Raw genomic sequence first — 72,089 nt, forward strand, 5'->3', positions numbered from 1 at the left:
GTCCGGAGAGAAAACCACTGCCTTTCATTTAGAATAAATATCCCAATTATAGGGGGAAAGAGAAGCTTTCTAGGCAGAATATATTCACACTATTACCTCTCAGCAGAATTTTACACAGTGTTCCACGCAACTGTCATTTAGCCTGCCAGTGCACAATGCACTCTTCATTAATAAAAAATAATAAATAAACATTTGCAATAAACAGAATAAAAAAAGCAAGACAAACTGGTAAATTTCTACCATTTATTACACATATTACATTCTTAAATAAAAATGCTCCACGGAACAGTCCTTGCATAGATATCTTACAATACCAATTAAAAAAAAGAATTATGAAACAGACCAGTAACAAAAATAAATTTTTCTTCTTCCTTAATAAAGAACATTACTGTACTAACATTATATTAATACAAATAATAATCATATTTTAAACACTTTGTACAGAAAAATGATAAAGAACTCAATACAAAAAAATCCCACGAGTTAGTGAATGTGAATATGAGACGGCGGCAAGTGGAGGGAAGAGAATGGGCATAGGATGGGCAGGTGGTGAAAATTCTCAAAATTGGCAAAGATTCTGATCCAATGGCACATCCTGTAGTGAGTGTTTTAATGTTTTCCATAGATCCTGCATTGCCATGTGGGTAGCTGTTTCCAAAAAAAAACAAAAACCCACACCACAACAGTGAGAAGCACAAATATAAGCGTTCATATAAGCATCATTTGGACATTATGTTGAGAAGCGGTGCACAGTTTTCACAAGATCTTTGAAAAGTGCAGCATAAAACCAAAATGAGAAGTTCTTTGAAGCTCTGGCGAGGAGTCGGCAATGGAACAAAATTCAGTGCATCCCTAACATAATGAGTTATGGACAAACACAGCAAATACAGACAAATTGCTCAATCAGACCCATTTAGTGTCAAATAAGCCAGCGTTTCTGCAAAAAAAACAAAAAACATTTGATTTCTGGGCAACATTTTCAGAACATTTTGGTTGCATCATGTCAGTTGACCCTTACAAGGTTACACAGTAAAGCATTAAGATTATGTCTGTCATTTTAAATAGTTTTAATTCCATTTGTAGTTTTGTTTGAACCAAAGCATTTTAAAAATATTTTTGTCCATAAGTGTGGGAGCCACCGAATTAAGCAGTAGTGGTTGCAATATTATAACACCATTTCGTATGACAAAAAATTGTCCTGTTCGTGATGCAAATCAGTGCTAGTATGCCTTTCAGCCAATCACAATGCGGAAGATAAGTGAAGTACTGTGGTATAAAATACATTCCTATGCACGACAAGCAATAACTACATGGATGTCATTGGTTGAAAGTGGTCGATGGTCATTGGGTCTTGCAACTACTGTATTTTTGCTGAAATTTGTTCAAAAGAACTACACTACAATTTATTATGGTTTGTAGGGTGCGAAAATAAATTTGAGTGAGTGGAGTCCTTGTGGACCTGTTGCATTTTGAGCAAATGTCGTTCAAAAAAAAAAAAAAAAGAACCCCCCCCTCTGTGTATTGTTTAACTTTATTCCCTCATCCATGGAAGTTGTGTTTGCTGTGTGATCTGTGCACAGAATTAAGTCAGAAAATCCAGCCCAGCCCAGTAAGATTTGGAGTTCTGAACTGACGACAACATCCTTTCAGAATGGACTTGTTCTACTGTGTTGCACTGTTACTATATGAGTTTACTACTGGTCCCTATGATGCCTGTAAGGCAGCTAAACTCTACTGTAGGACTGTGTAAGACAAACCATGTTTTTTTTTTTTTTTTTTTTTTTTTTACAAGTGTGAACCTCTGTGCTTGAAAACTCAACACGTTTCATGGCCAGGGTTTGGGACCATGAGTGGGGTGTGGTTGGGGAAAAGTGGGAATGTCAGTCAGATCCAGTGACTTTGCTCCTCACACCTTTAATCTAAATATAGTTGAGAATATTGACAACTGCAGTTGTTGAGTGAAAAAAGGGTGAGCAGGGTCGCAGCTCGGAATGCTGGGACTGATAGAATAATACTCTGGGCTCCTTTAGCCTAGATCCTGTTAATAGCTTGTTTTGAATGCAGCCATTTTCAGCTGTGGTGCTCTAGAAATGTTACGACCTTTCACCCCATTAGCCTTAAGAGGGTCAATATTTAGTTAATACTCTCAATGCGAGAGCTCAGTAGTGCCCAGTGGTCAGAGCCAGTCTGCCATCCCAGAATTTTATCTTTTCAGGAACGGTTCAGTGGTATTTTTGAAGACTGCCATTTCATATTTGATTTCATATTTGTGTTATGTTAGTATCCTATTTTTGGTCTTTTAAAGTCCTTCATAGACACCAATGGCTGCTGTACATAATGCACGTTACCAAATGTTTTTGGTCGGGTGTCTTCAGTCACAAAAGATGTTTTTTAAGGCATTTCATATGCTGGTAAAGAGTGCCCAGTAACAAAATGTTTCATATAAAGAGGAGCTGAATTATGTTGTAAATTGACCACCTTTAAATGATATAATGATATCAGATATAATCTCCTCTTATAATAAATCTGACATGTCAGTCATCTATCAGGATAATGCCCAAAGCGACGGTGTGTGATAGAATAGGCCACAGGGCTACAGGGAACTGTGGAAATGGTCCACCGGTTGGTTTCCATGACAACAGTGTTCAAGCATTGTGTGCAAAATGAAAGCTGAACCGAACCCTACGAACCACGAGAATTCTGAAGTGAATGTAGCAATTATTCCACCAAAAGTCAAAACCAATTAATTCTGATACCCCTGCAAAAGCAACATGATTGTTCATGATACAACTTTTGAGGATATTATGTCATAACTGATAAAGCCATTCAGAGTTTACAGAACTGTGTTGATGCTTATAACCACCATTATTCTTATGTATAAAAACAGAGCTATTAATGCTTGCGATTGATCTCAAAACCTTGATTATTATTATAAACAGACCAAAAAAATCCGGCAATACACTAACGTCATTACAGAGCCAACCGCCAAACCTCTGACCAGCTACAGCTGCCATTAAGCACATCAGGGGACATCACCTCAGTTAATTTTCGAAAAAGAGCAACTAAGGGTTGCATGCATTAAAAATAACATACAAATTAAAAATGTTGTCTTATTAGGCCCAACGATTGTACATTGGTGGGAGGATGGTAGTGGATCCCATTTTTTCAGACATTGGCATGGCTTTGCTCTCAGTTAATAAAATGAATGAAATTATCTTTTTTTTTTTTTGATGATGATGATGATATCACATGATCCTCTGCTGGGTGTAACGTTATCGTTTTAACCGCTTGTGGTGGTGACGTCCCCTATGCCGGACACAGAGGTATGTGAGCATGACACTGTCCTGCCTGAAGATCCGGAGCAGTTCAGTTTTTTTTTTTTTTTTTTTTGGTATCGATTATGTGTTCCCATGTTCCCCTGAGGGTCGCTTTGGGATTGTGTAGCAGAGTCCGGGCCAGCAAAATGCTTTTTTCTGCTGGTTGTTCAGCAGCATTCAGCCAGAGAGAGCCTAGTGTGTGTGTGTGTGTGTGTGTGTATGCGTGTTAAAATGAAATGATCTGGGTTTTGTTTCGTAGCGTAAAAAGAATGCAGGGAACTTTTTTACAGTGACTGCTATAGAGTGAATAGAGTTTGTTTTTTTAGCCGATTTGTCCGTGTGATTGTGTTTGACTTTTCAGATCTTGTTCATTAACTTGATAAAGTTGAAAAACAGGGAGATGATTATCACCAAAAGATGCTGCGGGCTAAAGAAACCATGGCTGTGTTTTGTCTGCATGTGCATGCATTTGAATGTGACAGACAAATCTTTTTTTCTATTGTTGTTCTTGTCATTTCTCATTCTTTTTTTCGTATGAAAGTAAATGAAACAAAAAAAGAACACTCAGTGCAGACCCGCGGACATTTAACAGGCAGGTCCATCCAGGCCCATTCTATCGTGTTTCGGATTGAGCAAAGATGTCTTCCTCTCCAGTCGGACCCCCAGCGCACAGATGGGGTCCATTTCCAGGTTTGCAAAACCCCCTGATTGTAGAGAAGAACCGCGGCGAACAGTGATGTGTTTCATTGTTCCTGTAACTGGTGTCAAGTGTGGTGCACATTCACGCTTGTGTCCAAAAAGCCAATATTTCAGTTTCTTTCTTTTTTTTTTTTAAGACATTGTAGATCAAAGAGGAAACAAAATAATTCTTTGTTAACACTTTCTTTAAAAAAAATAAAATAAATAAAAGTGTCGCTGCGCATTGTTCAGTCCGCCCGCGTCCTGCTAGGCGCCAGGCCTGAAACTAAAGGAGCATTTGAAGCCTGTACAAGCCGTCCCTGCAGTGTGTAGCAGACTCCTCTAAAAGGCGGAGCATCAAAGCTGTGTCTGTCTGTAGATCCCGCTGGTCTCTTCCGTGAGGGTCCGGATCGAGGTCTCTTCTGAGTGGAGCTTCAGCCGACATGACAGCCGTTTAAGGACGAGTGAAAGTAAAAAAAAAAAAAAAAAAACCCGACACACCAGAGGGACAGCAAACGTAAAATGTCTGTAGTGTTTGTACATGGACCAACACTTCATCCACGGAACGTCCTTAGTTGGCTCAAAAGTTCGGCAGTGTCTCGATTTCCAAGCCAAAGCTCGGTAAGGCATGACTTTGTCTGCTGAGAGCGTTTTATAGAATCAGGAAAACCCAGACAAGCTCCGCCCGTAATTGTCATTTGTTCTGGCCCCGCCCAGTCCCTGTCCCCCAGCCGAGCGCCGCCTCCACATCTCCGATCAGGCCTCCACAGGAGCCTCTTTATTTTCGCAGGCGTGGCTGTGTGCTCCTCACCCGCCGTCTCCCTCAGATGTGTCGCTTCATGTGTAGAGCTAAGTGGTCTGATCTGGAGAAGCATCTAGAAACAACAGAAGAAAACGAATCAGGACGACTGTGGGAGAGCATGAGAACTCTGCTTGTATAAAAGGTTTCACTCTGATTCACAGCTCTGAAAAAAATATGGGGATATTTTTGTGCTGCTATTAAAGGCGTAGGAATATAATATTTCATACAAAACTGCTTGTTAAATTGAGGAACACATACAAACTCACACACAGAACTAGCCAATAATTATATTAATTTATTGTGTCTTTTAGGGTTATAATTATTATATATTATTGGTGGATTTAAATATTTTTATCTGGTTGTGCCGAATTTCCATTCTATGTGAACCTGAACAAAGATGCGTCTAGACGCTGGTGCATTTCTGACTCACCATTGGTCAGATCCAAACAGGTAATCAAAGTAAAATAAAAGTGCATGTGCATTAACTGCATTAAGTATTTATACGATTATTGCAATTATTAATACATTAATTTTGACAGCCCTAGTGTTTTGCCACATTTTGTTGGGCAAATTTAGTCTAAAACAATGCAGAATCTGGAAACACAATTTGCGAATGAAGTAGGCTGTGTGAGAGTTGTCAGTGTCTACAAGCTCCTTCCTTTTTAAAGCGAAATGTATGAAAGTAACATTAAACTTTGATGACGAAAAGGGAGGGTAGCTAGTTCCTAGTAATCAGCCGTTTCTTATATCTTGTCTAGCACAACAAAAATTGTTGAGAGGCCCCAATGTCGTCCAGGTAATAATTATAGCAGAAGAAACACTTAATGAAATGATAAATAACATAGCACACATTCTTCTGTGAGTAATAATATCACGGTTTTAGTGCCTCGTAAAAGATATGTGTAAAGAACAGCAATTCCCAATAAATGTGTAAAATAAAGCTATTAAAATTTGATTGCTTCCCTCTCTGCTGCAGGAGCGGGAATACACGGGGATGTGCTAACTCAGTAGGAGCGGAATACTAATAATGGGCGCATTTTTCATGACGCAACGGCGAATCTGAGGCTGCCGTGAAACACAATTCGTCGTTAGCGCATTTTCCCTGCGAAGCCCGTGGCCATCGCCCCCATTTCTCTCCCTCTCTCTCTCGGTGGAAAATATATTTTTCAAAACCGCATCTGCAAACGTCAAGTGCGCTTTTACCTTAATGCACCTCCCGAAAAACGTTGTTTTTATTCTGAAAACGGTTTCCGTTATTGCCCATAAAAGGCCCTTCATTTTACGTCATGTTCTGATCCGGAAAAAAAAAACTGACCAATGACATTTAAGCTATGGTTGGATTTGTGACGTAAGGCTTCATCTGCTTATTAAGCCTATCACATGGTACCTGTGCCAGATGTGAGGAACCTGATGGGAGGTGACCTGTGGACGAGACGAACCATGGCTTTTGGCCCAAAGACAGATGGCTTCCTCGGCCCCACTGAGGGAGTGGGGCACCAGCTGGCACTCCCTGTCCCTTTCATGTCCACCCCAGGCCAGCCTCACCTCATGTCCCACTGGACATCAAGACTCAACTTTGTGTCATTATTATTCTGCACACAAATTCTGTTCCCTTGACCAGATACCTCATGAAGGCACCTAATGGACTTTCTTGTCGCTCTACAGATTCCAGTAGATTAAGGAAAGGCTGTTCTATTTTTTTCGGCATTAGGTCCTGCCAGACAGGGTAGCCTGTCCCTGCCAAGTTCTGCTTATTTATATATATTATAATATTTTTTTTGGAATTATAAATGTTGTGCTCAACGAGCTTGATGCATTTTCACCTCATGAAAAGGGGCTCGAGGTGGAAGCTGTTGTGACTGATGGAGCACCTTTTACTCAGCACGCTGCGTGTCAGCTTCCTGCTGTTGTCACCTGGTGGCGTGTGACATCATCAAATTAGCTGAATTTAATAAGCTCCAGTGAGCCTGTCTGCAAGCGATGCAGCAGAATTTTGGCTTCTGAGTGTGTGTGTGTGTGTGTTCTTTGTGCCTGTATGGATCTTCTCCAGATTGTATACATAATTTAACATTAATTGTACCAACTTGCTATCCCATCCCATGATCCAAATGCATCATCTCTGTTCATATCCCCGGACTGCATCGGCACCACACTGCTGCGGAAAAAAACCCCCTCAACATCCCAGAATGAGATGCTTGTAGCAATCTGGTAACCGGGCATCACAGAGCCAGGCCGAGAATGAACCATCCAGCTCAGACTGCTCAGCTCAGACGGTGAGAAATGAAGATCTGCCGCGTTCTTGCCATTTCAGGGAATTACTGAGCGAGAGGGTGGGGGCCAGACTTTTTGCCGCTGCGGGAACAGTAAGCCGAGCTGATTAATTTGCGTCCTACGCAGAAAAAGAAATGCTCGGAAAACCGGAATATAGAGCGAGGAGGAAGCAGTGGGATGAATGTTGGGTGATCCCACCTGTCGCAGTGGTTACACTTGAAGGGCTTGGCGCCGGTGTGTTTGCGGTAATGCCTCGTCAGTTCGTCACTCCGGGCAAAGCGCCACTCGCAGCCTTCCCAGGAGCACTTGTAAGGTTTCTCACCTAAAGAGAGAATTAAACCAGAGTAATATCATCATGTGAAATATCAATGTTAAAAAAAAACAGCAATCCCGGTGTCTCAAGGTGGAATCATTTTGGAGGAGGGAGATGCCATTTCCGGTTGAGATCTGGAGGAGTTTGACATAACTGAGTCTTTAACGAGGTTTAATGGGGAGTAATGCTTAGAGTCAGCCAGCTGCCACCGGCAACGCTGATCGGCCTTTCCACAAATTCCCATAACCAGGCGTGGGCACCGTTAATGTCGAGCTGAGGTTTGCTCAACTGGAAACCTATTTGCAGCTTCTGAATTAGACATACTAATCAGGATCGGCTAATTGTCCCACTTCGTTCCAGCGTTCTCATTCATCTTCCCACTATCTCTCATTCATTCAACATGCAACTGTTTCTTCAACCCCCACTGAAGTTGGGTTTTGTCATGGACTACTTCATCACTCCTGTTACAATGCTGCCTTGTAATAAAGAGATCTTGGTTTGGCACTGGTGCTCCACACTTGCACTTTTTTCTGGGTTTTCCAGGCACTCCGCATTCCGAAGTGAACTGGAACTTGCTAATCTGTCTGGGAGTGTTTCGCACCTGATCTAGATAGGCAGGTTTGGAAAATGAAGAAAATAGAAACTTTTTCACTGATTATGATGCAACAAACAAGATAAAATGACAGTTTCTGGTAGCCATGTCCCGAATGCCGGGCTACACATGAGGCTAGTCATCTAAGGCAAGCCTACAATGATGCAACTCAAAGCAAAAGATGATGTGGTATTGTAGCCAAGGGAGAAAAATGTGATGTAATTCCCATCCTTTCCATCTTCCATCCCTATAAATTCCACTGTCTAGTGCAGACTGAGAAATAAACCTCAGTGGAAAACATGAGAAACATAACTTCTGTGTTTCTGTATTGCTTCGATTCTGTTATTTTTCCTCTCTCTCTCTCACACACACACACACACACACACACACATATTTCATTCAGTTGTCCTTACATTAAAGCAGTAGAGAGTAACAGTTTTTTTTGGATCTGATTCTATTGATAAAATATATTATAAATAAAGATTAGACCAAGGGTTGTATATTCATTATTCGTGCCTGTTTATTATAGTTCATTCATTCTCATCTGGATATTTTGGGATAATCGTTGCATGAAGAAGACATCAATCCTATACCTAATATCAGACATTATATTTATATATAAAAAATAATTATGTAATGTAATGTAATGTTTAACGTAAAGAGAATAACAGAGGAAGAGCATCCTCTTGTGGTCTCTCTTTTTGTACCTAGAAGACCTCTTTCATGGGAGACAGAAAAAGGAATCAAATGCTTTTCACTTCACATTATTGGAAGTGGTTTTTGTAGGATGGGATGTCTTTAGTACTGACGTCCGGTAACTCCAGGCTTCACCTTTCATTAAGAAAGGTGCAAGAAAGGCGCGGAGATGGCATGGAGAGGTCAACGCCGGGCAGCAATGTTCTCTTTTTCAATATCCTCAGGATCAAGGCACACTCCCGAGGCCAGTTAAACTGGCGGGCAAACAGGAAAAGGGGAGAAAAATGCTCATAAAAAGGGACATTGCCACAAGGCTCCTTTTTATTAGCCTCTCCCCTGAGTTCCGCTGCTTTATGAGGCGGCAGACAGCGGTATTTCCGCTGGGGACAGCGGCCGCTACGCCGTCACCTGGAGACCATTTTGGGCCGCAGGTGTGAGACAGCAAAACGCCGCCTCGCACTTTACCTTGAGCGATTGTGACGCCCCCATCCCTATCAGTAAATTCACCAAATAAGACCTGCAGCCATGGTGACCAGACAATGCCAGAAGCAAGGATGTATATCTTAGCAACCGGGACAAGCCAGACCGGCAGTGGGCGAGAATAACCCGAGGGGGAAAAACTCTTCTATGGGCCAAGCGAATGCTGGCGGAGTGTTGCAGAAAAACCAGACGAACGATGGCCTGGGTTAGAGTGATCAGTCTTGGCCGCGAGGGGATGTATTGACTGGTTTCCTAGCAACAACTACCCCCTCCCAATTCCACCTCCAGATTCCAACCCCCACACCTCTCTCTCTTCCATTAGCATTACAGGTGCCGGTGGTGAAATTAATTCAAACACAGCACAAGGGGAATAAGATCGGAAATGTTCTGGTCACAGAGATGGTTCCAAACACAGCTTCATCCTCTTTGGAGTGTTTCCATTAACCTTCACATTGCAGAAACAGAACATTTGAAGAAAATGTTGAAATTGAGGGTCTCAACCCTGATTGGGGGTCTCTTGAATGGTACAAAACATACCATAAACGTAGGCACAAAAAAAAAGTACCATATCAAGACTCCCCATACAGGCTCTCTTAAACCCTGTACTAATCTTAATCTCACAGTGGGGATAATCTGTTGGAATAATGGTTAAATAGAGGATTAGGACCAATTAAACTGCTGAATTGGGCTGTGATGAACATAAGAGCAGAGTGAGGATCTTTACTTTTCATTTTGCACTGTCACTGACTACATTTCCTTTTTTGGGCAAGGATGGACAGCTCCACACCTGAACTAAAACTCACCTACAGCCGTGTTTATTTCAATGACGGCCTGTTTAGATTATGGCGACCGATAATTATGGAAAAACGTGTGTAACGGTGCACATGGCCTGACCTAATAATTACGTAGTATTACATGTTGTCCACAAGATGCAATAACTTTATGAACAATTTTTAGGAAATCTCAAAAGTTCTACTGATAAGTTACTTATCAAATAAAATTACAAATATATGCATTCTTTTCCACTTAAAACAGAAATTTGGCTAAATGCTTTTAACAGTATAGGACGTTTCCCATGAAAAAAACCCAGTAAAAGCCACATTGCTGGCAAGCAACAATTCTTGATTGCTGTCTGAGCTTTAGTAGCTCTTCTATTGGATCTGACCAATTGATCTGTGCCATTGGAGAGCCATCGAGCCATGGAAAGGGCTGTTTTGGTGCCAGAAGGCCTATTTTTTGTGACCTACTCAATAATCCACTGTAGTGATATGTATACGTTAATCCTGTGGATGTACAAAAGATCACTTTGAATCAAGCACTCGGTATAGCAGCCATGAGTGCAAATGTTGAGCTAGGGGGATAATAGCACAGCATGTAAAAAAAAATGGATGTGATATTTATTTCTGGAATCATCTTTTGCCTGCTAGTTCCTTCAAAGACATTTTATGTATTTTATTTAGCTCCTTCTTGACATAAAGTTTCCCCTGCTTCTGTCATTCTGTTCTATGGTTACTTAGGTTTTTAGGATGCTTGTCAGGTTCTATCATTGAGAGTCTGTTCAGCTTCACTTCACAGGCGGATGCCCTGGAATTCTCCTCTAGACTTCCCTGGTACAGGATTCATTGTCCCTTTAGTGATGTACAGTCATCTGGGGCCCGGAGCAGCCCCAAACCCAAACCCCATCACTATTTCAAAATGTGCTGACGACTGGATTGAGTCTTATGTTTAATGATGTTAAACAAGGTAGGTGTAGCATACTCGTGGAGTCAATATTGGGGGAAATTAATGCACGGTAATTACTGAATGCAAGTGCTGCTGGGTAGCTCTACGGCAAAGAGCTTTTCTTGTTCATGTGTCTTTGGGGGTGTTTTCTGCATTTTCTGCTGTTTAGCAGCGGGAGAGACTGCTTGCATCAGCACATACATACAGTCCCATATGTAACATGAATTGTGAAATGCACTCAGATTGTCCTTTCCGGGCCACTGTAGCTGCCTGGCGCTAATACTATCTATGAACATAGTATTTACATTCATGAATGCTACTGTGTCCACCCCAGTCTAACATTTTTATCCAGGAGAGTATTTCATTTATCTTTATATTCATTTCTCACATTCTTTTCGACTCTTTGTGCACTTGTATATGGTGAGATGACAATATACTTCATTTTTGACTTTAATTAAATAACATAGATCAAAGAATATTGATTTCAATTAGGCAAATAAAAAGAACCACTAAATGAAAAAAGTGCTTTTTCTAGCAATTACTCCGGGGCAGAGCTGGGACTGTCGCCGGTGAAAATCCACAAACTGTCAAGGTGCCACTGAGGTACCCTTGAGCAAGGTCCCACCCCCTTTACTTCAAACACTAGCAGTTGCCTTTAAACACCCAATATTTTGTGATTTTGTGCGATTTTTATTATTTTGGGCTGGTAGTGGTAAAATAAGATAAGATGACCTTATTACTAGTCCCACAAGTGGAAAATTTGTGGACAAGTGGACTTGGCGCCATCTACGGGTATTCCCTTTTTCTATCCAGATGCAATGTAAGACGATACTGCTTAAGAGTTCAGATTAAGCTGCTGTCTTAATCTAGAAATAGCCAAAGTCTTACCTGTGTGTGTCCTCTGGTGTGCTTTCAGGTGCGAGCTCTTGGTGTACACCTTCCTGCAGCCATTGAACTGACAACGGTGAATCCTCTTCTTGTTCTCAGGGATTTCTCCCCCGACCGCCGACCCCTCGCCTCCTTCGCGCTCCCCATCACTCAGCACCACCCTGCTGGGCGCCGAAAGCAACGTGTGTGCCGTCATCAGCTTGGCGGCTCCCAGTCCCACTTTCTTGGCCACCAGTTTGAGCGTGAGCGTGCTGTCCATCGTGCCGGCAAGAGTTTGTGTGTGCTTCACCAAGTGACGGCCCAACTCGGGCGAAGATGGCGGGGTGAGGGAGGTGACGGCACTCAACTGGGCAGCGTTCACGCCATCTGGGCCCTCTTTGCCGCCTGGACTTGTGGGTGTGGGTCTGCAGCCAGGGGGCATCTGCAGGTTGCCGGGAGGTGAAGTGGGCTGGTGGAGAAAACTGGGTAGCAGGGGGTCCATCAGCTCCTCGTCGCTATCGTCCTTCAGGAAGGCCGGAGTCAGCAGGCAGTCCAGCTCCTCGTCAAAGATCTCCGACAGCCGCTTGGGCTCAGTCTGCAGGTAGCGCTCTAGCTCAACACATGTCTGGAGACAAGAGAGAGAGGGAGAAGCTCAGTCAAATGGAGTCTCTTTAAAATAAGAATGAGTCTTCGCAGTAGAAGGGTTTACCATATGTTACTCTGCATACTGTTTATATACTGTAATCTGGGGCAGTTAAGGAAGCGGCCCCGTAATCAGAAGGTTGCCGGTTCGAATCCCGATCCGCCAAGGTGCCACTGAGCAAAGCACCGTCTCCACACACTGTTCCACGGGCGCCTGTCATGGCTGCCCACTGCTCACCAAGGGTGATGGTTAAATGCAGAGGACACATTTCGTTGTGTCACCGTGTGCTGTGCTGCAGTGTTTCACAATGACAACTCCTTAACTTTCATAAGAACTTTTTAGCTGTCTGAATAGTGTCTGGTTAAATGCGCCGTAAGGTTCATAGTATCCCTTTGGCGTCACAACATAAAATAGGGTAGAGTATGGTAATAAGCATTAAGTGTTTTTTATTACAGAAGGTAAATTGGTGTCTGCAGTATTTTGACATGCACCCTGTGAAAAAGAGCAAGGACGAATCAACGGTGAACATGGTGCAGGTAGTCGTAGCCTAGTGGTAATGAGCAAGTTTATTTTGTATTCATGAAAATGGGCAGTACAAATGTAACATAAAAAGATTTATTAAATAACATTGGTACAAAAAAACTCAACTACTTATTCGAAATATTCCAAATAATTTCAGATCTAATTGGATTCAACAATAAGAATGATCATAAGGAAAACATGAATGAGTACAGAATGTATATGAACAACAGTTATACAGCTTTACATTTTTCCCCCTAATTTTTGAAATGCATAAAAAAATTCTGCTAGATATATTGTTTACATAAAGGACATCAATAAATGCGCCGTTTCAGAAGAAAGTTTCGTCAGAGTGAGCGATCCCGTCAACTAAATAAATGACACTTTCTAATCAGCCGTTCCCATTAAAACGGCGGCAACAACTACACTTTTCATCTGTTGCAGCGGCCAGTTTGGATATTAGACGGGTCCATTTGGCTCATAACAGCGAGAGCAGTTTGGCAGGTGATGCACGCCACTCCCAGCTTTTTCTACACGTCAGCATTATAAGTCATGGCTTCCTTATTTCCAATTCAGAAACACAACTGACCAAAAAAAAAAAAAAAAAAAAAAACTCCTCTTGTTTTTTAGACGCTCGCTAATAAAATAAGCTGAGGCGTCTGCCGCCTGCCGATAAGCTCCTGCGAAGACCGGCCTTTCTCCTGCAGCAACGCATTTACATACCAACATAAATCAAAGGCCTTCCTTTGGGGGGTGGGAGGCACTCTCAAACAAAACTTCCACGATAACGATTGTTCGGAAAATGCAGCACATCACACGGAACAATAGCTTTTCCTGTAGAGGCACTTTTTATTACATGGCAATTTCTTTATGCCTCTGATATTGTACTCGTTATGCGACACTGGGCCGTATTGAGTTGTCGGTTCCGTTAAATGATCCTCGGTGGCTGGCTTTCATCTGCACGACCTGCGATGTAGTCCATGTTCCAATGGCCAGTGAATGAATAATATGCGTTTAATCACTGAAAGCTAAATTCATATTTAACGTGGGGCAGTGGTGGCCTAGCAGTAAGGAATATAGAATATGTCACATCAGTCTTGAAACCTTACATAGAAAATGTAGAAAATCCAGCGTAACAAACTGGTCTTGGCTCATGGGTGCATTCACGGCCATTTTGACAAGACAGCAGAAGGGGTCGACAAACTGGCTGCTGACAAACGTAATATTGGGACGCCGATATACGATATAAAAACCAGCAGGCGAGTCCGAGTTTCACTCTCACCCTGTTTCACTCACTTTCCATAACCACCGAAGCACTTCCTGGGATACTGGCTGCTGGTCGGGGACCTGCCCGGTGTTACGTCCCTGGACGTACGCTCCCATGTGTTCTGTGTTGCTGGCTGTGTTTTTGTGTCCTGTCTCTTTTAGGTTGACTTTGTGGGAGGAGTTTAATCCTACCAGCTCCACCTACCATCTGCCTATTGGTCACCTCCACCTATATAAAGAGACTTCGGATGGTCTTCTGGAGGTCCCCAGGGTCTGCTAGGCCCCGACTCTTTTGGGAGGTCCATTGGGGATCTCATTCGTGTGTGTTTTTGTTGCTTTGTGTGATAGACCCCTTTGTTGTTAGCCTGTATTAGCCTGTTAGCTTTATGTGCCCTTTTCGTTAACTTGTGTGCATGTTTGAGTTGTCCCTGCTGGACCGTCCCTTCCTTTAGGCTGTACTGATGTTAGCTGTCCTGAGTCTGCTGTTTTATCCTGTAAATAAAAGCACTGTTTGTATGCTTTGTTTGGTCATGTACGTAATGACGGACCCCCTCCTCTCCACACCCTTGTCACGTTTCATAGACCCCTAGACCTAGGAACGTGACACCGGGGCCACAGGCGTACCATTCACTCACACGCCCACAATTCGCCCGGTGTACAGACCCCTGGACGACAGGAGGAAACCGGCGCACCCCAACACGGGGAGGCTCTGCACACACAAGATCCCACAAGACCAGGCAACCATGCATCCCTGGCGAGTCGGGTTCTAGGTGTGTACGTTCAGACAGCACCACACCGTAGAAAGGTACAAGCGCACAGTTTAAACGATCGGCACGTTTCCGTGCACAATTTGTTGGAGCTACAGTTAAACCACGCTGTAGTAATTCCATTGGACTCCTGTTCTTGTCCCAGTATACATGCATGGGAGGGAAATTGATTTATTGGCAAACGTATATCCAGCTCCGCTACAATAGGTGCCGGTTTCAGCAAATTGGAATTGCCCTTTTTTCCACTCGACCTATTGCAGCGCAGACTAAAACAGGCCAACAATTTATCTAGTGCAGCGGCAAATTGGCACCACGCCGGGCATGTTACAACAGCCTTGACACAGCAGTGCCGTTCACATTCAGCGGAACCATCAAACCAAATCTGGCCACTCTTTTCAAATGCCAGCTAGGCATCCTCAGGATTTACATAAATAGATTATTTCTGTTACTAGATTATTACTATGCTACTTATTTTCATCCCATGCCGATAGCTTTTGATTGGTGCGCTTTTGGCCTTCATCGCAGGGCCCTTTTGAAGCTCTGACCCTTGACCTGCTTTTATATATTTATTAGTGTAAATCCTGAGGATGCCGTGCCATGTCACACAAGCAGAAATAAGAGGCGGTGTGGTAACCGTCCGAATGAATGAAAAGGTGTTGAAAACAGACGAGTCGGGTAAGCAGATTGCCGAAATGCCATGACTTCACAGGAAAGGGGGGGGAAACATCCCTTTTGATAGCTTTTCAAGGTCGGCATACCGCTATATTATGCCTCGTGCTGATCGCCTTAAAAGAAATGAACGCCTCCGACGCGCTGGAAGGCCTTCCATCCATCCATCTTTTTTCTTTTGCATAGAGGAGCGAGTCGTGCGCACGACATTGTCTGTTCACTGAGCGCCATCAATAATAAATGTGGCACCGCGGAGGGGGATTCGTGTGACAATGGAGAGATGAGGACGGGAATTGCAAACTGTTATTAGTGCATCCGGCGGGAGTCCAGCTCGAGACAAAGCGGAACATTTTGGGAATCCCGCTCCCCAAATTGGTCCCCCTCTCGTTTGAGCACGCCAGTTTGTTCTTGAAAAATTACTCTTTATTGAAACATGCATATTAAAACCTTAAAGTTATTTACCCTTATTATTATAATGTTCTTTTTTTTTTTTTATCCACCCCACTTATTTTCATCTCGTACAGATAGATTTTAATTAGAGCACTTTGGCTTGCATCGCGGGCCCTTTTGAAGCTCTGACTCTTCACGTAAAAACCAATCTCTTCCCTGCTCTCCCCTCTCCCCACACAGCATGTGTTGATGAGTAATTAGTCACTCAAACGACCCAGCAAAAGGAAGCTTTTTATTCAGCTAATTTGCTGATGGGGAGCCGGTGTGTGTGTGTGTGTGTCTGTGTGTGACGATGGCTGGAAGCGCTCGATTTAAGCGCAATGGGGATAAAAAAGCAAATGGAGGCGCCGCGTGTGGCACTCTTCCCATTCCACACATAATAAGCCGCCTTGCTTATTATGGAGCCGGCTCACAATGCAACATCGCGGTTCCGCTTGGCATGTACCATGCCGCAGTCTGAGACCGACTATGAGCCGCAGCAGCAAGAACAGAAGCAGGGATTTCTACCCATCCTCCTTCCAACCTTACAGACAGACACATCAACAGTCTATAATACAAAAGTTACACTTGCTGTAGGCTTGAATTTATAAAGGTACAATGTTTGATGCTGTCATATTTTCACATCTATTATTCATGATATTCTGTAACATTAATAATTATTGTTGTATTTTACTGTGAGAATTCAAAATGACATAAGCCAGTATCAACTGAGTCAAAAATCGGCCCCGCAAAACATTAGTGGCTGTGGTGACTAAAAGGCTGCGGGTTCGAATCCCGAGCCGTCAAGGTGCCACCGAGCAAGGCACCGTCCCCACACACTGCTCCCCGGGCGCCTGTCATGGCTGCCCGCTGCTCACCAAGGGTGATGGTTAAAAGCAGAGGACACATTTCACAGTGTGCACCGTGTGCTGTGCTGCGGCGTTTCGCAATGACAAAAATAATCACTTTCACTTTTTCACGTACAGACAGACACATAAGACGATATAGATAGATGGACTGATATATAGATAGATAGACCGATAGATAGATAGTTGATTCTGATTGGCATGTCTTGGATTTGAACACAGGACTACCCAAGGCCTAGACAAATCGAATCGGCAGTAAATCCTGTCTTTTCCTCTGACATTGAAAGCACCAGCACCACAACCGGCTAACGTCATAACCGAGACCGGCACAGACGTGATTACACTGATTAGCTCCACTGGGGAACCGGGCGTGTGGCCCACGTGCATTACAGCTCTCAGCTGCCGCCCTGCTGTTGGATTATGGGTAGGATACGCAGGGAGCGGTTGACATGGGCAACAGGATTAAGACTGCAGAGTCAACAATGGCAGCTGAACAAAAATATCCTCCCAAGCTGCGGCTCTTCGCTCAGCTGCTTACGGCCCTCCCAGAGTTCCCAGTTCTGATTATGGTGGTTCTTTCAGCAGAAATTGTTATAGGGCGTAAAACACAGTGTCTGATATTTACATATGATGTGTGTGTTCAACTAACTTTGACATTTTCTGTCAAAAGTAACGAGACAGACGATGGCAGACAGTGCGCCTTTGATCGTAAGTCATTACCCGCCTTTATTACATAAATTCAGGGACAAATCCGACGCCGGAGATATTGTCTGTGTGGTAAGTGCAGACTCAAGAGAGAGCCGGAGGTCTGAAGAGAGAGGCGCGTCGCTAGCGCCATGTCAGTGTCACCGGGTGACAAGTGCTCCGGAAAGCGGGGTTATACTTTTGTTGTGCCCGTCACCCCTCCTCCCTTGCACGGCAAAAAAAATAAAAAATTCAGAAGCCTTTCTGAATGAAATTTTAATGGACAATCTGTGCTGCCGAGGCACCAGTCAGACGCTCCCGCTGTGTAATTGGCCTCTGCTCTGCCCATCTCTGCACCTGTTTCTCACCCGCCGTGCCCCCCCCCCCCCCCCAAATCCCCCCTGCACCCACGATTAGAAGGTCCGCTCGACCAAAATCTCACCAAACTAGGAACCACGTCTCCATATTTAGTCTTTGTTTTATAATGTGACTCAGACTTCTTCTATATAATTCAAACCCGGGTGTTAATTAATCTTAACAAGCCAGATTAAAGAGCTTGTATTTCTTATTTTTATTGACATGACCATAATTAAATAGAATATTCATTATCTTCCATATTTACAATGCAAATACAGCCAAGGTGGATGTTTTTATAAGTTTAGACCATTAAATGTTGGGCCAGTTGTCGTTTTCAGCCAATAAAATTATTGTGCAGACCAGAATATCACAATACGTTTTTGGGAGAGAACACCATGAACCTGCAACCAGACATCAGATCGAGATTCAATTAAGTTCACTGCGGCTTTGGAATCTTCATCATGGACATTTCTATATTTGTAATAACCTACAGCTCAATAAACCATATATCTGCCCTGTGATTACAGTTGACTCACTGGATCCACTGTACGCTGAGCCACTTTGGGTAAAAGTGTCTGCTTAAACGTGAATGTAATTTGGGCCCACGTCCAACTGCCCAGCCCCATTCTTGTCCTTGACATCACCCTGTCATCGGTAATAAAATAAATGACCAGAACACCTACACACGAACGACACTGAAAACAGCTGTATGACAACAGCGACCTTTTAATTTTGGGCGGATAATTTAATCCAGTTTTCTTGGCCATGAGCCATCAGGGTGACATGAACGAGCCGGAAAATGGCACCGGTGACTCGTTTATCATGTTGGGTTGGCTCTAATCGGGAGGAGGTAAAAAAAACGGGACGGGTTATCTTCCTCTTTGCAAACTGGTCATACACAAGGCCCATAAAAATGCCAATTACGCTCAAAGGTTTCTACAGCACAACTTTAGCAATTTAAAGAGCTTTTGTGCTGCTCTGCACTTTTCTTTCTGATAAGACAAACAAGGAAAAATGTATTTGCAAGCATTTTATCACACACGATCCAAACATCTGGGGTCACTGAGAACATTAGCAACAAATATTGTTTCGTAAACTTATGCCGAGGTCAGCTAAATCATCAAAGCTCATAATTTTTCGACAAGTAACAGAGACATGGCCTGAAATCATACTTCCTTCGGTTGAAGGTGTAACGTCATTCCGACATGGAGAGCAACATAAAACAGTCAGTTTTATTTCTGCCGTATTGTAGATTAATGAAATGTTTGTTGATTTAAAAGTAGGGTTGCCATGATGAACTTTGCCATTTTGTGAACATATAATGATGAAACAAATAAAAGAAGGTAAACTAAATATTGGGGCCTAATCCATTGACTATTATAATGGATGAATCAAACCTAAAGAATGTGTATGGAATACATGTCCAAATAGCATTATCATAAAGCAGCATACTAAGTACAGTATTGAGGGATTACACAACTGTAATTTTGGTAAATAATTACCACCAGTTTCAATTCTGTAGTCATAAATATTAGCTTGAAATTAAAATGAAATAACATATACAGATCATATAGCCTGTGTCAAACCATCTGGGTGACACCAACAAAGTGAAAGTGAAGTGATTGTAATTGTGATACACTGCAGCACAGCACAAGGTGACACAACAAAATGTGTCCTCTGCTTTTAACCATCACCCTGAGTGAGCAGTGGGCAGCCAGGACAGGCGCCCGGGGAGCAGTGCGTGGGGACGATGCTTTGCTCAGTGCCACCTCAGTGGTACCTTGGTGGATCGGGATTCGAACCGGCAACCTTCTGATTACAGGGCCGCTTCCTTAACCGCTAGGCCACCACTGGCCAAAAAAGGTAGTTTCTTTCAAGATAGGGTGGTAGGGTGGTAGTAGCCTAGTGGGTAACACACTCGCCTATGAACCGGGAGACCCAGGTTCAAATCCCACTTACTACCATTGTGTCCCTGAGCAAGACACTTAACCCTAAGTTGCTCCAGGGGGGGACTGTCCCTGTAAATACTAAGTCGCTCTGGATAAGGGCGTCTGATAAATGCCATAAATGTAAATGTAAATGAAAGATACAGATCCGAGTCTTTTTTTTTCTTCAGGTTTGATCTATTTGTGTAAATCCTGAGAACACCTTTGATTTTCCAGGCACAAGCTTCACACTTAGTGCTGCGCTAAGCGCCACTTTGAAAATAGTGCCGAGCAAGTGCATGTCACTTTCCACGAGGAAATGCATTAGGAATGACTACGCTGCTTCTCCTCACGTTCAATATTCATCGCGCAGTACATGCATGTCCACATTTACTTTGTTAGCCTTCTGGGTAATGGCACTGAGCATTAAGTCCATTTCTTTGTAATTGAACTTGGGGTTCCTTATGCCATCCCCCAATGATCTGTCGGCCTCAAACGTCTTTATCTCTCAGTTACACTGACACAACACAAGCAGCTCTTCCTGTTCTTCTCTGGGTTTCGGTGGCTGCATGCAGGTCAGCTCCAGTGGGAGCCGGGAGGAAACAGAAGGATAGACTCTCAGTGTAAGATATGAAAAACAGGCCTTAGCCGTTCTTCCTGTGCTCTGTAGGGGAACCTTCTAAGTGCTTGAGTGCCAGTATCACACATCTTCCTCTTCATCCGCCTGGAATTCCCATCAGACCGTGCTTTTAGATGCATGCCATTTAAAGTATGCCACTAAAGCAACAAAGCAAAGCTTCTGCACATCTGGCTATAATTCTCAGCTGATCTTTATAAGCAGTATAAACTGATTCATTATAGAATTCCAAAGATTCACCAAAAGAATAATGGTTATTTATGGAAGAAAATACATTTCCGCCCCACAGGGTATATAATCTCCGTGTACACAGTGTACATTTCCTGCCTCTAGGCGAGGGAATGTCAGATAAGGCTTGACTTTGCTTGACAGAATTCCTCCATAAGGAACACCCTGCAGTGTCACCAATATGGATTTACCCTCGGCTCAAATCATTGTAATATAAACACCTCGAACGCTTGTTTTAATATAGCATATTTTCTCTCATTTGAGCATACTTGAAAGTGATTGTGTCATTGTGAAACACTGCAGCACAGCACACGGTGACACAACGAAATGTGTCCTCTGGTTTTAACCAGGCCGCCACTTACTGCCCCCATACTTGTTAGGAATGGTTGGGTGAATTTACTTTACAATCCTGAATACCACGTTCCCTTCCACCTCACAGGAAATTAAAACATGCAGCACAATGCTCAAGGTTAAAATCTAGTCTTTTCTTTTGAATTGTGAAGCGGTAAGTTGACATGCCATTAACGACGTGTGCAACTAATTACTCTCCTATACCAGACTAAAAGAATGAGGTGCATCGCTGAAGGAATTAGATGAATCTGTGCTGAACAACAGGAACAATATGAACAATATGCTATGCAGCACAATTTGGAGTTTGACGGTCTCTAGGTCATTGAATTAAATTCTCGCGAAAGCAGCCAGTCAGTGCAAATTGATTTGCGTCCACTTAGTCGGCGAAGGTCCACCCACTTTACTTGTTTCGGGGCCCGAGGCCTTTTGATGAGAAATCCTCGCTGCTGAGGTTGCAACAGCCGGTTCGTGTCGGCCTCAGCGCTGTCGAGGCCAATTAAGGAAAAACTCACAACCACTCCCACAGACCGCGGAGAGGTGCGCCTTGGCCTCGGCCCCTGCAGGCAAGGGTCAGCGATGGTCCAGCACCCCAGAGGGGGGACTCTCGCTGCATCATTAAGGCGAGCCCGCCGGCACCCGTCTCAGTTGAGAAGAGGGCTTTGAAAGGGCGTTGCGGGGAGCCTGCGTTTTGCCAAACACGCGGCCTACTGTACTCTCAGGGCCGCTTCGCTGGCCTTCAATGGAGGGTCTTCAACACAGAGAATACGAGATGGGACAGGGGGAGACGTGTTCCCCAGCAGACCGCGTGGGAAGACGAGACAGACAGAGAGAGACTTTGAACGCAGCTGCAGTGAAATGAATAAGTTAATTTAGGCAAAATTCAGGGGACCTCTGACAGCAATATATCTGTAAAAACCTCTTTAGCTTGTGTTTAAACCGTCCAACATAGGCCAAAGGACAACAGTCAGAAGAAATGAGCCATTAAGAAGCCACACTCACAGGGACATTCTTCACTTCATGACAGCAAAAGATCCTTTCAAACTTTTAATGTGAGGTACAGACTGTGGAGTATTATGCATACATGCCCTTCATTGACGTGTTAAAAGACTTTTTAAGGACAAGAGTGCTGCCTTGATGCATATTTCATCAAACACTTGGCTATGACGGATAGGTGGCATCTTAAAAATCTTTAAAAGTCTTTGATCAGTCATTCATTAGGTTCATATTGTGTGAAAATGAGGCCGGAGACAAGAACACATGGACACTTGGGACAGTCTTAAGAGACAGCGGACATTTAGAGGGTGGGGACCAGTGGATGGCCAGTATAAATTTATACTTTTCCTGATTGAGCAGTCATGCCAAAATGTCCTCCCAAAGGACAGACGGACACGATGTGAACGTTGGACATTGCAGGGGACTTGCCCATGACCAATCATGCTGCGAATATTAAAGAACAAACCCTCACAGACAGCGCTGTGGCAGGAGAAGATGGCTGTAGATGGAGGCGGGTGAGGGGACTTGGTCCCGAGAGACAAGCCAAACACGAGATAATCAAACTAACAAAAGGCGAGCTGGCGGTAAGCTGAGCAGAATCGGGCCGAGACAAGCCTCGGAGAATGGATCCCTGTCTTCCTTTAACTGGATTTGGAAGGAAGCGCGGCTGTTTATCTGTTTACGGGCTGCCTAATGGCCGCCGGCTGGCAGCAGTGGGGTAATCTAATCGGGATACAGGGATTTTCATTAAACGGTTCAGGCAGGATTACTCTCCGGCACAATTCGATTGAAAGGGGACACTTTTAAATAGGGTTAACAGCTTATTATAAGATCGGGGGAGACTAAATGATGGATACTAGCGCGTGTTTGGGGGGGGTCCTACTGTGCCAAGAGGCGAGCTAATCTTCGTTATTTAATGCAATGACGAGGCAAGACACTGGGGGTTTTTACAAACGTTACAAGAGTTGGGGACAATAGGGCAACGGATGGGTGAAGACGCTGCGGAAAAACAAAATCACAATGAACAGGAGCAGAGACAAAAGGGGGTAACGGATGCTGATGGTGTGGTGTGTGGTGGGCCGCATTATCTGCCTCTGGCTCTGGAAACAGGCCTGACGGGCAGGCCAAGTGTGGCCAGCATCCAGCTATTTTCGGCCATAACACCTCTATCAAATGTTGGCCGAGGCCATCGCGTTCCTGGCCCGAGGCGGTAACGGGAACAGGCTTCAGCGGTGAACAGCATCTCTCTCCGTTAATATAGTTATTACAGGCCTCACAGCGGTGAGTAGTGCAAGCCTGAACTTGTGGGTAATTATGTTCCCACTTATATTCACTCAAATGACCAAAATACAGCCGGGTGATAAATAAAACCTGGGGGTGCAATTTTTTGTTTTATCGAAGAGAAAGGTCACTACACATCAGGACACATCTCTATCCTGATGGCAGTTAATATTCGTTCTCGATGACGATAGCCTTATACAGAACTGTAATTAAATGGTTGATGAACATCACAAAATGATCATCAGTCAACAGATCTCAACCCGAAAGGAAAAAACGAGGGACAACCTTGTCCAATGTCAAATTCTGGACAAATGTTGTGGTTGTTTGTAATTTGACAATGTGCAAATCTGCAAATTTTACACCCCCATCCCATCATAAGCTGGAAAGGCCTCGCAAGGCAGCGAGGGGCTAAAATGACCCTTCGGCGACGTGGGTCTGTCGTTCCTGGGCCAAGGAGTCAGTGGTGGCCCTCATTGCGGGGCTGGGGGTCATGCTCGCCAGCACAAAGCACACGGGCTACCCGCAGCTGATATACATTCATTACGCGGGACCCCCGGTCTGTGGACAAGGGGTCCGCTTTGACAGCGATCCAATTGGCTAAAATGCACGAGTGATTCCGGTCGGATGATCTCATCGCAACAAAGACTCTAAGCTGTGACCGCAACATTGCCAGCAGCAACAAAAGAGTCCCAAAAAAGGAAATGGCGTCCGCCCGTCCAGCATATTTCCTGCGCTGGTTAATGGTTTAGCGGGCCGGCAGGAAATAGCGCAGGAAATTGCGGCGGCCGGGTCCGTGCCTGTGTCCCGAGTGAGACAGGACAGGGTAGGTTGTGGAGTGCCACCTGGCCTGGCGTCGCTGCAGGCCTACTGATAAGCGGGCTTTTAAATGACGTGCCGGGCAGGGGCGTGGCCGCACAGGGGGCAAGTTCGTCCGAATTCCTCCTTCCTTCCCAGGCTGCGCCGACCGGGGCGAAGCTGTGAAGATTACAGAAATTCACTCCGCGCCACTCCTACCGGCCCCCTTCCCGTGTCCCAGCCCCCGGCCAATCCCTCGGCTCGGCGGAATCTTGCGTGGTGGGGATTTTTCACGCATGGGAGCCTTCAAATCGACATAAAGGCCGCAGATTAGCAAAGCGGCCATTTCTAAATTTGAAACCGGCCCGTCACACAGCCTCGCTTGCAGAGAGATAGGAGGGACCTGACCTCTGTTTGGCATGATAACCGGGTCCGGCTTAAGTCTGCAGCGCCGGGACGGGCATTGCGGTTAATTGCTGCCACTTACTTAAGTGCGAGAGCGGCAAATGGCTTTTTCATCCCCGGCCCCGCGCTCTTGGTAATTATCTTGCAGTGCAGTAATTACACGGGCCCACCGCCGCCGCTATTTTATGGGACAACAAATTTGCTCCCCCTTTGTTGCGCACTATTTATTTCTGCTCAGCGCTGCCACCAGGGCACCGCGCACAGTCGGAATGCTAAGAAACTTTTCCTGAGGCAAGGTGGTTTCGAGTTCATTTAGTGCGGGCGGAGCTGCAAAAACCCATTTGTGATGCACGCTGTTAATTGTTTTAATAATAAATACGGAGCCAATTACCAGACTGCTGCATTCATGAAGGCTGATCCATTTTGCAAAAACACCAAATTATACAAATTAAACAAAATAAAATATGTAAAGTGTGTGTTAGGATGATGGTGGAAACACACAGTTATAACCTGTTGGGGCTGTGATATATGCAATATTTTTATCTATCAATTTCTGAAGAAGTATAGTTCACAGTTAGAAGACAGTAAGGCATGAGTTATGAAAAAAAAAACACAATTGTCACAATGGCTGGACATGGCGAGGAAGAAGGACGCATACGCACGACGTCACGAAATGGGGGTTTAATGCATGAGATGCGGGGGGTATGCATGGTATGCATGTGGGGCAGTGGTGGCCTAGCGGTTAAGGAAGCACCCCCATAATCAGAAGGTTGCCGGTTCGAATCCCGATCCGCCAAGGTGCCACTGAGGTGCCACCGAGCAAAGCACCGTCCCCACACACTGCTCCCCGGGTGCCTGTCATGGCTGCCCACTGCTCACCAAGGGTGATGGGTTAAATGCAGAGGACAAATTTCACTGTGTGCACCGTGTGCTGTGTATCACATGTGACAATCACTACACTTTACACTTAGATAGGACAAGGGGAACATCACCAAACAAACAATGACCCGACGGCGAACGGACACAAACAGGGCAGCTTTATACAATCATACACAGGTGAACACAATCAGGAAACATTACACAGGACCAACATTAAACTCCGGACCCGGAGTAGCCCCTGCCGGACCTGATCATGACAATAATTGCTCATATAGTCATCGGTATTATAGAATAATATTCACAGAAAGTCGTTGCTAATCATTCAAAGGTATTGTGTATATGAGTGATCATATCACAATAAAATGTTAGTATTTCTACCCGGCACGAGGAAACAGTGAGTCACTGAGACGTCGCAAAATCTTTCTTTGAGGAGATATCACGCTGTCTCATCTCGCCTCGAACGCGCCTGCCCGGGACGGGGGGGGGGCGGGGGGCAGCAGCGGCAGCGTCTGGGCAGTGGAGAGCGGGAGACAGGGGTGGGTTGGGGGGTTTGGGAGGGGTGCTTTTATGAAAAGAAGCACAAAAGCCCCCCCCCTCCTTCCTGGACCTCATCCGAAATGGCAGACAAAAGGGAGGAAGACAGCAGTGGCGAGTCGGAGTGATCCTCCTGTCACGTAATGAAATATTTAAACCCAGGTTACACACACACACACACACACACACATGCAAGATGTGGGTCTCATCGGTGTGCACCAGAAGACCATTGCTCACAAATTTGAACTGAAAATGGTCAATGAGCGAATAGGGTACTGGAGGTGCTGGGAAACCTTCTTCTTTTAAAAACTGAGGAGCCACGGACTTACGCTTCATCTCATCGTCTCATTTAAACCCAAACCAATGAGAGGAAATCGACACTGATTACCTGAAGTCATGCAAATGATAATTAGATCATTACCACTGTGTCCCTCACCACACCAGTTAAAACCTGAGATACTCCGGGGTGGGGTCTGTACCTGCTCATAACCGGTTATTCGGCATAATAGATGCGGTGTAGTTCGGTGTATACTGGCCTGGTTGAAATCGGACAGGCATTTCATGTATCAGTTTGCTCCGGGAAAGTTGCTGTGGGGGGGGGGGCAGGTAATCTCACTGGCGGACGGTAAAATGTCACTGGGTAGCATATTAAAACATGGCAGCGCCCGGGAAAAAAGGAAGCTTATTCCCCCCTCACGGTTGAGAGAAATCTCCTGGTAAAGACTCTGACGCCCTCTACATTTACTCCTCTTCTCTTCCTTATTATATCTGTATTATATGTGTGAACGACCTGTGAATGGCACGTATATATATATATTACCGCCCGGAGAGACGCGTTTACACCGCCGATGGAGCCACGCCCCCTAACTATGCCTCATTACTTTGAATTGAATCTTGACTACAAACCGTGACTTATTGACTTTTTTTGGCCGATTACCAAGAATAACCTGGCACACATGAGAAGGAAAAATTATAATAATCAAGCGGTATATTTAATAGGGTGCTAGTAGCCTAGTGGGTAACACACTCGCCTATGAACCAGAAGACCCAGGTTCAAATCCCAAGTTGCTCCAGGGGAGGACTGTCCCTGTAAACTACTGATTGTAAGTCGCTCTGGATCAGGGCGTGTGGTAAATGCCATAAATGTAAATGTAATATGCATCCTATTGTGTTGTCGGGAGCGGACCAGGGATTTTTTTCTGTTTTATTCCGGTCTATTCTATTTTATTCTAGTCGACTTGTTCCATTTTTTTATAATGAGACATAACTTCATGATCGCACAAAGCATTAACTAAAGCAAGCCCCTCGCTCCGAAACAATGACCTCACCCTCCCTCTGCCCCCCCGTCTGCCTCAGCTGGGGGATGACTTCACCGCACTCCAGACTCCGAGCGCACTCTGAACTCAATAAGCGGCTCGGAGCTGCGCGGCATCGCTCACATAAAAGGAAGCCTAACTGGGGGCTGATGAATGTCTTTGCACCCCATTAACCACCGATGGCACCGCCGCAGAGCGCCGGAGTCGTTTCCTCTATTACCAGGGCGGCGTGAGGTGGACCCTGGGTGGGTCCGTGCTCATCTGGGCGGCCGCATGACCGCTGGAGAGTGTCGGCGGTGCCGCCTCGCTTTTCAATGTTCAACATGCACTTTCGTATCATTCGCAAATTGTTAATAAGCTCTGGTGATATTTTTGGAAAATCACCCTGCAACCACGTTAACCAGTGACAACAGAAAAACATTTTCCAAAAAAAAAAAAAAAAAAAAAAAAAAAAGTTCACATCCACACGAGAATGCTTTTCTCTAAAACGGGTTTTCGGTTGGACAGAAGGAGAAAAACGTTGCATCAGAGATAATGGTAAAGGAGCTCGTATTCCGGGGACATTTCTGTGCTGTGTGTAATAAAACCATCATACTGTGAACTTTCGGTGACGATCCGTATCCCCGACTAGCTGTTACTACAATCATTTTTTTGTGATTTGACATTGTTAACACCGCTTGTTACTCTGCACAAAACCGGATATTTTAGGACACTTTAGGTGTTCTAGAAGCGCGACAGTGTGGCGGCGTTCATGTTTCAGTGACCTTCTTACAGCCATGTCTTTCTGGTGAATAAGAATAAGTAACCCTTGGCCAGAGAGTAAGCTCCTTAGAAGCCCCCTTTGCACAAGCCAGAAGCTCCCCCCGCTGCTGACCCACCTGTCTGCCCAGCAGGTGGACCGCTACCTCCATCGTGCCGCAGTCTGCTGCAACACGCTCCCTGTCCCCCCTCCCCGGCGTCCCCCCCGGTCTCAGGTGAACATGATGTCAGAGTCAGCGGTGCTGGTAGAGAAGGGGGGTGGGTGGGGGGATTTCTGGAAGTTGATGATCTCAGCCGAACCCCCTGTAGAGCAGAGGCTGAATCACAGCTGCTTAGTGGCCAGAGCAGTGAAGCTGTTTACACACACACACACACACACACACACACACAGCCCCATCCATCCACACGTGGAAGCCCACTCACACACAAGCAGACTTGCACCTCATATTCGGGACATTAGGTAATTACCGTTTAAATGTCACATGTCAATTTTTAACCAAAAGCAAAATTTTATTATTAAAGTACTTCATTTTTTTTTTATTAAAATCTTTTTCCAGGACATTTAGTCCCCACTTAGATAGCACACCTTGCCCATGATAAATGGAGACTGGGTATTAATGAGACACTTCCTCACATAAACTTTAATCCTCCAAAAAAAAAAAAAAAAATGCACACATTTCCCACATACATTTCCGTTCCGGTCCCCATTCTGGCAGACTCGGCCACTCCCGCAGGTATTCCTGGCAACATGGCAGATTAAAATAGCTGCTGACCCACATAACTCCGCTATGCCTCAGCCTACCCCCTTCAAAGGAGCCCAACGTACAGCAGGCAGCCTTAGTCCACCTGTCCCGGGCAGATACCATGGCGCTCAGACTGCGCCCCGCCCGTATGCCAGCCTCTCCTCCTCAGACACCTGGCAGTCAAAACTGAACGCTGGTTCTCCGTGAATATTCAAAAAAACGTCATAATGCTCTTCCTGTCACCATTTCATTTTCATATCGAGCAGCGCATTAAAACAGAGACGTTTTTTTTTTTTTATTCCAAAATGAAAAACAGAAGAGCCACACAAAAAAAAAAAAGCAGGACAAGTTTCCAAGGTCGGTGGAACTTCGCATGTGACCCATTTAGCGGAGCCAGACAATTCTCAGACTGGAGAGGAAGGCGCTCCGTCTCTGTCCCACACGCTTAAATTCAGAACACATGATGCGCGGGGGGAAAAACGTAGGCCATCTTCCGAAATGGTGTGTGTGTGTGTGTGTTACATTACACAACCAGAAGCAATTCAATTCAATTCAATTCCATTGATTATTGACCAAACGTTACTTAATAACAGAACACCTTCATTTCTGCATAATTCGGAGGTCCACGTTTCTTACGTATTTTTTACACAGCTCAACGTCCTAAAACCATTTCCCTTTCTATGGCGTTCAATTGGTTGAATCTCAACACCAACATTTTGTTAACCCTAACCCTATGTTAAAAGTGTTATTAAAATATTATTTAATAGGGTGTGTTTACTTGTTGAAGTGGTTTAACATTACCGTACATTTTTTTTGGTTTTTGCCAATTTCAGCTAATACAAAGTTCCATGACAATTTTGTTCAAATGTGATCAATAATTTGGTGAAGAACGTTACATTTAACTAATTTTGTTACTGACTATTATTAAAAATACATAACGTCTAAAGATCTTTCACAGCATCCTATACAGCCACTTCCTTAAGGACTAGGAAGTGGAAAGCAGACAGACGTTGGAAACGTGGCCAAATTAGACGAATCTGTATTTGACCAGAATGTGATATGCTGGTGCACAAGGCAAACGTGCGATTGGCCGAGCCCCAGCTGGCTACTGTACTGGGATCGGAGGTTGAGGTGGAAAAACCAGCCCACCTTCCGCCAGATTGACACCAGATATCATCACAGCCCCTCGCAGAGATCAGAGCCCCGATGGGATGGGATCAGCCGTACGGTAAGACCCGATTTCGCCGCTGATGCCTGATGTCGCCACATGCTACATCCACATGAGGCGGGATTGGGAATGGAAGGTGGGGGGTTGGCAGCCGTGGTGGAAGTAGCTCGGCAGTAAACAAGGGCCGGGTTTCCTGCCATGTAGTAGGTGGGCGCGGTGCGAAAATGCACATATCGGCCCTGCACATCATATTCTGGGAGGCCGGCCGGGGGCAGATGTTGTTGTGCCTGCATCCCTTTTATTTGCATGAGGGGCGCTCCACGAGGACGGCCCATGCAAAACTCCGCCCGTGGCGGCAGCAGCGAAGGGGAGCGTGAGTAAGCAAAGTGAAACCAGCGGCTCCGAAACAATGGGGGTCTGGACCGTGACCAGGTCACATGACCACGACTGAGAAAAACACAGAGCGTATGCTAATTCTGCACACACACACACACACACACACACAAATTCATTTCTGGTCTGGTGGTTGATTTCAGATAAAAGAAAGAAAGAAAATGACGTCTCACAGGGAACTCGGGGACGCATTTATCACATCCCTTTTAATACAGGCAGCAAGGACAAATTAAGCAGGCCGCGGCATGACGTATGATTTATGTGCAACTGTGGCATATGCTAAATCCGCCTCACAACGGTGCCAAAAATGTTTTCATTGCAACTTTTCTGTCATTTAAGATTAATACTCAGCACTTTCAGAATCTCACAGATCTTTATCATTTGTTTATCATCATATTTTGTGGGCATTATTTAAGATTTTATAGGTTCTGGAAGGACAGATTTACTAGTTACTACTCGAATTCCTGAAAACCGCCAGTTCATGCTCTTCGTCGTATATTTCTTCAAGATACAGATAATGTTTTTATGTAAAATCCTGGCACATTGAAAACAGGAATCCAAATTTTAAATTGCTATGTAAGCTAATAAATTCCTCTAAGCTAGGATGTGATCATTTCAACTACCGTACGCAAACTATTTCATCTCATAAGGAGTGGGAATAACGAGCAGTGAACTGTGATGTATTATACGCTACAATACTCGATTGTATATACAGTACAGGCCAAAGTTTGGACACACCTTCTCATTCAATGTGTTTTCTTTATTTTCATGACCATTTACGTTGGTAGATTCTCACTGAAGGCATCAAAAACTTATGGTAAAAAAGTATGTTAAACGAATGTACTTAACAAAAAGTGGAGACCTGGCCTCCACAGTCACCGGACCTGAACCCAATCCAGATGGTTTGGGGTTCTCAGTGAAAATCTACCGATGTAAATGGTCAGGGTGGTAGTGGCCTAGTGGTTAACACACTCGCCTATGAACCAGAAGACCCAGGTTCAAATCCCACTTACTACCATTGTGTCCCTGAGCAAGACACTTAAGTCGCTCTGGATAAGGGCGTCTAATAAATGCTGTAAATGTAAATATGTCATGAAAATAAAGAAAACACGTTGAATGTGACGGTGCGTCCAAACCTTTGGCCTGTACTGTATGTATCCTGTACTGTCCTCCACGATACAGAACACAATAAAAAATTAAAACTCCCTAAGGTACTATACTATTGTGTACAAAAATGAACTGGATCATCAAGAAGTGCCATTTGATTTTAGCATTAATGATGTGAAACTTTTTTACTGTACAAACATTTTAAGCGTTCAGGAAAATGACTGATATTGTATTATTGTATCAACAAAGGACCATAGACCCCATTGACCCAATTTTCCCTCTGAAAATGAACTGAAACTGAAGCTAGGTTGTACTGATAAGCTCCATTAATGCCTTGTATTGTCCCCATTATGAGGCGTGAGCAATTATTAACAGTGGCATTTCTGCAGTGGCTGAAATGTCACGTCTCACCTTCTCCATCACCGGCATTTTAAAACTGAATAAACATGAGCTGTTGCCCACGCGGAGGTGCCCTTCAGTGTCATCGTGCGATCCACACCTCGCCCTGCCTCCCAGCACCTCAGCGGCCCTTCTTAACACCGGTTTTAAGAATAAGACTAATACTGTAATCTTTTATTCATGACATCCCACACGCCGGGCACCAGGGGCTGGAATGCTGAGAGCGGGGGATGGATCCTCGGGTTGCGGCTATCTGACGGGATTTACCCTTCCGACTCTAATGAAGATGGAGATGCTCCTCACATCCTACAGCTTGCATCTTTTCCTCAACGGCCAGAGAAATGGATTCATTTAATTGACAGCAATGAAACAATCCGCTTAGATAAAAGAAGTGACGTGTTAAATAGAGATGGCACTTGTCATCAACATTCAAGTGCATCTTGTCACATTAAGTGACGTGAAATTGAGCACCGAATGTATCACCTCCTCCAGAAGTACTGCTAAACTGACCTAGACCATCATGCTTAGCAGCGTGGTGCCAGCTGCTACTACTCTTTCTGCAGGTTAATTGTAGGCTCATTAGGTATAATTAGGCGAGGAATTGATCTTGATCTGTTATGGTGAATACAGCCAACCAGGCAGTACCATTTTCGGTGATATGTTCCCGCTTTATCTCAGCCCTTCATCTGTACGGCGCTGGCAGAAGGCAAGAAGAGTCCTCAAGCGGCCCGAATTACACAGATCTCTGTCACCCTAGAATCAGACACGTCTCTTGGGCACGAGTGAGTCAGTGTGGCGTTGGGCTAACAGTCGACAGCGGCCCAGTGGAAATCCATAATCACAGGCTGCCATTGTGGAACCTAATTTCCTGGTAGCAGTCGCTTTCTGTTTTTAGTCCAAAGCAGGACTGGCAGTGTAGCCAGATCTCAAACGTTGAAGTACCGGCAGTTCAAAATTGATTGTACTTCATGAAAAACGATCATATACACGCAATTTCCATTCTGACGATGCTCAGAAAATCTGCCCAAATAACACATATCATCACAGACTGTGCATATTACAGTGTATAATTCATTTCTGTAAGTCTGATGGCGATGTTGCGTATGTTTACCCTTCCGTAACTGTAACTCCGCCACGCAAATCTGCACTTGAACCACTCATCATTGTCACAAAGTGTTTTATGCACAAGGGACAAAAACTTATGGGATTGTGTTCAGCAAGGATACCTGAAGCACTGCATTGTGGGATCTGTAGTTTGTGTGTTGCAGGTGCTTCATATCACTGGGCCTGTATAATAGATCCATTTGAAATGATCTCGCGGGCCCGCAAGGATGTGGCCCGCCTCTAGAGCCCGATGAAAACTGTGATCTGCCCCTGGTCGTGCTAATAAAACAACTCAGCCATAAAATGAAGGGGTAAAATTATCATGGATTTTTGGAATTGTTGATCGTACAAATACGATAATTATCATACGTCTGGCAACACTGACTGCAGGGGTTATTTAAATTGAACAGAAGGAGAAGAGAAACAAATAACCCTTTCAGTTAGTGGGTTATTGTTTATGTCACCTATAACACGATCTTTAAATCAGTTCTGATGAACAGAGATTAAAATGGAAGGAGCCTGATGATTGACAGCTCTCATTCTAGATGATTTTTACCCACACTGCCAATACGAATTTCTTTTCAGTTCCTACTTCAAATCAACCAACCACTAGATTTCACTGCTTGTTAAGTACTTTATTCATTAGGAAGACAAAATGTAAAAAATAAAAATATGCACAATTATAATAAGAACTTCAAAGAACATGAAGCTAACGGCCCTTAACACTAGAGGAGTAGGTGCCATTAATAAATAATGCTGGTTAAAGTAGTGGATTCATGTAGTTATTAGCATGTCCACCAATGCAAAGGGGTTCAATCCAAAATGCTGTAGGCTCAAAAACAATTGTGCACAAAGTGTAGCGCGGACGTAAAACCGTTTTTTGCTATGAGCTTTGTTCTGCATAAACTATGTTCAACACTTCCCTAGACAGACGTCCAGTTTAAACTAGACTACACGAAGACAAAAGGAGCCTCTGCTATCGGCATGACTGTTTGCTGCCGGAGGGGGCGTGTTGGAAGGGGTTCGAGTGGTGTGGAGTTCCCAGCAGCCAATGACTCACAGCGGCCATTCACTCGCTTGCCTGCGAGACGGCGAGCGGGGGAAAGGGGTGAGATTGCGGCTTTATGTTGGAGTGACTCAGCGCCGGGCCCGGCAGCAGAGACCGGCAAACCGAGGGTCTCATTCGAGCTCCCGCCAAAGTGATCCAGGGAATGTACGTGGCGCTTGTAGCGGGAAGGAACATCTTCCCGTAAAGAGCTGATGCGGCGATAAGAGGGGGGGGGACTGGCTTACGCTCACATGGAGACACTTGCTGACAACAGGATTCAGTCGGTGGCTCTCAACTGTAAAGAAAATCCATCTTTAGCACGATGATCCTGGAAAACGTCCATTCAAATATTCAATGTGGATCACGAAAAAAAAAAACATTATTATATATATATATATATTACGCTTTTTTGTTTACTGGACAATGCAGACAGTAATTGGCAATTTCTGTTGTTCTGCACTTTTATGACACAATTCCTATTCTCTTTGAGAATGTTTTTTTCTTTCTTCAGTTAACGACATATTGTGAATATATCATAGGGACAGGTCCTCCAATGTCCTCCAGATCACAGGCTCCACAGTATTGTGATATCCTGCGAGTGGGTTACCCACTAGGCTACTAGCAGCTGAGAGATTGTTTCACACTCATCTTTCCCTGCTGGCAAATGCTATTCCAGGATGGGAACCTGTGCAGCAGGGACCGCGCTGGACCTCATGAATAATCCCCGCTTTCAGCATTCGCCAGTTCTCAATGTGGAGGGACGGGCTGTGGGAACAAAGACACTTCCCTTTCTCGTTCATTTTTTTTTTTTATATAAGAGACAGGCCTGCAAGGTTCAACTATATGGACCATGAGGAGCTTTTCAGCCACACCAGCCTGTGCACAGGATGTCCAAGTGAGGCAGCAGAGGCTGGTTCGGAAAGTTCCAGGCTCTTCTGTCCAGTGGCTCTGCATGTGCAAAACTGTTTAGAGTTCTTGCTTTATGAAACCTTAAGATTTCCGAGCTCATCTGGCTTGAAGGACACATGAAAGCTGAGCAGCTATGTATGCATATCATCCACAGCGCATAATTTTGAAAAGAGTCGCTCTGCCAAAAGCCTTGAGTTACACCAAAAAACGCTATCGGGTTAGGAGGAGCAGAGGAGAACATCAGCACCAGCCTTCAATGGTTTTGAAATGGTTTCCGACCATTAAAAGGTAATTATGTCGATATTAACGCCGCTAATTTTTATTATCTCCTTACAGCCGTCATTTTCTGTCTACAGAAAGTCCCAGTTAGTGTGGACACAAGAGCCCGGACCTGAACAGCCCTGAATTACCCTCAGGGTCACCAGGTCCGGGCAGGTAATCTTCCACGCGCGGACCGGCGTATGATAGATGTCCAAAGGAGGGGGGGGGGGGGGACAAATTAATCCACTTCTCCTGGCTACACAGTCATCTCTTGAGGTGACCTCCAGGTCAAACCTCAGTCTGATGGTCCCTGGCGTGACTACAGGGTGTCCCGGCCGCGGTATTAATGAGACGGTCTTTCTGAAAAGAACCGTGAGAGATAAAGAGGCGCAGAGTGACCCAGTTCGGCGGCGGCCAGCAGTATTCCGAGTCTCTCCGAGGAGAAGAAAAAGGCCCACGTGCAGCCCGGCTGGCCGAGGACAGATGGAGAGATTCAGACACACAGACGCCCACCACCACCTCCTCCTCCTCCTCCATCTCCTCCTTTCTCTCACAGATCCCTTATCCCCCCATCCCTCTCTCTCTCTCCCCCCATCTCTCTGACGGCCCTTGATAATTGGCCAGACTGCTGCTTCTGCTCTTAAAAGTGTTGTTTACCATCTCACCCTGGATCCTCCTGCCTCTCCACCTGCTCCCCCTGCTCCTGGGCGGCACAGCCTGGAAGCACCAGGGGGGCTGAAGCGTCGGGGGAGGAAAAAAAAGAGGAAAAGCAGAAGGGAAAACAGGGGCTCTCTTGTTGCACAAACAAGCTGCTCTTTGAACGACCCCCCCTTTCCCTTATCCTGTCCATGGGTCACTGCCGAAATAACCCTGATTCGGTCGGGATCCGTCGGGCCCACACTTGTCTTCCCCCCGTCTCCAGGGTGACAGTGACAGGCGGTGACTTTGATCGGGGCGAGCGAGAGCGGCGAGCACTACAGGTAGGAGGTAATAAAACCTCAAATCCAGATCCCTCACAACCTGTGATGTAAAAAAAAAAAAAAAGGGGGAGACGGAGCCCCGAAACCAGCAGCCAGGCGCAGGCCTCACCCCGCACTTACGCGAAGCCACGTGGTTTAGAAAAGAAAAAAAAAAGACACACGACGCGTCCACAAAGAAAGGTGGAGTGAGAACAAACAGCCCGGCTCGGAGATGACAGGAACGTGCAATTACGGAGAGATGGCCGGTCTGTCTAACAGCAAGCTGCCAATTACAGACTGGAAGCTGCGGTGTGAAGCTCCACCGCCGCGTTGCATTAGCACATCTTCAGGCCGTGCACGTGTGTGTGTGTGTGTGTGCATACGTGCGTGTGAATGTGTATGTGTGTGCATGTGTGCGCGTGTGTGTGTGTGTGTGTGTGTGTGCAAGTGTATGTGTGTGCATGTGTGCGTGTGTGTGCAAGTGTATGTGTGTGCATGTGTGCGTGTGCGTGCAAGTGTATGTGTGTGCATGTGTGTGTGTGAGTGAGTGTGGGTATGTGTGTGTGTGCATGTGTGTGAGTGTGTGTGCGTGTGTAAGTGTGAAGTCTGGATCTCGCCGTATATCACCACCCGTTGCATCCTCCCCGCGCGGCGAGCGAGGCGGCGGCGCGCATGCGCGCGCCATGGAGACAGACAGCGCGCGCCGCCGCCTGATCTGTCAGAGAGCAGCATCACAGCAACCATGTGGCCAGCACCGAACAATGATCTATTATTATTATATATATATATGAATAAAGACAGATTATTCATTACAGTATGTACTTTCTCCCCGAATGAGCATTTTTAGCGGTTTATTTCGTTTAGTTTATTTCATTTCTGGATTTAAATGCGTTTGTAAAAGAGTCTTTATTTCAACCACGCGAGTCATTAATGTTGGGACGCGGTAAAAGGTGACGGGAGCGTGTCCGGCGTGTGGAAACTGCTAGAAGTTCGCGCCCGGCATCCCACGTGCTGAGCAGATCTACACCAGCATCCCCCCAAAAAGCCCTGATCGCAATAATAACGACGATAAGTCGCCGGACTACCTGCTGCCAGTTCTCCTCCAGCGACGGCATCGCGGAGAAGTAGCCCGTGTCGTGCACCAGCTGGAGTTCTTGAAAGATACTGTAATTCGCCAACACGTCCATGTCGATGCTCGGCCAGAAGAAAAGATGCAGTCTGGTCCGCTTGGTGAAAAGAAAGCCAGGGTGTAAAATAAAATACGATAAAAACAAACAAAATAGAAATATATATATGAATACGATAAAAAAAAAAAAATTAAGATCCGTTGGCACGGTGGCCCGAAAAAAAAAAGTAAATATTAATTTGGACAGGATGTGAATATATTTGCTCGTCAGAGTGTGTGAGATTTAAGTTGCAATCCCGTCCTAAGTGGGAATTCTCCGACGAGGGGCTACCGCCGCATTGCCTAACGCCAAATCTTCTCCTCGGTTAAATTCCAGGTCGCTTTCCTCTCTTCTCCTTCCTTTTTCTTTTTTTTTCCCCCCCTTGTTTTCCCTTGACCGCTTTTTCTACAGACAAGTTGCTGCTGGTGCTGCTGCTGGCTGCCTCGCCAGCCGGAGACGAGCAGGGGACCCGTGGTGACGAGGGGCGTGGCCTGCTGCCACTCATCTCTACGCGTGACCATATAAGGCGAAGAGGGCTGATGATCTCACTGGAGCGCTGGCCGGGCGGCGCTTAAAAGGCTAAAAGGGGGCGGGGTCTCGGCCGTCCGGCCAACGCGACTGGCCGTTCGGGGCTGTCACTCAGGCCGCAGATGGCAGTGAAAGGTGAGCTATTTTTAGGGGGGTTATATAAAAGAAAGTCAGGCGCGTTTTGCGCATTTGAAGAGTCGGACGCCGTCCGGAGAGCTTCTGCGCTTCGGACGCCGGGATTCTAACGCGTTTTAGCGCGTTTTAGCGAGTCTACATTAGGTGGTCAGTCCTGAGTTCCCTGCAGGTGACAGTGTCTTTATGGCGTTGCTGTACAAGAAGTGTTTCTGTTTCTTCGTTAATGTCCATGATAAGTGGCACTTTCCTCTATAGAAAATGCTGAAGTTTGTGTTGTACCAATATAAAGAATTTGCAATACACTATAGACAGCAACAAAAAAAGTCTCAACCAAATTGAAATGGAGTTAAAATACAAATATAGTTATGAATAGCAACAATATACAATAAGATGCAATAAAATGTCATATTTAGTGCAAAATCTGTTTGCCGTATGTCAACTAATTATACTCACCTAATAAAATGTGCCCGTACTGCGCCTGTACTGCTTTGTTTTTAAAAATGGGGCCAAATCGTGTGAGTGCGGAGCGGATTATTCCTGGTCATACTGGTAGGTAATTGAGTTTGTACCTGTGATACACCCCCCCCCCCCCCCCCCAACACACACACACACACACACACACACCCTTCTACCCATAGTCTGCTCTTTGTCTCAATGGAGAGCGACGGGGGGCAGATGGTCACTAGATTGGCTGTTTGAGGACATTTTCCATATTGATTTTTTTTTCTGCCCAGCTCTCTTTGCCAGTGTGAATTAGCGAGCCAGTGGGAGAACGGTCCAGTTGAAATGGGACGGGAAGGGAGGGGGGTTTGTGGGGGGGGGCATGCTCTCTATTGCTCCAAAATTGACAAACATCCATGAGATGATTCCAGCTGAAAGGACGACCCGAGGGGGGTCAGGCATCATCATGAGGCAGCTGCGCCGCACTGGCAGCGGTGTCTTATGCTGTCTAAGAAAAGCCTGTTGTCTCTGCGTGTGTGTGTGTGTGTGTGTAGGTCTGAGAGGCATCTGTGCAGCAGAGCTGGGGTGTTAGAGAGCCGGGTGGCAGGTTGGAGGGCAGGTGTATGCGTGCCGCTGTGTGTGATGCAGCTGGGGCTCCCGCCACACTCCACCAAGCCCAACCTCCATCCTCTGTTCCTGGTCGAGCAGCTGGTCTGCACACTGTCCTACAGCCATGCTGGCCCTGGTTAAACTTCTCCCCCCACCGAAGCTGCCGGCGACGCCAGCGCCAGACTTCCTTTATGATTTGTATAATCGATATTTTCAACACACTTAAACGTTGCCTTGGATGGACAATCCTGAATGCGGGGGCTTTCTTGCACGGTACCTTGACAAATATCTTTATTTCTGTACATAATAAGTCTTTTTTTTTTTTTTTTGCCATACACAATGATTTCAGCTTTGGTCCTGTGTGCTGTTTAGAGCATCCGCATGTAATCTTTCCTCCATTTAAAGGCAGGCATCATTTTAATATTTTCCTGTAGAGCAGAGAACTGGTACACCTACTGCTGCCTTTGTTCATGCATTGTGATGAAAATAGAATCTAGGCCCTGCACATCATGGGTCCGCGTCATTATCTGCTGTCATAAATTGCTATGAAGAGTGCATTAAACAATTTAATAGGCAATAGTCCCTCTTTTTGAGGGGATTGCTGCAGCTTAAAATGAAACTTATTCCATTGAGAAATATATATATAGATAGATGTATTCTAGTGCATCCTGAGGACGTGTTACACTAGCAAAATACATATACTGTATATTTGGTACATGAACGAGGGAGACCTGAGTGTGGGAGAAAAATAGAAAAGTCAGCTGTGAGGAACTGGTGACCTAACATTTAAAAAAGTGAACTTGCAACTGAATGGTTGCAGGTTCAAGGTACCGCCTTGCGTGGCTGCCCACTGCTCACTAAGGGGGATGGATTAAATATAGAGGACACATTTTCAAATGACAAAAACAAAAGAGGACCGTCCACAATCATCACCAATTACTTACTTCCTGCATTTCAACCTTACCGTGGCCAGTTGAACAGTCATCATGTCATCATATATGCTGCATTTAACAAATCACACAGGTGCACAATGTGTCTTAAAGGTACATTGCACACTTTCAACTGTTACAAATGTCTTGGTGATGTTGAGCTTTCAGTGATTTCTTTGAGCCTTTGACAGTGCAGAAGTATTGTACAACAAACATCATTAATGGTTTAAGTTTGAGTTTGTCTTTTTTACAATCCTCTCAGCACCAAAGGTTCAATACATACATATATACACATAAATTAATAATTGTTTGCACCTTGAATATACATTGATAAGATTTCCTTTAAATGTATTGGCACATCTGGCTTTTAAGCAGATTTTCAATAGGGCCATTATAAAAGGTTAAGATTAGCCAGCTTTATCCATTCCACAGTCGGTTTTGATGTGTGTTTTGGGATCCTTGTCTTGTTGGAAAGATGCAATTAAAGTGAAAGTGAAGTGATTATCATTGTGATACACTGCAGCACAGCACACGGTGACACAACGAAATGTGTCCTCTGCTTTTAACCATCACCCTTGGTGAGCAGTGGGCAGCCATGACAGGCGCCTGGGGAGCAGTGTGTGGGGACGGTGCTTTGCTCAGTGGCATCTTGGCAGATGGGGATTCGAACCGGCAACCTTCTGATTACGGGTCAGTTTCCTCACCCGGTTGTTCTAGGTTTGAAGGCCTCCCTGTCACTCCTCCAAACAATCCTCTTGTCATTGTGGCCAAACAAATCAATGTTCAACATCATCTCAAACTTTACTCCAAAAAGATATCAGCTTGTCCGTATGAGCATCTGCCAGCTTTGGGGCAGGGGCTTGTTTTTTGGACACCACCCTCTTAGGAGCTTGAATGTAAGCAATCCTAACCGCGTTCCTCTCAGCTGAGAGGAGACAGTTTGTGCCTTCTTGCCAAATTGAAGCTGAGTAGTTGTTTAGAAATGTAAATCTACTCTTCCGTTTCTTAGATTTCCTCTGAGCTCCTTGGAATTTTTTCATTGCTATGCATGTTCGTGAATATGCCAAACGATTCCTGTAATGATCACAACGAGAGGATAATAGGCCTTGGCCTTGGCAATTTAAAATGCATTTTAAGATCTTAAGCACCACACGTTAAAACATTTGCGAGAAATTGTGTGGATTTTAGAACTGTAATTGTTTGGAGCAAGTCATAGCAGGTCATGGATTTAAACATTAAACATTATGATCATATTTTAAATACATTGCGAATAGCAACCATTCTGCGTCCGGGAGAGCTGTCTGTCTGCAGCGTGGTGCTGGTGCACTACCCCTGCTCGCGTGAGGCTCTGTTGTGGCCGACCCCCCCCCCCTCCCTTCCTGTCCATGGTTCTGTCTGACTATCATCTGTGTTTTGACAGCTCACCAGTGTCCAAGGTGCTGAACGACTGTCACAGCTTTCTGACGCGATGACTGATGGGCGGAGCCGCTCGCACGTGTCTGTGTCACTGACTGGATGACTGTGTAGGGATCAGTCATGCACTGCACTCGGGTAGCCATGGTAACTTAATCAGTTGTTGTAAACACATGCAGAGAAGGCTGATTCTGGTCCACCTCCTACGGGTTCCCTAATAAGCCTCTCACATCTGATTCCTAGCTCAACTCTTCATGCTTCTCAGACACCATCTTTCATTCGTCTCTCGGGCTACTTCATACTTGATCTAAACAATAGACACATTTTATCTGTAGTTTAAATAGCTATACTTTATGTGCTTTTTTTTCTGTCAAGAATGCTATATTTACCAATCCATTGTGCCTAGTGGTGGTGGGGAATGGAAAATGTATTCCCACACCATCCAACTGCAATCACGTTTCTAAAGGTCTGCAACACATCACCAAGTCAACACCTATAACATGCGCTATAAATTATTGTTTTGTATAAATGCATTATTTCTGAAGCATGTGGTGTCCTGAAATGTTTTTCCTTTAATCAGTTCATTTACGAAAAAGATTATTCAGTCTAATATGTCGGAAAGATTATTCCGTTACTTTAAAATATGTGAAATTCACTTGGACATATTTGAAATGGACGCTGGAAAAATCTGATGGAACAGGAACAGGACTGGCTTACGTGATAAAACTTGTCATATCTCCTGTTGGGGCAGCACTCTTGTTACACCCAAGAGCTGGTGGGCGTACACATCCAAACCTGCTGAACCTGATTAAGGGGCCCAGATCCCCTTAATTAAGCTAATTTGGCATGATTGATCAGGGCTGATTAAATAATAGCAAGCAGCACCCAGTGCAGACTTAATGTGGACTTTGACGTACCTTTGTATTTCTTTAAGTTTCTATTGTGTTTCCTTTTTGGCCATCGTGCCTGTTTGCTTTCTGTTTGAACAAAAATCCCTTTCTATTAATGTTCGGCCTCTCTGTCTCCTTTCCCTTCCAACCCCGATACGTGACAACTCTAGAATTATGGGTGACAAAGAGTCCTCTAGTAACCAAACGTGCAGATTAGGAAACAATAGTCCCTTTGTTTTGTTTTCATTACTTGGCAAAAATCGGAATGCACTGATGCATCACATATCTGTATCTTAACAAAAATCCAATAAATGACATAATGGTTCCTGTCATTACATCATACCCACCCAACCATCCTTCTTGTCTGATAAAAGATAGTGGTGTGACACACCTATTTTTAAGTCCAATAAAAAAAAAAAATCCAGTAATGGAAGACTTATAAAAGACTTATATATTCACTCAACCTGCATGTCATGAAAAATGGAGAGACTTGTTGTGGCTCATTTTGTGTTTCCTTTTATTTTATTGTGGAACACATTTCTAACCTTGAGCAGCAGTAACATAGTGGTTGGAACCTAATGGTACAATTGGTAAAGTCCCCAGCTCTAGAGAAATAATTGCCATGTCATTTTGAATATGAACCAGAGCACTAATGAGTTAGTAGCCACTATGTAAATGCTAAAAGTAGTCTGTGAAACATTTTTTAAATGAAATGAGCCCGCCCACCCCCTACACACCCCAAAATTAGACATGCTTCTCACACTAGTTGCCCCCCCCCCCCCCCACACTTTGCAAGCTCTGCGAAGCATTCATCACTTTGCAGCTACATTAATGGTTAATAAGGCCTGGGGGCGTCTCATTAAAGCAAAGGCAAGAGGTATTCTGCCCCATCGTGCACTTTCTCATCGAACCCAGCGTTATGTAGCAGCACACCGGGGCCAGTTCTTTTCATTGTGGCCATAACTTCCTGCCGGACCATTAATGCTCACACAAAGTGTCGTATATTTTTACTGGACCTCTAGATTCTGGCAAATTTGCAGTTTTCCCAGAGTGCACAGCTCATCCAGGGGCTGAAGCGGGCAAACGCAGAGCCGTCGGTTATCACACCGGGGATGGACTGGGTAGGTGGGGAGGAGGGCTGGGTGTGGTGCGGAATGAGATCATACGAGTCACACTGAGGTAAGATTCAAATTATATCACAAGTGGGAAATGCCCCAATTAGGTTGGACTGGAGCGCTGGCATGGAGATGAAAACGTCCAGTCGCATCATGGCGTCCCTCTCGCCGAGTGAGGATGTGCTTGTCTCACTCTCCCTCTCTCTCTCTCTCTCTCTCTCTCTCTCTCTCTCTCTCTCTCTCTCTGGCTGTCCTTCTCTCCACCGTGCACTCATTGAACCCGACCAGCGGCGGCACACTTTTCAGATGATAGATGGAGTTGCAGCTCAGATGCGAGGAGTCTCCTGAGTAAAAAAAAACAAAAAAAAAACACACAACGTGTCTCTATGGGGTTTGGGCCATTCAAGAGAACCCTGTGATTAATTTAACACATGGCATTACGTTTTCAATGATAAACAGAAAACGTTTATCTCTTATTCAGCTCTTTTCCTGGCTAACAAAAGCACTGGGAGACTTAGGGCTGATGCCACTTCAGCAGTAGCTAAAATTAAAATTATTTCTAATTTCAATTTCCTTGAAATATAGGACCCACTCTAACAAATCCTGCTCCTTCCATTGTCCTTGAGGAAGATATTTATCCCTCCAACCTCCAAAGAGCATTAGACACATAATTAAATGTAAAAGCAGTTGGAAATGTAGAACAGCTGACATTCCAATTAGGATTTTAATCTACAAGATCAATTTTCCATTCATTCTTGTGATGCCAGGGTACCCTTGGCCCACTAGGTGGCACGGGATCACTAATCAGACTGGTGTTAATAGTTCACATGTGTTTGCCTTTTGTGTTAATTAGTCCGTGTGTATATTAGCACAGTCCACCCATACTCTTGCAAGCACGGTGCACACAATAAAATTGGTCCTCTGCAGTTAGCGCATCACCATGATGTGAGAAATGGCCAGCCATGAGCAATGTGTTGGAATGGTACCTTGCTCAAGGGGACCTCAGTGGGACAATGGCGGCTACGAGTTCACTTCCTTAGCCGCTATAGGCCACCACTTGTGTTTCTGGCCATTGCACAGTGTGTTTTTTTTTTTTATATTAGACCCTCACACCTTTCACACTTTGGGCACTATTTTTAAACTGGTGCTATAGGCTATATACAGGACTTGCTTGCTAGTGTAACATGTCCTCAGGATGCACTAGAATACATCTATTATGAAGAAAAAAAAAAAACGAATTGCCCTTGTTGTTTTTGTCACCCAGGACACTTTAGCTTTAATTATGTTTAAAATTGGCCGAGCCGAGTGATTGACCGCTTTCATGCCAGATTCTTCCTCATTTCTTTTTTGAACACAGCTCACCACATCAAAGAAAAGCAGGAGGGACAGAGTTTAAATAATATTAATTTAAAAAACGATGACAACAGCATTGTGGTCCACATTGGACACAGGCTGAGCGCTGGACAGGAGTCGCTGGTGTCATCTTACAGAGGAAAGTATTGAGACGTGTGTTCAGGTGTGTGAGGTCAAGTCAAGTCAGTAGGAGCAGGTTTCCTCCGGGTTCTTTGGTTTTCTTCCCACTGCCCAGAGGCATGTACACTAGATGGATGGGCCCTGGAATTGGCTGTAGGGGTTTTACTAAATGCTGTGTGTGCCCTGTGATGGGCTGGTGGCACCTGATGTCTATTGAGTTGTATTAAGTGGTTGCGGATAGTGAGTGAGTAAGCCTTTGCTTTTTTTGTCTAACCTGTGTGTCCAGGAGATGGTGTGTGATTTTGTCCTATGTGTGCTGTGTTTTTTGTCCCGATGGCATTTTTTAAAATCCTGCTTTCAACTCTTTTTAAATAAAACAACATTGTCATTGTCAACCGCGCCTCCTCTAACTCTCTCACATTGCAGTCATGACAAGTGCAGTCAAGTACACATCAGTATGTCTGGGAGTGTTTGCAACCTGGGTGGTAGTAGCCTAGTGGGTAACACACTCGCCTATGAACCAGAAGACCCAGGTTCAAATCCCACTTACTACCATTGTGTCCCTGAGCAAGACACTTAACCCTGAGTGTCTCCAGGTGGGGACTGTCCCTGTAACTACTGATTGTAAGTCGCTCTGGATAAGGGCGTCTGGTAAATGCGGTAAATGTAAATGCAACCTGCATGCCCCATGTTCACTTTGCACTGGACCAGTTACACCACAACAAATTTCTTGTGAATATGACAATGCCAGGTTTGACATAATGGGTAACCGGCCTGCGTTCACTCTGGAAAACAGCCTGCAGTGAACACCGGTGTTCACGTATCTATAATCAAATAAATCAGCTTGTTCACTGGCTCCCTAATGAGCTTCGATATTACATCAGGCCTTCTTTGCAAGCCTGATTAGACGGTAAGGGATGCGTCCATTTCTACTGCTTGAACAGATGGTGGGAGACGAGAAACCAACTACATCTGTTTTGGGATTCAAGCTGAATGAAAGGGGAGCGGTGTTGTCCTCCTGTTGACTTTTGTGTGTATGATATTTGACCTGCAATCATCATGTTATAGCCTCATGATATCATGCAGAAAGTTGCCTGGTGCATGATGTCCTTTAAATCTACATCTCCAGTTAACAGTTAAACATGCTGAATCCTTTGGAGAACACATATGAAGACCATATGTCATGGTCAGCGCTATGATAAGGCTATGGTAATTGGGTAAGTACTATCATGAACATGCGGAGGGGAAAAAGGAGAATGCAAACAATCAACAACATGGGCCAACAGAAAGTCTACACCACCCCTCTGCTACGTTCCCTCCACCGGCTCCCAGTAGCTGCCCCCCCTGCATCAGGTTCAAAATACTGATGCTGGCCTACAAAGCCAAACATGGAGTAGCACCATCCTACCTCACAGCCCTTATTACACCTCGCACTGCACCTCGTATACTCCGAGCCTCCAGTACTGCTCGCCTGGTCCCTCCATCTCTGAAGGTAAAATGAAGACATTCATCTAGACTCTTCTCTGTCTTGGCCCCTCGGTGGTGGAATGAACTTCCCCTCGAGGTCAGAACAGCTCAGTCACTGAGTATTTTCAAACTGCAGCTCAAGACCTTCCTCTTTAGAGAATATTTAGATTCTTATTGTCTGACTTGTGTATAGAAACTACAACAGAGTGAAAAAAAAAGATTGTATTCATAGTTGGGGGTCCGAGTGAACCAGAATTGATCACTTCATCAATGGCAACATGGAAGTATGTTGTAAGTCACTCTGGACAAGAGCGTCTGCCAAATACCTTAAATATAAATGTAAATGTAAAGACTAGAAAACATAGAACGCATGATCCAAGGGTGGATTTTTTTATTTTTACTGTGAATAAAATGTGTCTCCTACATTTAACCCGTCACCATTTTGTGAGCAGTCATGAAAGTCACCTGGGAACCATGCTTAAGTGGCACCTTGGAGATTCGGATCCATGAACCCACAACCTTCGGGTTACAGGTCCGAAAAGGCCACATCGGCCCCATGGCATGGCAGGGTTACATTTATGCTCATTGAAACAGAATCAATCAGGGAATCACAAGACAAGCTAATAAAAAAATTCAGTAGTGGCCTAGCAGTTAAGGAAGCTGACTCATAATCAGAAGGTTGCCGGTTTGAATCCCGAGCCGCCAAGGTGCCACTGAGGTGCCACTGAGGTGCCACTGAGCAAAGCACCATCCCCACACACTGCTCCCCGGGCGCCTGTCATGGCTGCCCACTACTCACAGAGGGTGATGGTTAAATGCAGAGACCACATTTCTGTGTGTGCACTGGGTGCTATGCTGTGGTGTGTCACATGTGACAACTAATCCCTTTCACTTCAAAACTCTGGTCAGGAAGACATGGAATGCCAGGAAATTTACCCAAATGTGGCAGCATCCTTTTTCTTACAAAAATCCTTCTTGGGCCACCCTATCCTATCCCATAATTTATTGAGTAGATTAACATTGGTCATAAACTGCAGCCTCTATAAATGTGTTTAAAGAAAGCCAAGCCTTCATATGCCATGTCCTCTGACTGAGACAAACCAAGAACTCCCGTTGTGTTATTCTTACTTGCAAACCCAAGACTGCAAGATGCAATCCCATAGAGCGGAAAACACCCTCCCTGGCCGAATGGATGATAGATGGCTGGATCAATGAATCAACTGATGGATGGATATATAGCCTCAAACTTCAGGATCTTTTACAGCGAACAATAATGTCTGAAAAGATTGAACATATAGTATAAATCAGAATAAACAGTGTATCCTCTCACTCACGAGTATAGTCGCAGAATCACCTACCTTCAGACCCCCCCCCCCCCTTCCCCCACTGTGCAAACCCCCCTGCCTCAGGCACACAAATCCCCCCCCCCCCCCCCCCCCCCCCCCCCCCCCCCCCCCCCCCACATCCCAGCCCCCAACTGCCGATATTTTTATTAATAATGGAGGAAAAGCAATATAGCGCGCTAGTATGGCTGGTATGGGAGATTAAGCGTATTCATCCCCTAATTGCTACATTCACATATTTAATAAAGAAAAATGTGCGAGCCGTGTGCCAGGGAGGCAGAGCCGGGCAAACTGTGGCAGGAAAGGCCCGTCGGCTGAAAATTAATAATGGTAGCAGTTAGCCACTGGTATTTACATAGAATTAAAATGGATGGCAAGCATCCCAGGGATAAGAGTTCGCTTTCATGTTTTATATCACAATTCTTACACTAGTGTGTGTGTGTATGGGTTTTTTTGCACATGTTTTTTTTTTCCATATGTGATGTATATTGTGAGGGAGAATATGTTCTTGGTACGCCTGTCTTAACTCTCTTATTGTCTGTTATTAGGTCTGCATGTGTGTGTGTGTGTGTGTGTGTGTGTGTGTGTGTGTGTGTGTGTGCGTTTCTGAGGAGCTCATTTTGTGTGTATGGATGATGCGGCAGCCGGGACCAAATTACCCCACCGTAATAGGGAACCATGGAATGTCTTTAAATGCGAAGACAGAGGTTTAAAATTTCATTACAAAGATCTAGGGCTCTCGTGTGTGTGTGTGTGTGTGAGTGTGTGTGCTGATGTCTAATTGTGAGCACTAGAGAAGCTGTTTCTGCCTTGCACCTGAAGAAAGACCCCATATCACTAGGTGTGGGTTCAGAACATACGTTGTAGGCCCCTTTTTAAAATGATGGAAATTGGGGCTAATTTTGAATCAGTCAAAAACTCAATACTCATACTGAACTAAACTGTGGACATTTATGCAAAAAATACCGTGTATAGTGTTGTTCTGAGCAATGGTTTGACACTCCAACTTCAAGGACTGACATTTCCAAGATTTGAGGTAAAAGGAATGTGGCTGTTTGCCAGATCAATTGGTGCAGAAAATGACGCACACACACACACACGCACACACGTATCTACTTTTGTTCAGGCTGCCCCTTTAAGACTGTAACTAAAGGCGCTATTTTCATACTGACAACCAAGCACGGTGCTAAGCGTGAGGCTGGGTTTGCTAGTGTAAGGTCAGAGGTGTCTTCAGTATCTACGAGCCGCTCTGCACTGGCCAATTAAAGAAAAAAATAGATTCAGATAAGCATTCATCTCTTTTTCAGAATCAATGTAACTGGTTTGTCCACACACATTCAATCTGCTTGTGAAATCTGATGTCAATTCCGGGTCCAGCCACTTCGTCCAATCCCAGGTGAAAGTGTCCCGGTTTCTGTACATGCCGAGGAAAGCAGGACGCATATGCACAACTCACGGGATTTAATACAATAACGCAAGACAGGGTAAAACATCAGCAAACAACCACCCAACGGAGTGGGTGGTAGTAGCCTACTGGGTAACGCACTCGCCTATGAACCAGAAGACCCGGGTTCAAATCCCACTTACTACCATTGTGTCCCTGAGCAAGACACTTAACCCTAAATGGCTCCGGGGGGGGGGGGACTGTCCCTGTAACTACTGATTGTAAGTCGCTCTGGATAAGGGCGTCTGATAAATGCCGTAAATGTAGAACAGACACAAGCAGGGCAGCTTTAAACATTCATACACGGGTATATGCATGAGGGGAATAATCTAGAATCAAGGGATTCCAGTCCGAACAGCAGACGCGGATTATGCCTTTTGCGACCGGATACTGACAGAATGCACCGGTGTTTGGCTCAAGGCAAGAAACACCATACAAAACCTTATATCACAGGTGTCTTCTGGCCTCTAAATGATAGCAAGTCAGCTCGTGAACTGAAGCCATTTCCACATGTATTAGATATCTGCATGCGCTACACACACCATGACACACCCACCCTGCGGTCTTACGCTCTGTCTGTTGGCTGCGTGCTGTATGGGCTGGTGCCCAAGTTCTGCACTGTGAGGTGGGCTGTCACTCCTGCTTACATCAGCAGCTCTGATCAAAGACAGCAGCCCCCCCCCAAATGGTCCACACTGCTTCTTTTGGGCCACAATGACTGGACAAACAGGCCGCCTCTTCATAATAAGGATGTGTGTCTGGGGGAGGGGGTAGGCCACATGGCATTATGGGATAAAAGATGGCCTCACTTAGAATCACACTTTATGGAGCCGTAAAAACCGCGACAGCCCATCTTGTTCTTCCTCCATTACAATGACCTTTCTTTTGATGATCACTTTTTTTTTTTTAAACGCACGCATAACAAGTACAGCCAATTTATGACCAAGAAAAGAAAAAAAAAAAAGAAAAACACATAACAATATAATTAGAATTATACTGCCATGTGGAGCAATACCCTCCAGCTAGACTGGTTTTTATGGTGTGATTGACAGCTGAGAATAAATGTTCTCATTGACTTTTCTCACGGGAATTTGTTATGAGGCAGCTGTGTCTAACATATTAATTTGGTAAATTATTATACTGTATAATACAATTATTGGTTAACACATTAGCCAGACAGAGTTATATGCTCCATTATTTCATCAGGCAATTATGTGGATAAAACAGCCTAATTTCCTCCTTAGTGCCTGACACATGTGGGCGTGCCTTTACATTTATTTTAATTATTATTTATTTATTTAAATCTTTCATGGATTACCTGTTAGCAGTTTTCTGAGCCCAAATCCCTTATGAATTCATTAGATAGTAGCTCAGGATATAGCTCTACACACACACACACACACACACACACATTTTTCTTAAAATTCAGTGTGCCGCTCACGTCTGACAGGAAAAAACATGAAAATAAATCACGGGTAAATGAATTCCTAATTGGACTCAAGAGTCCCGGCGGGAGACAGGAAGTGTCTCGTTGGATTAAATGATATTTTTGAAGGAAGTTTGGCTTGACGGAGAGGCACAGACGGTGAAGAGGGGTAGATTTGTGGTAGAGAGGATGGTTTTTGGCAGGATCTTGCCCGGGTGGTGAGTGCACAGAACTTTTCGAAGACAGTCGAGTGGCCACCTCCGTCATTGCCTCTGCGTTTGCCTGTTTCTTAATTTGAATTGACCTTGTCCGCCGTTGCCGTGTTTGTTGTCAGAAGGTCAGAAACCTTAAACTGCTCTCCGGTGGATTTATTGCTTCATCAGTAATCACTGGACGTTCACTGTGGAAGGTTTCAGTTGAAATTTTTGAATACATTCCCTCAGAGTCATAAATTAGGCATAATTAGCCAACGCAATAGTAATCAGCACCAGACACTTCTTATTTTCAGAGCTCATGTGCCATTGTTATTATTAATATTAATTAAATGCACGGAACAGAATTCGGAATTCTCACGATGGCTGAACATGGCGAGGAAGAAGGAAGCTTACGCACAACGCCACAAAACAGGAGCTTAATACATGGTACATGGTGAACAGGACAGGGGAAACATCACTTAACAATGACCCGACAACCCAAACAGGGCAGCTTTATACAATTAGACACGGGTGAAAACAATCAGGACACCTTAACACAGGACCAGCATGAAACTCCGGATCTGGAGTAGCCCCTTCTGGACTGGATCCTGACAAAGTGTTTAGTGATGGATTGTGTGAATATGTCTGTTTTGCAACCAGTCTGCATTGACTTCATAGTGAAATAATTTGGTTTGGAGTCATTGTGTTGGTTGACAGTGGGGTTTATTGCAGTCGCCTTGAAGGCACAGATCACATCATACTTTGCACCACATGATTAATAAACCAGAATTGTAATGATTAGCTCTTTTCATGAGTGTGATGAATAAACTGTGAAGTCATTTCATGTGTTTGGCTATAATTGACATAATGACAAAAATAAGACCCTCCTTCATTCGTTCTGAAGAGGAGTGTGAAGAAATAGGTTGCAAGGAGGTGGCAAGACTGCCACACCTGCATGGGTTTCCTCCTAAATTCCATCTTACCCCAGATTATCCCTTCAAGAAAGTAATGTTAACTCTAATGTTAGACAACCTATAAAAGATCATTCTTTTTTATAGGTAGTGACTTGGAAGACCTGTCCACTCCAGAAATCATTTATGCATTATTTAGTTATATTTTTTATTACTGCAGAAACTAAACATAAACTGCATAAATGTGTCAGGGCGCCGATAGCGATCGGCGTGGCGGGGAAAGTACGCATGCATACAGGACAAATGCATGTGACTTCACGACAAGGGGTTTTACTTTTGACAAAAGCACAGCATACAGGACAACAGGCAAATACATCTACAGACAGACAAACTTTCAAAGACCCGGCAAGGACTAGACACAATAGGATTCCTCAAATACAAGCAACAACAGGCAAATGACAATGGAGCAAGGGTTAAGGGCAGAAAAAAGGTCACCAAGGTGACAGGTTTGTCCATAATGTACCCAGTTACGAGGTTATTTCAACTTGAACACTGTGATGTCATGAATAGAACCGACTGGAGGCTCCCACTGCGCCTCTCAACACTTAACAATGACATTGTACAAAAGAAAAAAAAATCATTAACACATTGCATCATCGTGTACTAATAAAAGGAAATTCCACCTACTAATTAACTTTATAGTTTCCTAGCAACACAGCAAGAAACATAGCATAACAGCACCGTTTGGTGCATTAATATGTATGATTATGGGTGCAAGCATCAACTTTAGTACCAGATGTAATGTTAAACATGCTGCCAGGTTATATTTTATAGTACAGACTTTACTGCACTCCCAATGCTGCTGTGGACGATGGTACTAGAGGTTTTCAACAGTTGCCAGTAAGATTAGGAATACAGCAGTGGCAGAGGGGGATCAGAGGTCAGATTTCCGATGGGATTTGGCCCCTTAGCCTTGGGAACCATGGCAACAGCACACGGCACGTCAGCTGTCAGGTATTGATCACGGCAACCGGCAGACCCGGGGCTTCAAAGCAGCAAGAGCCGAGACCCCAGTGCAGCTCGGGATCAAAGCAGCATCCCATCAATACTGGCACTCTGAAAGCCCACAGGTAACTTCCCACCACTATGCCTGTTCAGGAGGCCGTGATCACAGATGAAGCTGCTGTCAGGCTAGTTTTGGATCTAATGTACTTTTGGCATGGTCGTCTTCCAACCAGTTGGCATCTTTGAAGTTCTTATCTAACTTTTTCTGAGTTTATTGGAGAGCCACTAGAGGTGGGAGCTTTAAAATGCATAGGAAAAAACTGGCTCGGGGCAGCTATTCATTAAAACAACACCGAGAAAGAAAAACGAACAGAAAATAAATTAGTTTTACACTGCTGTCTCTATTGCATTATATCAGAGGATTGGAATTGTTTTTTTCAGCACAAAATAAAAAACACTCGATTGGATGGAAAGCAGCAGAATTTGTGCACATCTCACACCATTCTTGAATCATTTTTCGCAGCATGGCAGAGCAAAGGATCTTACTGAAAGAGGGAATGGGATATTGTTCGTGACAAAGAAACATCCACATGAATGCAGGACCCAGGATTCCCCAGCGAAGCATTGCCTTTGCTGACTTCCCGAACTGTACCCTGGTGCTGTTTTGTCCCCAGGTGAACAACCCAGCTATCCACATGATCCACAGAGAAAACGCCATCATGCAGGTCAGGACACCTTCTTCAGCTGCTCCGTTCTCCAGTTCTGATGCTCACTCATTCCACGGGCTTTTGATGGAGAACAAAAACTGTCTTTTCTGACACCTTTCTACCAAGACCTGCTCTTTGAGCCACAGTAGGTCTTCTCTTCAATCAGACATTTTGAGGAAGCCTGTTCATCAATAAGCCTTGACTGGTTCACAGAATTCAAATCCACAAGACTGGTGGTCATACACTAAATATATATAATATCTTAAATAAATTCCAGTTTGCAAGCAGCACGCATCTAATTTTGGACACAACTTCTCATTCAGTGTATTTTCTTTATTTTCATGACCATTTTCATTGATAGATTCTCACTGAAGGCATCAAAACTATGAATGAACACATGTGGAGTTACGTACTTAACAAAAAGTGGAGACCTGACCTCCACAGTCACCGGACCTGAACCCAATCCAGATATTTTGGGGTGAGCTGGACCGCAGGGTGAAGGCAAAGGGGCCAACAAGTGCTAAACGCCTCTGGGAACTCCTTCAAGACTGTTGGAGAAGCATTTCAGGTGACGACCTCTTGAAGCTCATCGAGAGAATGCCAAGAGTGTACAAAGCAGTAATCAGAGCAAAGAAACTAGAATATAAAACATGTTTTCAGTTATTTCACCTTTATTTGTTGCGTACATAACTCCACATGTGTTCATTCATAGTTCTGATACCTTCAGTGAGAATCTACCAACGTAAATGGTCGTGAAAATGAAGAAAACACATTGAATGAGAAGGTGTGTCCAAACTTTTGGCCTGTGCTGTACATCGTTTATGTGCTTGGAGAAAAGCTTTGGGAACCACAGTGTTGTATAATCATGCCTGATAAAAAGTTAAAGAAACAACAGTTGGTGGTGTGCACTAATTTAAAGACCTTAACTGTCCCCTGTGCTGCTAACAGGATCCGAAAGACATGGAGGAGTGCATATCTTGGCAGAGCAGCATTTTCTCACGTGCCCACTGTATCTCCCCACCTTCCTGTGTAACTTGGTGGAGGTGCGGAGTTTGTCATTATCGGTGACATTAGTAGATGCCACTGCAAGCTTCAGAACTACAAAGACACTGGGCTTCAAAGTCGATCTGCCTGGATAAACAAATCCTGGAGAAAAAAGGTGAAGGAAGAGAAGATAAGGAAGAAAAAAAAAACCTACTGCCAATACCTTACCTGTGATAGATGCTGCCTACCATATTTTACCCTCTCTGGCTCCTAAACTGCATCCTCACCTCTATTTTGTGATGCTTGGCAATGAAATCTTACATCTTTTATTGTTGCAGTTTTTTTTTTTTTTTTAAATAATTTATTTCTTGAATGCCCAGGACTTTATTTCTTATGGTACAATCAATCAGCTTCATTCTATATGGCCGCTGCTCAGCATCAATGTTATCACGGGGCAGCTGCTGGGGAGCTGTCTGAGGTGCTGAACTCTCTTGTTAGGGTGAGATATTCAAAATCTGGGAGATGGGGATGGCGTTAAAAACCCCTGGCACTCCCGTGGCAGCAACCCTACACAAATAAAATCAAGCATTTATTTTGGTGGAGCTGATGAATAACTCAGGACTGCAGGCCACAGCTGACTCCTCTGTGATATGCAAATCCGCAGAAGGCACCAATCTATATGTATAGATGCTTTTTTAGGGAAAAAGGTTTGAACAAGAGCTCAAAGATGACTCCTTCATGTATGAAGTATGATCAGATTGGGCAGATATGAATTTTGTATTCAATTAAAAATTTCATATAATACACTATTTAAATGTGCTAAGTGGTCACATAATACATATCAGAGAGTTTCAGTTTTCAACAGTGTGTGATTGGAAACATTTTTGGACAATTAAAGTTGAAACGTTCACATTTTTGACAACACTCTTTTTATGTGACATTATTACACAAGTGGGTTTAAATATCCCTGTATGAGGAAGCGGGGTACATGATAGCAGTCATTCAACACCATTACTCCATCCTAAAACATCATAATAATAAAAAAAAAACATTATAGTGTATTCTGGGTTTTAATGATGTCATTGGCAGTGGACCAAAAAAGACCGGTTGGATATTAAGTTTCTCATCTTCAAGCAAGCAGTCCTATCTTATATTTCTCTAAATCCCGAAGACCTTCTTGAGAAACAGTGAACCCTCTACATCCACTACATGTATTATAATGGCAAGAACCCCCAGAACACTGAGTGCAGGCCACACCCCCATGATTCCCTGCACCTCTAGCCCTTCACTATAAAGTGGAAGTGGAAGTGAAGTGATCGTCATTGTTGAATGCGGAGCCGATGAGTGAAGGGAGACGCCATTAGCACTCAGCCACTCGTGGTATTTTTAGTCTTAGTCTTGGCCTGGGTCTTGGTTTTGGTCTGAGTGCAAACAGGATTTTGGTTCTTTATGTTGGTTTTGTATGTGGTCTGGTCGTGGTTAAGGTCTGAGTGAAAGCACTCAGGGGTTTTAGTGGTGGTGGTTGTCTTCTGTATGTGTTCTGAATGAATGCTGACTTCCCTGTTCCTGTTTCCACCTCCCCATGTCCCAACGCAGATCCCAAGTTTGTTCAGTTTAAAAAAAAAAAAAAGTGAATCTCCTTTCCTTTGTGTCGTCACAAATGATTTGAAATAACTCACATAATATTCACTTTGTAAAACCTAAATCTGTGGAACCAACCTGTGATGTGGAACTGTGTTAAATTTTATTTTTAACATCGGCCCAGTGATACATCCATCCACCGCGTTTCATGGAAACCCTGCACCCAGACATCCCAACAAACTGCACCGAGGTAATGAATAGCAGCCTGCTCTTTATTCTTGGCCATAAATGATCCATCCGATTTGTAGCATTCCCCCTCCATCCTGTTCAAAAATCTAGGACAAGGTGGCTGGTGGGCAGCAGCTTCCTCTTCTTGCAGCTTTTGAGGCCACGGCTGACAGTGTTGCCCAAGACGACTGAGCGGTGGAGTCTCTGCACTCAGTTGAGAACTGTGGTTTGGGGTACTGGGGTGGCTTTTGCTCGAATTCTTTAGTACAGACCTCCTCACGTTGCACTATTCCTCCAGCACTGTAAACTGAGATGCTCTTGAAAATGGCTGCAACCCAAAGTCTGTAGAGGAAAGAGGCCTGAACCTCAGACACTTTGTCCTGTAATCCACAGAACTGCCTCTCTAATGTGCACAATTCAATCTGCAAAACCCGATACGCCTGATAGAGGAGAGCGGGGTAGGAAGGGGGTGGGGCAATAAGAGTAAAAGGGTGTTCAGACAAAACTGGATTACAGGCAGGTACTTGACTGTTAAGTCACATTACACTGAAAGGATGTGCCAGCTCTCCAATTTGTCACTCTTTGAATGGAAATCGTATTTCTCAGGTGGGCTCAGCTGGGGACAGTCAAATATCCGTAAGACTGCGTGTACCCTTTAACTCCGCCACGTCTAACGCCGTTCATCTCAGTGCTCAGTGAGACAAGGGTGGATGTATGATAATGTACGCCATCCATCATCGGCTTATTATATGACAGTGACTGCCTGGAAACTGACTTTCAATCTGATTGCAGCCACTCACAGAAATGCATGCATGAGCAATATAAATAATGGACTGGGAATGCATATCCTATATTACTGGGTACAGTTAGAGGCATTAAAATGGATTGTAATTGTCCAAATAGGCCCATGGTGCAAGAAGATGCTATACTTGAATATTGTGTTTCCTTACAAAAAAAGAGAGCGACTGCAGAAGCCGGGCTCATCCGTTCTTTGCCATAACTGCTGCCCCTGGGACTGGAAAGCCCAGCACCACTGTGTTTTTCCCCCCTTGCAGTGTAATAAGAGACCCAACAGGAGGTTGGCAGTGGGGCAGATGTAATTAGTGACTGCCAGATTTAAATGGTAGCTACCAGCTCAAGGCTAGCTCAGAGGGAGGTGGGGGAAAAAAAATCCCTGAAACAAAAGCCCACAGCACCTTTCACATTGTGGCTCCTGAGTCGGAATAAATGCACGTTCGTAGAAATCCTGTTTGCGAAACTAGATAAGGGTCTTGTTGATTTGCATGGTATGGGCAGCTACTGATTCTGCTACTTCAAGTCATACATCTGAACCGAGAAGCCTCAAAGTGCACAGTGGTAGGGAGTTTCCTTAAAAGCCCAAGGCTGCCAAGTGATTTATGTGATTTATGATGCTTTGTGTTTCAACTTCCAACAGTGGCAACATCTGGTGATTTTCCAAACTGTGATAAGTGCAATATTTTATATTTTTTGAAAGAAGTAAATTTGTTAAGTGGCTGTCGGGTGGGGGCGATAAAATTAGTTTGTGATTATTAGTGAAGACTTGTCATACTAAATGGTCATACTTATAAGGCCGTTTAGCATGGATTTTGGGTAGAGCAAGTGGTTCTGTTTTGTATTAGTAAATCCTGAGGACATGTGCTTATTGCCCTGAATAAAACACTACACAGTTCTCAGGTGATGAATGTTTCAAATTCCTTTCTCTTTTATAAAACAAATTGTTATATGTTTGAATAAAAATTTCAAATTTCCATTCAATGGAATGGGTTAATATCCAGCAAGAGAGGCCTTTTTAATAATTTTTTTTTTTACTGTTGACATACAGTTTTGGGACCACTGCTCTTGAAGCTATGGATGTGAATGGATGTGTACAACAAAACCACTTGGTATGTATCCGTGTCTTGAAGAAGATAAACTACCATTGGTGTATAAATATTTCTGTCACAGAACACAATCTTTAATGATATTTCTATAGACAGAGATTAAAATGGGAGGGGACTGATGATTGACAGCTCTCATGCATGCTCCTTTCTCATTCTGGCGCCCATCAAGATGACACATTTGCAAACATCATTAAAGATCATGTTTTTTTTTCTTGTTCTTCATCTATTTAAAAAGGCCATATTTGACCTTTACACTAGTGAATAAAATCCATAAAAGCATATTGTTGCAAAATAGTGGCCAAAATCCACTGGATATTAAATGGATAAAAGTCACCACAAAGAGTGAATTGGGGAAATGAAGTATTTTGTATTTAATTATTTTTTTTTCAACAGTTGTGCAGGACATATGCATTATCACATTAATTTTTCAGAGGCCACAGCTTGGGGAACCAGTGATGGAGAGCATCAACATTTCTGACCTGCTAGACACTGACACGGGTCTCCTGATTCAAATATTCTGTTCAATTACACAACAGATGGCATTGTGTATAAAGTGATTGAGTGTGGGTTACTGTGTCAAAAATGAACCAATATTTTACACAAGATGTCATGGAGGTCATGTTAATGAATAATCATTAGGTTTCAAATTGGCTGCTATGATATTGATCTCTTGTGTCTGGTGAATGATGTTCAGTCAGACCCTTTGCTGCCATTATCATTATGTTGTACACAGACGTGTATCAGCTGGTGTTTATTGGGGCTTGTTTTGACACGATCGCTCTGCCATTTCATTGCTGTATGAATATTGAGGAAGCGAATATTGAAATATCTGAATAACTGCTATGTTATTCTTTGATTAAGCTACATACTCATCTTTCTAAGTGGCAGTGCAGAAAAAACATTCGTATGAATGCGCATAAGGTAGAATTGACATGGCAAATTTATCGCATATAACTGACACGACAAGTATGGATGCCCTTCCTAACGCAACCCTGCACATTTACCTGGGCTTGGGACCTGCACCAAGGGACACTGTCACCCAGTGGCTGGGTCAGTGTTTATTGTATAGTGGATGAGGAAAATACTATGCAAACTGAATGGAAAGGAGAGGAACGCTCATCTCCAGAGACTCAATATCTGAGTCTCACTGAATAATAAAAAATTGCCTGTAAATTACTGGTTCTACACCTTCCTAATGAAAGATGGAAGAATCTGCCCATTTGCATCCAGGTAATTTTTTCCCTTCTAATAATTGAGGTGAAACAATGATGAGACACCTTCTACTCTTTCAGTGCTCCTTCATCTGAAACCCTGATCTCACATAACCATCTGTGACACACGGTTATGTCCTGTGATGAATCCACAGAGGAGGCGGGCTGGGGTTTCCATTGGCAGAGATATTGATCAAGATATTCACTTGAAACTGAATAACTAACATGGTTTACTGTAACAACGTCAGAGCAGGGAGGGCATAGAGACGTCCTTCATACTGACCTTGACTATCTGCTACAACAACTGCCTCCCATCCTGTTGGCCAATGATTACACAATCATGATACACAGATCCAGCAACCAAATGTAACATTAGTTTGAGGGTCTTTTTTGACTCCTCTACAATAGGATGCAAATAAGCTATTATTGACCCATTATTTTACAGACTAAGACAATATATAAAGTATTTAGCTGGCAGCAACATGGAAAATTTACTGCCCCATACAGTTCAAATGTGTCATGTGCACAGTAAAAAGGGAGTGTCAATATTTCAGAGTAAAACTTTTTTACAACTATTTATTTATTTAAAACCAACTGTAACAGCAGAGCATACATTGCATGGCCAGTTCAGTAGGGACGTTAGAGGGCATTTACCCACCATTGGGCAGATGATTGGGCATATTGATGGGCCTCAGGAGGGGGGGTGGGTGCTAGTTTAGGGTTGCGTTTACCCTTTGTTGTAATGATATTATTGAGTAGCTGCATGGTTTACAGAATAGGTTTTCAATACTATACCATAATCAATTAATAATTGCTATGGAACTGCATTGGGATTAAAATCCAGAAAGGGATTTGTGTAGCATGTGCGGAGTGCCTAGTTCAGTATATGTGAACATGATTTAGAAGTCTGATTTAGTACAAAATCATTCGGACTAACATACTTACATGAAAATGAAAAAATCTGATTTTATTTGGACTGACAAACACTGTGTCAATTTCCCGTTCATGGATTAAACATAGGTCTAAATAAAATAGAGCTGCAATTGAAAGTGAAAGAAAGTGATTGTCATTTTTATACACAGCACACAGTGACACAACGAAATGTGTCCTCTGCATTTAACCCATCACCCTTGGTGAGCTGTGGGCAGCCATGACAGGCGCCCGGGGAGCAGTGTGTGGGGACGGTTTTGCTCAGTGGCACCTCAGTGGCACCTTGCCGGATCGGGATTCAAACTAGCAACCTTCCGCTTCCTTAACTGCTAGGCCACCACTGCCCCAAAAATTTCTAAAATACCTTTAGCCTAGGACAAGGGTAAAGGAAACCAGGCCACTGAGTCATGGCATTTCTATTCATGGCATTTATCAGACCTTATCCAGAGCGCCTTACCTGGGCCTTCTGGTTCATAGGCTAGTGTGTTACCAACTAGGCTACTACCACCCGCCAGATTAGCCAGATTAGACAAAGCCGAGACAAAGACAAGACACAGGAGGCAGGCTTCTGTGCATGCAAACACAGGCAAATACGTAGTCATGGATCGTAGATTATGGGTTGAGAGCACTAGCTTTTTGTCTGGAGCGCCCTCCTGAGTGCGAGCGGGACATTCAGGGTTTCATGGACGTGACGTCGTGCTCAGAATCAACATCAGACGGGTTTAGCCAATTACTGTGAAAGCTCTTGCAAAACCCTCTACTTTAGCCATACCAGTATTCCCAGTGTCTGACCAGCATGAGAGAACCTATTAGCTGTATGGCACCAGTGTGGCTGCTTTTCCCAATACCACCTGCTCATTTGCATAGTAATATTCCTTCTTTTGTTTAGCAATGGTTCAACAGTAAGACTGTTAGGATTTGGCATTGCAGTAGTTCTATGATGCAGACATTCAATTCATAATTGATTAATAGCTCACTTTACATATTATCCTGAGCCACCATCTTGGTGGGTCAAGACTAGCAAAAATATAGTCCATGAACTTAAACTGAGCCTCCAGTTAAAAAATAGTGCCTTCAGTGAGCATGTGAGCATTACTGGACTAAAGACACCACCTGTTTATGTGATAGGGGGTTCTGTGTTCCATTTCTTAAAATACATTTTATATTGCTCAGAGAAACAGGCACAATCATGCATAATTTAACCTGAGATGGGTAGCTGCAGAACGTGATGGGGTAATTTGAACCCCCCAGTTTCAAACTTCCCCACTATAACTGGGGACTCGCTGCATTGTGGTTGCAGTTTTTTCAGGGTGCTTCGGGACATCTAACATCCCCACATTCGTGCACATTGTACATTATTAAAAAGAAGAAAAAAAACACTGCGGGCAGAATTAACCGATAGACCTCAGTTTGAAATGGGCTCTCAGATTCTTTCGCTGTATTACCTGCTCCATACAATTTGCTTTTGAGTAACTGCATTTCATATCTTGCAGACTGGGGAATAAACACATCAAGAGGACATTTTGTCGGAAAAAGCAATGTACCTCTTCTCTTCTTTAAAAAAAAAAAGAAGTATAATGTTAAATTGAGACTAGATGGATGAAATCACAATGCAGTGAATTCATGACTCGGCCCCAGTGGGAACTGAACCCTTGATCCTCGAATACAGGAGCATGATTTTCCTTGTGCTTGATGAATGACGTCCTGCGTCTACTATAACCCAATTTACCGATTATAGCACGGTGTCCTCTGAATGATGTCACTGTCCCTTCCTGAACGCTATGCATCCTCATTTGCACACGTAAAGTGCAGCAGCTCAGAGAGATGACATCACCGCTGGGGAAGGTACTAGCCCCCCATGCCGAGAGAATACGTCACCGCGTGGCGGAGAGCAGATCTATTATTGAAATCAAATTTCTTCTGCACCATTTAAATCCTAACTGTCAGCTCCCTGCCTTCATACATCCTGATCTTAAAGCAGAGAGTCATTTTTAAATTTGATCTTTATTTTATTTCTGTTAAAGTACAAAAATCATTAAGAATACATGAATAAGATTATTTGCTTATATATTTAACAAACAAATCAGGACAAGAAGTTGAATTTTCACACTTGCTTCTGAGAAAGATTCATTCTTCAGGAATGGAGCAAAACGCCTTGGACCACTGAAGCATCCACACAAGGAAACGGGAAAGAAAGCGCAAAAGTTGATGAGACAGCACCAGGAGCTCATGTTTCTCCCTCCTTCCCAGGAAGAATCACCCACAGGTGCCTTCAGAAAGCGAGAGGGTACAAAAGACGCCTGCAGCTTCGACTGGAGAAGCAGAGGACTGTGGGAAGCCTGCAGGATCTTCTTGTCTTTACAACTTCCAGCTTGTGTAGCTGGGCTCCGGTTTCCCGCTGAGCGCTGGGGTTTGCAGCCTCCGCTACGAAGCACTCATTCAGATATCCCTCTTTCTATTTTACTTCTCACCAACAGACCTGCACGGGGAACAGAGGAAGGGGGAGGATGGAGGGATCAACACTTTTTGCATAATTTATCTCACGCGTGTTTGGGGGTTTCCAGCGTGTAGCTAGGCAGAAAGAGGAAAAGCCAGTACGGCAGTACAGAGTAACTAGGACTATGGCAGACAGAGGATCCCTTATGAAAAATTATAGTAGACGTTGTGAGGCATTTCTGGCCCAGTTTCAAGTATATTTCACATACCAAAGAACCAAGTAATATATAAAAAATATTCAGTGTATTCTGTTCGTATTAATTTGATGCCGCGTATTTAATTCCAGTATACAGACACTAAGCATCGGTAGTATAAGGTCAAAGGTCAGGATTTACGTTGATCAACAGGTAAAACAGGAAACACAATCTTTAATAAAGTTTGAGCATGCGACATATTGACAGGCGTTGTGTTTAAATCGTCCTTAATGAGGAAGTAGAATGCGTGAGAGCTGTCAATCAATAGGCTCCTCCCACTTTTAATGATGTTTAAAAAAGCTGTTCTGTGTTCTGGAGGACAGGATAGTGTCCCGATCGCTACCTTGGAATATGAATATATTTAAAGCTGGACCTAAAGGCCTGATAAATGTGCAATGAGCTTTTTTTTTACATTGAAGAAAATATAATGAGTACGTGTTACATGCTTTACTGACCCTTTCTTTCTTCTGCCCATGTAAATATAGGTCAAGCAAATGAGCCCCCTGCATGCTTGCACAGGTACCACGCTGTTCTCCCCCGACGCTCTGCCCAGGAATCAAGGTCAACCGTGACCCCCCACTGGGGGATGAATGGCTCATACCTGCCCACCACTCCAAGATCGCGGTGAGGCTTTAAAATTTGTCTCCTCAGCTCACTCCTGTGCTCCACACTAAGTAGATTTGGGCTGTAGTTCAGAGAGCGTGCTGCTCGTTTGATCTGACCTCATTAAAGAAGAAAAATGACCACGAAAAGGTAACTTGCTCTAAGGAGTTTGATAGCAAGATATTAAAATTAATTAGCTGAACAATTAGGATTCTTGTCACAAATCTTCTTTTAGCCAGAGATGAGAACAAGGTTAAGACTTTAAGGGGTGAAGGAGCTTTAAGATTCATTGTTTAGGATTATTATAATTTTGTGGTGGTCTGCTGGCACTAATGTCACATTCACCAGTCTGCTGATTACATCTTGAATAAAGGTCAACAGAAAAAAAAGGGAATGAGATGCTGGGTGAGTGGTGTATTGATGGGTCTGGGATTAAATTGTCCAGAATATGGGGAGACTCTCAATTGACCCTACCCTTTATAAAATGAATATGAGCCTCATTAAAGCACGTGTTCTGCATGATGGAAACAGTTGCATTCCATTTAGGAATCTAGGTCGTTTCTGTTCAGCATACAGCAAAGCCTCTACTTTCCGCATGTCCAGATGTAAAGATGTACTTCACAGTTTACATACATTCATAGCAATGCTATGAATATCATGGTAATTTGAGCTTTCTGTTAAGTTTTCCTTTAAAAACAAGAATTTGAACAAAATTATACATACATACGGAGAAGCTACAATCTATAGTTGGTGATAATCAGTAGCCAAGAAGCCAAGTTAAAAGTCACAGTAGAACCTTCGGTACCACATACGTAAATTTAAGTGGATGTATGTACATTTATGAGCATGTATATATTCTGCGTTTTGACCTTGTGTGGTTTTAGAAAAAAAATGTATGTTTCCACCACAGAAACTAACCTTTCAAAGAAATAATTTAAAGCTCAAAGTACCATAATATTCATGCCCATGATGTGGACTTCTAACCTCAGCACAAGCAATATGTCAGTGTTTGATGTGCGTATTAGAACCATTCAGACCTTTTCTTGATAAAAAAGAAATTTAAGGTGTTCTGCTAATGTTCATTCCTTCTTTACCCAATAAATATGGTGGCTGGGGAAAGGGGCAAGGAACTGGAATCCTCCTTATTATCACATAAGTGTTTACAAAGGCTGTAAAGGCCCTGAGGAAAAAGACTGAACCATTTATTGCACTGGGATTTCAGGACTGCCCCTCATTTCCTTATAAATATCTGCCCCAGTTTTATTTAACCATTTTTTTTCTTTGTTATGATTATTGCTTTTCATCATTTTCATGCAAGGCTACTCGAAAATTTGCGGTGATGCTTTGTGAACTGGTATGCTTTTGCTGTATCTCCATATTTGACTTCAACATCATCATAAACCATTCAACAATGAATAAAGTGTATTCATGATAAACTGAATGAACACACCTTCTCATAAATTCTAGACACTCTCTTGTCTTCGTTCCCCATTGCATCTCCATGGTGATGTAAAACCAGCATCTAATACAGTAGTCCTAGAAAATATATTGTATATTTAGTACGCAGTACACCCTATTGACTATGATTAAAATTCAGAAAATGGTGTAGATGTAAATACGAAATACTGAAAAAAAAAAAAACACGTAGAATTAACAAGGACCAAAATATAATGGCAGCATCATGATGATGATCAATGATGTGAAGGCAAAATCTAAAGATTAAAAATTCGAAAAATGAAATGGGTAGAGTTGAGCCAAATGAATGCAATTAATATTTAATTTGAATCAATGGTTATAGATGTTGGGTATGGGCATGATTATTGGTATGGATATTGGACCTTCTTTGTCACCTTTTTTGTATTGGTATTTTGCATTTAGCTTGGCAGCATAATACTATTTGCAGAAGCTTATTGTTCTAGTAAAGGTTCACGTTTGTAGATTTTGGTTCCTTTTCATGTTTGGTTGACTCAACTGTCTTGCTTGGGCAGATGTTTGGGGCATCTATGTTATTATTCAGTTTTTGCCATTTGGAAAAAAATTTAAGTGAACATAAAAACTAAAAAAAGGCTATTTCTCAATTCGAGAATGAAGGCCTCCATAGTATCAGTGTGACAAAGGAAGTTAAAAAAATTACAAATTTCAAAACAGACAAAGTGCAAAATGCAGATCATCCATTATGCTCTTCTCAAGGTGAAATTTGGTCCAATTAATAAAGTTGTATTAACTCACAAGAACCCTGATGTCACTTTAATCATTCTACATGGTTCTCTATGCCCATGTGGCACTTACTGATATTCCTGCTGCAGTCGTGAAGCAGTGGGTGAATTGGGGTTCCCAGGACATCGTATGGAAATTAGCCGTGTTTCCTGGATGGCAAAGCTACATCTATATTCAATTTGACTGCATTTCCTGACTAAGTTGATATTCATGTTAAATGGGTTGAAAATAGTCACAAAAAAGTAATAACTCATATGGAAAAATGGCAATTAGAAGTACAGTTGATTTCGGTACAACCAGGTCAAAACAGGTCCAGATTTTTTCTTAGCTGTAAAAAGAAATTTAATGAGACAAAGCCATGAAAGAGGTTGACATTCATCATCAGCTTTGTAGATGGAGTCGGGTGCAACAGTGGAGACGCTGCCCTGCCTGCTGGATGACTGTACTGTCACTGTCATTAGTATGGGTCAAGCGCAGCGTCTGGGAGTGTCCTAGACAGTCAGAGGCCGTGGGGGAGCGGAGAAATGGATCAATGAGAGGAGCCCGGCGGGGCGGATTTATCACCTGATCAGAGTCCCCAGCCCCAGAGTGTTTGCCCCAGGATTCCATATGTGGATCACATCCCAGCCTTAATAACGTCCGTCCGCGGTGAAGTCCGTACGTGTTTTCCTCCTCCCTTCCTCCCCCCAGCGTCTCCATTACCAGCGTCGTTTTGCTGGGCAGCAGCTGTGAGGCCGGGCTCGCTGCCATGCCGCTATCGATCGGGCCCACGCCTACGTCCATTACTGCCCCAGCCCAGGCCCAGAAGGAGGAGGCCTGTCTGTGGGGAGCTATCACTTCCAGAGAATTACCATAGAGGCTTGTTACCTCTGCTTTTCACCTGCGGACGAGCTGCATCCCAGCCCTACTGTAGCTGAGGTACAGCCAAGTCCTGGAAAACTGAAAACTGAGACGAAAAAAAAACGTCTTTTCAGGGATGATTAACATTTTATAGCCTCTTGCCCGCTTTGAAGTCGGTTTTTAATAGGGCCTAATTGCTGCTCGCCTATTGATTTAAAAATCCCTCCGCTCGTTTTCTTGTTGAGGCATTGTCCGAAGCCCACCCCTTTCCTCTCAGCATCCATCAGACCCTCAACATGTTGCCAATTTCTTCTCTTTTTATTTATTACGCCGGCCAATGGTGCTTTGTTATATTATTAACAAATTGCAGGTTTAAAGACCTTTTTTCATTCATAAAATTGGAACTTAATTTCTAAGTGTTGTGAAGATATTTCACAAATCTGCACACCCTGCTTGTCCAGCAGAAGGATGCTGTTCCTTCAAATAAGATTCCCCCAGAAAAAAACTTTCTGGTTTAGTGAAAAACTATTTTCAAAAATATTATTGGAGAAAGTGGGTGGCGAAAAGACGAAAATGAACACAAACTCTCTTTGTTGTGCAATCTTGGATTTCTGTTTGTTCTATATTATTTGAATAAGTTGATAGTTCACTTGAATTTTTGGACTTTTTCTTTATTTAATAAATAGGTGACTATGAGTCCACACTTGTACTGCTAGCCAAAAACCAGCGCTCGCTGGTGCCAGTGCATGATCTGTACCTGCTGCCAAAAAATTGCCACAACTGCCTCAATTTTGCACCAGGCCATGACTTTGGAAGTTCAGTAAACCTACTCACAAAACACTGATTCGCATTTTAGTAGTTAATATATTAGTTCATATAATAGTTCATAAATATTAGTTTGCTCTTTTAAATTATTTTTAACTGTCTAATTTATGCTTATGCTTATTTTTTATGTTTTTTTTTACTGTACTACATTGCTACAGAAAGCAGGTTTGTTTGGATTATTTACATTAGGGCAATGCTAAAATATTAGGCGTGAGGGATTACTGAATTGAACCAGTTTTTTTGTTTGTTTGTTTGTTTTCAGCGTACAAATATGTTAAACACGCAAAACTGATTTGAGATCTGTTTAAGATCTCAAACCATGTTTTGTATCATCATATCTCGTATTATTCTTTCCATTGATTGCTGCTTGAGAGACACCAACAGCTGGAACCAAGTACTTATTGTAATAAGCACTGGTTTTCAAGGGGCGGTGGTGTGTGTGTGTGTGTGTGTGTGTGTGAGACACAATACCAAGTACTTTTATAATATATATACCTCCACACTGGGACCACCCATATATTCAATATTTATGAGGAACAGAAAGGCACATTGATTAGTTATTTATTATAAGTAATTCCTGGTAAATTACTCAATTTTTGCTCCATTTTTAATGCTAATGAGGTGACAAAAGTACAAAAGACAAAAGTGTGTTCAGAGTCCTTTGTGTGTGCGTGTGTAAGAGAGAGGGTGTGTGTGCGTGTGTATAGCCTCCCAATGAAAGCCCTCCGGGGGCAGGTCTCAATGCTGCGTCTCCAGCTGACATCATCAGAAGCCATTATGGATCTAAACGGCAATATTAACCTCCTCCCAGCCGCAGCAGCGCCACTCCTCTCCTCCTCTCCCCCGAGACGCAGAGTTTTGGTGTATTGTGGGGGGGGGTAGTTAGGTAGTGGAGACCCTCTAAATTTCAGCAGATGAAACTGTGCGCCCTCCTATAGAGGGACATGAATAATGACTGACACTTCCTTGGGGGGATTATGCATTATGAGGGCCTAGCATCTATACACTGGGGGCGCAGGAGATTGGCAAGGGTTCTATATGAAGTGGATGTACAGCCTTGGCCACGAAGAGTGTGTGTGTGTGTGTGTGTGGGGGGGGGGGGGGTGTTCCCTGATGAGTTCCTTTGAAAGCAGGTAATTGACTCTGACCTGCCCTATACATATACAACACACACCAAAACCAACAAGAGCAGCCCGTTCCAGACTCACACCGAGAGGTTCTGGAATAATCCGGTCCAGATGTCGCGCTGGTTTATCAGACGGAACAGAGAGATCCATCAGCCTGAAGCAATGGGACGTGACAGGTTTCCGTCGGATTGGCTTTTGCCAGGCTTCCATCCATCTCAGTTGCATCTTGGAGGAGGTTTAAGGAAGGCCTTGTGCCTTTATCAGTGGCACAGACAGCGGAGGTGTGTAATCCATTCGGCTGCACATCTTTATTTATTATTTCCCCTCAGTGAGAAATTAGCATAATTGTGCTGGGGGTGAGGGGTAAAATGAAGTGTGGTTTTCAGTGGTGAGCTGCTCATGAGGGGCTCAGGGGCGCAGCGTAAGCGCTACTTTGTGAATAGTTGACTCATTAAAATGCAAACCGTGGCGGTGCTCGCTGTTTTTTCTTTTTAACAAATAGCACAGAAGCAAAGCAAAGTACAAAAGAAGCTTCCGCGGTAATGCTCGACAACGACGTTCAAAATGTGATGAAAGTAAAAAAATAAACCAGGCTGCGTCAGATGTTCCGCAAGTTTTAATAAGCAGCACAGCGGTTCTAATTGTGATGCGTGCGTGCTGGAGACTTCGAACTGATCTGAGCTCGGCGCAGACCTGGGAACTGTTGTGAAGCCTTTGAAATGATCGTTTTTTTATGAGCTACAAAAAGTACTTCCGTCCTGAATGTTGTGTGTGGTGACAATAAAAATGGCAACAAGTTGGCCCACTTGACAGGTTCTCTGTAGTGTGAGTAAGATGGAGGGTGCCTGTTTTTGGGGTAATGTAATTTATTAGTGTTACTTTTTGTTGGTGCTCCACCATTTTCATCATCCAGAAAAATGTTTAATTAGTTTAAGCCCACAGCGACGCCCCAGCGACACCCACATCCTACTCCCTCATTATGGACAAACCTGTCAAAATGGCTCATTTGCAAAGGTCTCGTCTCCACTGTTTTCCTCCTTTTCTTGAATGAAGTCTTTTAAAGTGCTGCAAAAATGCACAGATCCTACGTGACGTCTGCTGTGTACAAGGGCACAGTGTGTGCAACATGCAGTATTGTATGTGTATCTGAATCTTGCACCATTAACAGTTCGATGTGCTAGGAACTTCCGACCCTCATTGGTAGCCACCTTGGCTCTGTCCTGGAAGGAGAAGCAGCACCAACAAACATGTGAACTGTGTAGGTTGCGTTATTATCTTTGCTGTGTTTTGTGGGGTTGTGAGCAGTGTGTGGGGACGGTGCTTTGCTCAGTGGCGCCTCGGCGGATCGGGATTCGAACCGACAACCTTCTGATTACGGGGCCGCTTCCTTAACCGCTAGGCCACCACTGCCCCTACCATCTAATAGAAATGTCCAGCGATCAACATTTTCTGTCTGAATCTCATTCGAGACATGATCAATAAATGTCTGTACACTGAGAGCATAAAACAGAAAGAAACGATTTTGTGTTTATTGAACACGGTCAACGTCTACCACTGTCCACAGTGACCACCAGGCCTGGTTTTCGATTAAAATGAGCTTCAAGCCTGGCTGTAACCCAAACCCAAATCCTAATGCGGAGAAAGGATCACAGAAATCTGCAAATGTGCTGAGTGGCCATTAGAAAAAAGCCTTTGAAAGCCTTTAAAAACGTTAGGGCATGGCACCCAGAAGTGGAAACAAGCCTGTAGGCTTCATGGTGAAATTTGGTCTCTGATATTTTCAACTTCCTTCAGAATCAGAGGGTCGTCCAATCCCCTTCGTCTGCCAATGAATTTCTCCACAGATCCCCCCCCCCCCCCAAATCCATTTCTCACAGAATCTTCATGTCCCGCAGTGCAACACCTTCCAATCCCTTATCTTCTGAAGGGTGAAAAGGACAAGCATTTAGTCTCCATAGCAGACAGAGCTTCCTCGTTGGTTCGTGCCATCTGGGATGCCGTGATGACCTCTGCGATTCAGATATTTTGAAACAGTGCATGCGGATTTATGTCTCTGGATGTGGTTGCCATTAGGGCATAGTCATGCCCCGCTGCTCGATTCCCCTTAGTTCCAGTCTGCCCGGGCTCGACAGGAGCGCCGTATTCAGAACGCCGTGTTGGCTGCCAGTCAGGATCCCTCATCCTGTTTGTCACAGTTTCCGATTCATGTTATTCGGTCCCCCCGCCCCACTTTTATCCCCGTCCCCACTGAAACACATGAGCGGAAAGGAGCCACAGGCGAGCTTAGACACTGTGGCCTTTTGCTTCACAGTAGATTTAGGCGCATCTTCATCAGTGGGGCTTCTATAATATTAGGATTTGGACGTCTCACAGGAAGGACCAGCCATCAGTAACAGTGGTGGAAAATCCTGTTCAGTGGGCTGTACGTTTTAAATAACCAAGGTTTTTATTATTGTCATTACTATATGAACACAGTAATTAAATTATGCTGATCGTTGTAGTTTGTTTTTAGGTTGAATTGTACAGGTCATAGGTCACATTAAACATTTTGAAATGCTTTATTGTGGTCTAATTTTTGACATCAATAAAACCTGGCATTTACATAGGCGTGTACTCACGGGACTGTGTTATATGCATGGTTGTCTTATATCCAAATCAATACAGTAACAAATACATATTGATCATTTTAACTGCTAAATGATCTATTGATCATAGGGATACAAAGTCTTGCAGAGCCGGCTCTGCTCCTGGTTGGCGATCCTCTAGTGTTGCAACAGAGACCAATTGCCCTGTTGTAACCTGTCACTGGATAAGTGTAATAAATGTTTGCTGTGGAGGTAAGACAACCATTTTTCCCCTATGATTGCACATTGATGGCTCGGGGTTGACTGCTCGTGCACCATCCTCCAAAATGCCTCCCACTGCTATGGAAATGACAGGGTCGTCAAAGCCAAACCCTCCCTGCCGTGATTTGAGAAATGCAACGTCAGTGTCTACTCTGCTTGGTGTTCATGCTCCATTCATCTCAGGGACTATGTGTTTTCCCCAGGTCCACCTCTAAATGACTACCAACTGCAGTGATTTCTCCATGCCATTTATCTCCATTTCTGCCATGACAGTGATCTTCTGCTGCCCGGGGATTTGTGGCCAATAATCTAGATTCTATTTCATGCTCGTTTCTAAAAATGCGTCCACCCAATCCCTTTTTAGGAAAGCCAACAGTTGTTCTTAGCCTCTCAAGGTTAAAAATCACCCTAATGATGCACAGCTTATTGTCTGTAAGACATTCTAAAACATACGTTAGAAGATGAATCGTTTTTCCATGAATGCATGATGCATGAAGGTCTTTTCACATTTCTATAAAATGGATGATGTACAAAACGTCCTGCTGAAAGGGGAAACCCAAAATAAAACAAGGTTGTACTAATCTTTTAGTTAACTTCATCTACTCCACTAAGTAAAGGAAAATTATTATTAACGTCTTGATTCTAATTGTGAAAATAACAGCGATTTTAGTCACCATTTTCTGTTGTAATCTGCCTTACTGAACTGAACTTGAGGTGAACTGGGTGTATTTCCACGCACAGTAACGCTCTGTGCCACCATATGAATTATATATCAAGT

At 43.9% G+C, this 72,089-nt stretch overlaps 1 protein-coding gene across 1 annotated transcript; it reads right to left on the reverse strand.

The window, feature by feature from the left end:
* Positions 1–229: 229 nt before the first annotated feature.
* On the reverse strand, positions 230–37,757 carry klf7b (Kruppel like factor 7b). The gene is made up of 4 exons (XM_028964527.1): positions 37,218–37,757; positions 11,760–12,363; positions 7,267–7,390; positions 230–4,870 (listed from the first exon to the last, which is right to left on the reverse strand). Exons 1-4 carry the CDS (start codon positions 37,317–37,319, stop codon positions 4,819–4,821), a joined length of 882 nt encoding a protein of 293 aa, XP_028820360.1. The 5' UTR covers positions 37,320–37,757; the 3' UTR covers positions 230–4,818.
* Positions 37,758–72,089: the final 34,332 nt, after the last annotated feature.

Source organism: Denticeps clupeoides, chromosome 20 (genome assembly GCF_900700375.1).
Source record: "Denticeps clupeoides chromosome 20, fDenClu1.1, whole genome shotgun sequence".
Classification (NCBI taxonomy): domain Eukaryota; kingdom Metazoa; phylum Chordata; class Actinopteri; order Clupeiformes; family Denticipitidae; genus Denticeps; species Denticeps clupeoides.

Excerpts from the sequence above, each read along its gene's own strand:
- klf7b (XM_028964527.1), bottom strand. The coding sequence starts at position 37,319 with ATGGACGTGTTGGCGAATTACAGTATCTTTCAAGAACTCCAGCTGGTG. Across the intron at positions 12,364-37,217 it reads TGGAGGAGAACTGGCAGCAG|ACATGTGTTGAGCTAGAGCG; the intron begins GTAGTCCGGCGA and ends TCTTGTCTCCAG. Across the intron at positions 7,391-11,759 it reads ACACCAGAGGACACACACAG|GTGAGAAACCTTACAAGTGC; the intron begins GTAAGACTTTGG and ends TTCTCTCTTTAG.